At 45.2% G+C, this 72,089-nt stretch overlaps 1 protein-coding gene across 1 annotated transcript; it reads left to right on the top strand.

Annotated features, from left to right (window-relative positions):
* Positions 1–16,121: 16,121 nt before the first annotated feature.
* Positions 16,122–53,939, top strand: LOC137326787 (cation channel sperm-associated auxiliary subunit beta-like). The gene is made up of 5 exons (XM_067992180.1): positions 16,122–16,265; positions 35,678–35,738; positions 47,938–48,033; positions 52,718–52,876; positions 53,908–53,939. Exons 2-5 carry the CDS (start codon positions 35,687–35,689, stop codon positions 53,937–53,939), a joined length of 339 nt encoding a protein of 112 aa, XP_067848281.1. The 5' UTR covers positions 16,122–16,265; positions 35,678–35,686.
* Positions 53,940–72,089: the final 18,150 nt, after the last annotated feature.

The following is a 72,089-nucleotide window of genomic DNA, read 5'->3' as shown; positions in this document are numbered from 1 at the left end:
AAAGTCTGCAAAGGGATATGGATAGGTTAAGTGAGTGGGCGAGAAGATGGCAGATGGAGTATAATGTGGGGAAATGTGAGGTTATTCACTTTGGTAGGAAGAATAGAACAACAGAATATTTTTTAAATGGTGAGAAACTATTAAATGTTCGTGTTCAGAGGGATTTGGGTGTCCTTTACACGAAACACAAAAAGTTAGCATGCAGGTACAGCAAGCAATTAGGAAGGCAAATGGTGTGTTAGCCTTTATTGCAAGGGGGTTGGGGTATAAGAGTAAGGAAGTCTTGCTGCAATTGTACAGGGCTTTGGTGAGATCACACCTGGAGTACTGTGTACAGTATTGGTCACCTTACCAAAGGAAGGATATACTTGCTCTAGAGGTGGTGCAACGAAGGTTCATTAGATTGATTCCTGGGATGAGAGGGTTGTCCTATGAGGAGAGATTGAGTAGAATGGGCCTATACTCTCTGAAGTTCAGAAGAATGAGAGGTAATCTCATTGAAATGTGAGATTCTGAGAGGGCTTGACAGAGTAGATGCTGTGAGGATGTTTCCCCTGGCTGGAGAGCCTAGAACTAGGGGACATAGACTCAGGATAAGGGGTTGGACATTTAGGACTGAGATGAGGAGGAATTTCTTTACTCAGACGGTCGTGATTCTTTGGAATTCTTTACCCCATAGGGCTGTGGATGCTCAGTCGTGAGTATATTCAAGACTGAGATCGATAGACATTTGGACTCTAAGGGAATCAAGGGATATGGGGATTGGGCGGGAAAGTGGAGTTGAGGGCGAAGATCAGCTATGATCTTTTTCAATGGTGGAGCAGGCTCGAGGGGCCGTATGGCCTGCTCCTGCTCCTATTTCTTATGTTCTTAAGTTCTTATTTTCCTAAAGTGCGATGCCCAGAATTGGACACAGTACTCCAGTTGTGGCCGAACCAGTGTGTTTTTTTATATATAGTGTTTTATAAAGGTTCAACATAACTTCCTTGCTTTTGTACTCTATGCCTATATTTATAAAGCTCAGGATCCTGTATGCTTTTGTCAACCTGCCCTGCCACCTTCAAAGATTTGTGCACAAATACCCCTGGATTTCTCTGTTCCTGCACCCATTTTAGAATTGTACCTTTTAGTTTCTATTACCTCTCCTCATTCTTCCTGCCAAAATGTATCACTTCACACTTCTCTGCATTAAATTTCATCTGCCGTATGTCCGCCCATTCCACCAGCCTATCTGTGTCCTCTTGAAGTCTATTACTATCCTCCTCACTGTTTACTACACTTCCAAGTTTTGTGTCATCTGCAAATTTTGAAATTGTGCCCTGTACACCCAAGTCCAAGTCATTAATATTTATCAAAAAAAGCAGCGGTCCTAGTACCAACCTCTGGTGAACACCACTGTATACCTTCCTCTAGTCCGAAAAACAACCGTTCACCACTACTCTGTTTCCTGTCACTTAGCCAATTTAGTATCCATGCTGCCACTGCCCCTTTTATTCGATGGGCTTCAATTTTGCTGACAAGCCTATTTGGCACTTTATCAAACGCCTTTTGAAAGTTCATATACACATCAACCGCATTGCCCCAATCAACCCTCTCCATTACCTCATCAAAAAACTCAATCAAGTTAGTTAGACACTATTTGCCTTTTACAAATCAGTGCTGGCTTTCCTTTATCAACCCACACTTGTCCAAGTGACTGTTAATTTTGTCCCGGATTATCGTTTCTAAATGTTTCCCCACTACCGAGGTTAAAGTGACTGGCCTGTAGTTGCTGGGTTTATCCTTACACCATTTTTTGAAAAGGGGTGTAACATTTGCAATTCTCCAGTATTCTGGTGCCAGCCCCGATTCTAAGGAGGATTGGAAGATTATGGCCAGCACCTATGCAATTTCCACCCTTGCTTCCCTCAGCAACCGAGGATGCATCCCATCCAGACCGGGTGCCTTATCTACTTTAAGTACAGCCAGCCTTTCTAATACCTCCTCTTTATCATACTTTAGCTCATCTCAACTACTGCCTCTTTTACTATGACTTTGGCAGCATCTTCTTCCTTGTTAAAAGACAGATGCAAAGTACTCAATTGGTACCTCAGTTATGCCCTCTCCATGTGTAGATCTCCTTTTTGGTCCCTAATCGCCCCACCCCTCCTCTTACTACCCGTTTACTATTTTTATGCCTATAGAAGACTTTTGGATTCCCTTTTATGTTAACCGCCAATCTATTCTCATAATCTCTCTTTGCCCCTCTTATTTCCTTTTTTACTTCTCCTTTGTACTTTCTATATTCAGCCTGGTTGTCACTTGTATTATCAACCTGACATCTGTCTTATGTTCCCTTTTTCTGCTTCATCTTACTTCTAACCCTTTCGTCATGCAGGGAGCTCTGGCTTTAGTTGCCCTACCTTTCCCCCTCGTGGGACTGTACCTAGACTGTAGCTGAACCGTTTCCTCTGCAAATGCCGCCCATTATTCGATTACAGTTTTGCCTGCCAATCTTTGATCACGATTTACTCAAGCCATATCCATTCTCAACCCACTGAAATTGGCCCCCCTCCAATTAAGTCTTTTTACTCTAGATTGCTCCTTGTCCTTTTCCATAATTAATCTAAACCATATGATACTATGACCACTGTTCCCTAAACGTTCCCCACTGACACTTGCTCCACTTGACCCACTTCATTTTACAGAACTAGATCCAGCAATTCCTCCTTCCTCGTTGGGCTGGAAACATAGTGATCAAGAAAGTTCTCCTGAACATACTACAGAAATTCCTCCCCCTCTTTGTCCTTTACACTATTACTATCCCAGTCTATATTAGGATAGTTGAGTCCCCCATTATCACTACTCTTTAGTTCTTGCACATCTCTGTAATTTCTCTGCAAATTTGCTCATCTATATCCTTCCTACTAGTTGGTGGCCTATGGAATACACCCAGTTGTGTAATGACACCTCTAATGTTTCTTAACTCTAACCAAATAGATTCTGTCTTTGATTCCTCCAGGACATCCTCTCTCTCCTTAGTCAATACTGCCACCCCCTACTTTTTTTCCTTTCCTATCCTTCCTGAACACCTTGGGGGAAAAATTAGATAAGGACCGTTTTCGGGCGGGGGTAGCGTGATGCGCTGGTACCCCACATCCGATGGCCCCTACGCAGGCAGCACGTGAACTTCATACCATGATATCTCCGTGCAGCCAGTGCTACCCGCGCTGCTAAGAGGTTGCATGGAGAATGAGGAAGTTGGAAATGGAGCATGCATAGCGCACGTCATCAGCAGCCTGCACCTCTTAAAGGTGCAGGTGGACATTTCAAATTGCAGGTACACAGTTTACTAGGAGGAGGGAAAGATGGCCACGATGATAGCAGGACTGACACGAGAGAGGGCTCCACGCTTCTCCGATGATGCGCTGGAGGCCTTGGTGGAAGGGGTGGATGAAAGGAGGGCCAACGTGTACCCGCAGGGTGGCAGGAGACCCTCCAGACTGCAGCTCCACAGACATTGGCAGGCTGTGGCACAGGAAGTCAATGCCAGGAGCATTGCACCATGCACATGGGTGCAGTGCCGAAAGAAGTTCAATGATTTGACACGAGTGGTCATGGTGAGTGAATGCAAGTGTCAAATGGCACATCCTACCAACTGCACCACTGCTCCACGCATCACACTCCCCACCCACCAACAAACACTGCCCATCCATACGCAATGCTGCATTCGGCATGCTGCATCTCACCCGCACGTAGTACCACACTTGCAGGTCACACAACCACCACTCACAGGTCACAAACTGGTAGCTATTCTACCACGACAGGCACATCACCCACACACCTTGCAGGATACTCACTGACACACTGTCCTCTATCTTGCAGGAGAAAGTGGCGCATAACAGCCGGCAGCAGGAGAGACCTGAGGGTGGACGGGCACGCTCACATATCCTCACCCCCCTAGAAGAGACAGTGCTTCGGAACATTGGGCGGGCCGTCGCTGCAGCCGTGACAACATGCTGCGCTGGAGGTCCCGATGAAGGGGGTCTCTGCACATCTAATGTTCCTTCTCCTTTCCCACATCTCCTTCCTCCCATAATCTTTTCTGACTCACGTGCTGCAGATGCTGTCAGCATGCACGTCATACTTGCTCCTCTCCCCACTCCACAACTCAACCTGTTTCCCTTTGTCATCGCAGATACCTAAGAACACATGGCGGCACTGTCCGAGGAGGAGGAGGAGGAGGGGGATGCTGAAGCCACACCGTCACTCGATCTGATACTTGCTTCCACCAGCTCTGAGATTGACACTGTGCGTCCTTTAGAGGTTAGGTTAGAGGAGGGATCTGCACGTGGTGAGACACTGAGCACAAGTGCGCAGGGGCCGGGGCGGGGGGAACAGATACCACAGGTGCCAGCTTGCCGGAGAGTGTGGTCGCTCACTAGTTCTGCTGCAGAGGAGTCAGTTGAGGACTTCGATGGGCCAGGCTATAGAAGACGGCTGATGGACCTACACCAACAAATGCTTGGGGGCACTGGAAAGCCTGCCAGAAAGCCTGCGCACAATGAAAAGGGGCATGAGGAGTCCAGCTCCATCTTGGCACAGGGCTTTGAGCAGAGCTTGGAGCCCATCCTTTCCAAAATGGAACAGGTGGTCACCTCCATCAGCACACCTGTGGAACCCACCATGATGCAGTGTCTGATGACTGATGTCACAGCTTCCATTACAGCACAAACATCTGCCATCCAAGGTCTGATTGCTGCATTTGGAGCTCAGACTGCTGCTATCGTTGGTCTGGGGACCACTGTGGAACGGGGCTTCCAGGGGGTCACAGCACTCCAGCAATCAGTTCTCCAGCTGATTACCAGGATTGCTGAGGTGCCACCCCGTGCGAGTGGCAAAGGCGCCATGGCAGTCGGACCTGCTGTCCTCTCCCAGAACGACAACCTTCCTGCTCCCACCCCTGCCACTCCGCCAGTACCCCTGTTGTTGCCTATCGGCCAGCCAGGCCAGACTGCTGCAGCCCATGCTGAGATGGTGCAGTCTGAAGCCAGGCTGTCCTGGCCCAGAGCTGCTCGTGGTCATCCTCCAAGGCCATCTGCACGCTCCTCCATTGAAGGCCAGCAGCCTCCCACCACCCATGCTCCAGCCATCGGGGAAGCACCTCATAGGAGCACTAGGGTAGGTAAAGGCACACGCACAACAGGCACTAAGGGAATGCACAAGGGTAAATAGTTCTGTTATGTTTGCATAATTTCATTTATTCATTGATAAACGTGACTTTGAATTTGCACTTGGTGGTGGTTTTTATTTATGCAATGAGCTGAGGGGGAAACCAATGTGTAATCAGATGGTGGGCGATTTGATTGTCTTGCGGGAGTGGAAAGGTGGGGAGTCTAGGACTGTTGGTGAGTTGGGGGACGTAGTTGACATTGTTGATAGCGGGCACGGATCAGGCGAGCATGCAGAGCCCTTGCAGACAAGGTGTGTGGTTCCTGTTGCACCCTTGCGTCTTCCTCCACTTCCTCTTTCAGCTCCACCCACTCCTCCTCCACCTCCACCTCCACCACTGGCTCAGGGTCTTTTCCAATCATTGGTGGCAAAGGCTGGTCCCTCATGATGGCGAGGTTGTGCAGCATGAAGCATACCACCACAAATCTGCCCACCTACTCGGGAGTACTGCAGGGCTCCTCCAGACTGGTCCAGGCAGCGGAAACGTTGTTTGAGGAGGCCTATGGTTTGCTCCATGATGTTGCGTGTGGCAGCTTGCGTCTCATTATAGGCCTGCTGTGCACGTGTGCGTGGGTTCCTGACTGGTGTCATGAGCCACGGTGTGAGAGGATAGCCCTTGTCACCCAGTAGCCAGCCTTTGACTTGCCGAGTCGGGTGAAAGATAGCTGGTACGTTGGACTGCCGCATGATGAAGGCATTGTGACTGCTCCCAGGGAAGCGGGCATCGACCTCCATGATTTGATGCGTGTGGTTGCACACCAGCTGCACGTTCAGGGAGTGGAAGCCCTTTTGGTTGACGAAGGTGGCTAAGTTGATACACGGGACATGCAGGGAATATATGTGCAGTCACTGGCACCCTGCACCATGGGGAAGCCAGCAATGCAAGCGAACCCCCGTGCTCGCTCGTTCTGCTTGTCTCTGTCAAGAGTGAAGGTGATGAACCTGTTCCTCATCTGGTACAGTGCGTCTGTAACCTCCCTTACGCAGTAGTGCACTGCATACTGCGAGATGTTGCACATGTCACCAGCAGAGGCCTGAAATGATCTTGAGCCGTAGAAATTCAGCGCCACAGTGACCTCCACAGTCACAGGCAATGCTGTCCTTGCCCTGCTCTGAGGCCACAGTTGTGGCCGCACCAGTTGACAGATCTTGGTCACGGCTTCCTTGGTGAATCTCAGGCATCAGATGCAATCCTCCTCGGTCACGTTGAGGTAAGAGAATTAGTACTCCGGAAGGCCTTCATTGGATAGGGCCTCCTGCTCAGTGCCCTGTGCCTCCTTGTCCTCCGTCTCCTCGCAGCTTGGCCTGATATGTGTGGCCTCTCTGCATGCTCCCAGTCGTGCTCAATGCCCAGCGGGAGCCCTAGCAGACCGCCCATGGTTGGCAGGAAAGTTGTTCAACCACGGTTGTAACTTTCCGAACTGTAAGGCAGTACCTGCCAAACCACTCTCAAATGTACTCTAAGAACTCTCATTAAGAATAGGGAGCTTCAAAAAACACTTCCTACTCCACCAGCAGTCAGAAGCAATAATCCAGCAACTAATCTGCAACACCTGCATGGCCCCTTTAAGTAGCACTGGTGGGGGGTCCTCCAGGCACTGTAAGACACGTTCAGATGGTTGGGGTTAAGACTGTGCATCGAATTGAGCATTAAGGTCCAAAATGGTGTCTATCACTTTACATTAAATGATTGCACGTATTTTCTCCATACTTTACATGCTTCCAGTGTTCAGTATTTGCACATGCGCTAACTCCTATACCAAGATGGCGCACATCACGCCATCTTGGATGTCAGAGAGGCCGTGTAGCACCGAATTAATGGGCGCTGCATGGCTCAATTTAGAGCTCCCTGTATCCAGGAATATTTAGTACCCAATTCTGCCCTTTTTTGAGCCAGGTCTCCGTTAGCGCCACTACATCATATTCCCATGTGGTTATTTGCGCCTGCAGTTCCCCAACCTTATTTACTATGCTCCGTGCGTTTACACACATGTACTCTAAAACTATCTTAGACCTTCTCATATTCTGTCTTAGCCTGATCCCACCTAATACAGGATAGTTGAGTCTCCCATTACTTACTCTAGTGCTATCTGTCTCTCCCAATTCTTTGTGCACCTTGTTTCTCTTTTCTAATGCTACAGCCTGTTGCCCATACCCCTGCCACATTAGTTTAAGTCCTTCCCCCAAAGCACTCGTGAACCTCCCCGTGAGGACATTGGTCCCAGCTCTATTGAGGTGCAACCCATCCATCTTGAACAGGACCCTCCTGCCCCAGAATTGATCCCAATGCCCCATAAATTGAAGCCCTCCCTCTTGCATTAACCTGCCTTATCTTCCTATTTCTGTACTCACTAGCATGTAGCACTGAGAGTAATCCAAAGATAACTACCTTTGAGGTCCTGCTTTTTAACTTCCTCCCTAGCTCCTGAAACTCTGACCACAGGACCTCACCCCTTTTCTTTCCTATGTCGTTGGTTCCCACATGGACCATGACTTCTGGCTGTTCCCCTCCTCCCCGCAGAATGGTCTGCAACCCTCTGTGATGTCCTTTACCCTGGCACCAGGGAGGCAATATACTTCGCGGGACTCACGTCGCTGGTCAAGGAAACGCCTGTCTGTCCCCCTGACTATCGAGTCCCCTATGACTACTGCATTTCTACACTTCACTGTGCCCCCCTTTACAGTCCTTTGCCCCATGGTGCCATGCTCAGGACTGCACTCCTTCGAGACATCGTCACCCTCACTGGCATTCAATACTGAATACCGGCTTGAGAGTGCCACACACCCAGAAGATTCCTCAGCTGCCTGCCTCTTCCTACCCTTTTGGATGGCCACCTACTTGCTATCCTGAACTCTCTGTGGCTGCGGGGTGACCATCTCCTGGAATGTATGATCTAGGAAACCTTCAGCCTCCCTTATGCTCTGCAATGACTCCAGCCATCCCTCAAGCTCAGAAACCCTCAGCTTGAGCTCGAGCAACTGGAGGCATTTCCAGCACATGTGGCCCTCCGGGCAATGTGTCTCAGCTGCCTGTCCATTATATTTAGAAACTTTTTTTTTCTGAACCCCTTCTAGATACTATATTTTTATTTTATTTACCGTTTACTTACCCTGATTAATCCACCTTTTTTAGTCCGGGTCACTCGGAGCTCCTCTTTGTTCACTGTGACTTCACATTCTCTGTTCTTAGTGAATGGGGCTCTCGCCTCCTCTCCCAGGTCGGCTCTCGCCGCCTCTCCTCCTCTCCCAGGTTGGCTCTCGCCGCCTCTCCTCTTGTTCTCCCAGGTTGGCTCTCGCCGCCTCTCCTCTTGTTCTCCCAGGTCGGCTCTCGCCGCCTCTCCTCTTGTTCTCCCAGGTCGGCTCTCGCCGCCTCTCCTCTTGTTCTCCCAGGTCGGCTCTCGCCGCCTCTCCTCTTGTTCTCCCAGGTCGGCTCTCGCCGCCTCTCCTCTTGTTCTCCCAGGTCGGCTCTCGCCGCCTCTCCTCTTGTTCTCCCAGGTCGGCTCTCGCCGCCTCTCCTCCTCTCCCAGGTTGGCTCTCGCCGCCTCTCCTCTCCTAGGTCCGCTCTCCCTGCCACTCCTCTTGTTCTCCCAGGTCGGCTCTCGCCGCCTCTCCTCTTGTTCTCCCAGGTCGGCTCTCGCCGCCTCTCCTCCTCTCCCAGGTTGGCTCTCGCCGCCACTCCTCCTCTCCCAGGTCGGCTCTCGCCGCCTCTCCTCCTCTCCTAGGTTGGCTCTTGCCGCCTCTCCTCCTCTCCTAGGTCCACTCTCCCTGCCACTCCTCTTGTTCTCCTAGGTCCACTCTCCCTGCCACTCCTCTTGTTCTCCTAGGTCCGCTCTCCCTGCCACTCCTCTTGTTCTCCCAGGTCGGCTCTCGCCGCCTCTCCTCCTCTCCCAGGTCGGCTCTCGCCGCCTCTCCTCCTCTCCCAGGTCGGCTCTCGCCGCCTCTCCTCCTCTCCCAGGTCGGCTCTCGCCGCCTCTCCTCCTCTCCCAGGTCGGCTCTCGCCGCCTCTCCTCCTAGTCATAGAGTCATAGAGTTATACAGCACGGATAGAGGCCCTTCGGCCCATCGTGTCCGCGCCGGCCATCAAGCACTGTCTACTCTAATCCCATATTCCAGCATTTGGTCCGTAGCCTTGTATGCTATGGCATTTCAAGTGCTCATCCAAATGCTTCTTGAATGTTGTGAGGGTTCCTGCCTCCACAACCCTTTCAGGCAGTGAGTTCCAGACTCCAACCACCCTCTGGGTGAAAAAGTTCTTTCTCAAATCCCCTCTAAACCTCCCGCCTTTTACCTTGAATCTATGTCCCCTTGTTATAGAACCCTCAACGAAGGGAAAAAGCTCCTTAGTATCCATCCTATCTGTCCCCCTCATAATTTTGTACACCTCAATCATGTCCCCCCTCAGCCTCCTCTGCTCCAAGGAAAACAAACCCAATCTTCCCAGTCTCTCTTCATAGCTGAAGCGCTCCAGCCCTGGTAACATCCTGGTGAATCTCCTCTGCACCCTCTCCAAAGCGATCACATCCTTCCTGTAGTGTGGCGACCAGAACTGCACACAGTACTCCAGCTGTGGCCTAACCACTGTTTTATACAGCTCCATCATAACCTCCTTGCTCTTATATTCTATGCCTCGGCTAATAAAGGCTGATCAAAAAATTGTCTAACTCAGCTTTGAATGTATTCGATGACTCAGCCTCTACAGCTTTTTGGGGTAAAGAATTCCAAAGATTCACGACCCTCTGGGAGAAGAAATTCCTCCTCATTTTCTTCTTAAACGTGCGACCCCTTATTCTAAGACTATGCCCCCAAGTTTTAGATTCCCCCATGATGGGTAACATACTCTCAGCATCTACCCTATCGAGTCCCCTCAGAATCTTGTATGTTTCAATAAGATCTCCTCTCATTCACCTGAACTCCAATGAGTGTAGACCCAACCTGTTCAATCTTTCCTCGTAAGACAACCCTTCCATACCTGGAATCAACCTAGTGAACCTTCTCTGAACTGCCTCCAACGCAAGTATGTCCTTCCTTAAATAAGGGCACCAGAACTGTACGCGGTACTCCAGGTGTGGTCTCACCAGCACCCTGTGCAGTTGTAGCATGACTTCCCTGCTTTTATACTTCATCCCCCTAGAAATAAAGGGCAATATTCCGTTTGCCTTCCGGATTACCTGCTGCACCTGTATGTTGACTTTTTGTGTTTCATGTACGAGGACACCCAGATCCCTCTGTACCACAACATTTGTAGTATTTCTCCATTCAAATAATATTTTGCTTTTTTGTTTTTCCTCCCAAAGTGGACGACTTCACATTTTCCCACATTATATTCCATCTTCCAAATTTTTGCCCATTCGCTTAACCTGTCAATATCCCTTTGCAGACACCTTGTGTCCTCATCGCAACTTGCTTTTCCACCTATCTTTGTATCATCAGCAAATTTGGCCACAAGACACCCTGTTCCTTCATCCAAGTCATTGATATATATTGTAAATAGTTGAGGCCCCAGCACTGAGCCCTGCGGCACCTCACTAGTTACAGATTGCCATTTTGAAAATGACCCTTTTATCCCGACTTTGTTTTCTGTTAGTTAGCCAATCCTCTATCCATGCCAGTATATTACCCCCAACACTATGAGCTCTTATCTTGTGCAGTAATCTTTTATGTGGCACCTTATCGAATGCCTTTTGGAAATCCAAATATACTGCATCCATTGGTTCCACTTTATCCACCCCGCCCATTACTCCCTCAAAGAGCTCTAATAAATTTGTCAGACACAATTTCCCCTTCATAAAACCATGTTGACTCTCCTTGATTGTATTATGAGTCTCTAAATGTCCTGTTACTACTTCCTTAATAATGGATTCTAGCATTTTCCCAATGGCAGATGTTAGGCTAACTGTTCTATAGTTACCTGCTTTCTGTCTCACTCCCTTCTTGAAAAGGGGTGTTACGTTTGTGGTTTTCCAATCCGCTGGGACCTTTCCAGAATCTAGTGAATTCTGGAAGATTACAACCATTGCATCCACTATCTTTGTAGCCATTTCCTTTAAGACCCTCTGCAAGCCATCAGGTCCAGGGGACTTGTCAGCCTTTAGACCCATTAGTTTACCAAGTACTTTTTCTCTAGTGATAGTGATTGTTTTTAGTTCCTCCCTCCCCTTTGCCCCTTGATTTTCTATTATTGGTATATTATTAGTGTCTTCTACTGTGAAGACAGATTCAAAATATCTGTTCAATTCCTCTGCCATTTCCTTGTTTTCCATTATTATTTCCCCAGTCTAATCCTCTAAGGGATCATGTTTACTTTAGCTACCCTCTTCCTTTTTATATACTTATAGAAGCTTTTACTGTCAGTTTTTATATTTCTTGCTAGTTTACTGTCATAATTTATATTCTCCCTGCTTATTATTCTTTTAGTCATTCTTTGCTGGTTTTTAAAGTTTTCCCAATCTTCAGGCTTACCAGTAACCATTGCCATGTTGTATGCTTTTTCTTTTAACCTGATACCATCCTTGACTTCCTTAGTTAGCCATGGGTGGTTCACTCTTTTTGTGGAGTCTTTCCTCCTCACAGGGATATATTTTTGTTGCGAGTCATTAAATATCTTTTTAAATGTTTGCCACTGCTTATCCACCATCATACCATCCAATCTGTTTACCCAGTCCACTTTAGCCAATTCTGCCCTCATTCCTTTATAATTGCCCTTATTTAAGTTTAATACAGTAGTTTCAGACCCAAGATCCTCGCTTTCAAACTGGATGTGAAATTCTATCATGTTATGATCACTGCTTCCCAAAGGATCCTTTACTTTGAGATCATTAATTAATCCTGTTTTGTTACCCATTACCAGATCCAAAATGGCCTGTTCCCTGGTTGGTTCCCCAACGTATTGGTCTAAGAAACAGTCCCTAATACACTCTGAACTCCTCCTCAGGGCTATTTTTGCCAATTTGAGTTGTCTAATCTATGTGAAAGTTAAAATCGCCCATGATTATTGCATTACCTTTTTTACAAGCCACTCTTATTTCCTGATTAATATTTTGCCATACAGTGTAGCTACTGTTAGGGGGCCTATATACTACTCCCACCAGTGATTTCTTTCCCTTGCTATTTCTTACCTCCACCCAAATTGATTCGACATCTTGATCTTCTGAGCCAAGATCATTTCTCACTATTATACCAATTTCATCCTTTATTAACAGAGCTACCCCACCACCTTTACCTTTTTTCCTATCCTTCCGGAATGTTAAATAACCCTGAATATTTAGTTCCCAACCTTGGTCACCTTGCATTCACGTCACTGTAATGGCCACGAGATCATACACATTTGTTTCTATTTGTGCCGTCAATTCATCTATCTTATTACGAATGCTGTGCGCATTCAGATAAAGAACCTTTAATTTTGTCTTTTTACCACTCTTTCCTACCCCGGCCCCATTTGCTAGAGCACTCTTATGTTTGTACGCTCTGTCCCTTCCTGACACATTCTGTTTATCATTACCCCCATCACTTTCCTGTACTACTTCCTTGTCTTTTCTCTTTATCAATCTAAACTTCGCCCCACCCGAGCCCTCCCCCTCTCTATTTAGTTTAAAGCCTTCTCTACCACCCTAGTTATTCGGTTTGCCAGAACACTGGTCCCAGCATGGTTCAGGTGAAGCCTGTCCCAACGGAACAGCTCCCTCTTTCCCCAGTACTGGTGCCAGTGCCCCATGAATCGAAACCCACTTCTCCCACACCAATCTTTGAGCCACGCATTCATCTCTCTGATCTGTTTTACCCTGTGCCAATTTGCTTGTGGCTCAGGTAATAATCCGGAGATAATCACCTTTGTGGTTCTGCTTTGTAATTTAGTCCCTAGCTGCTCAAACTCCCTCAGCAGAACCTCTTTCTTGGTCCTACCTATGTCGTTGGTACCTACGTGGACCACGACAACTGGATCCTCCCCCTCCCACTCCAAGTTTCTCTCCAGTCCTGAGGAGATGTCCTTAACCCTGGCACTGGGTGGGCAACACAGCCTTCGGGACTCTCGCTTTTGGCTGCAGAGAACAGTATCTATCGCTCTAACTAAACTGTCGTCTACTACAACCACATTCCTTTTTACTCCCCCCACTTGAACGGCCCCCTGAACCACGGTGCCGTGGCCAGTTTGCTCACCCTCCCTGCAGTCCCTGCACTCATCCACAACGGCTGCAAGAACCTCATATTTATTGGACGTCGGTTTAACGTCTCATCCAAAAAACAGCACCTGCAACAGTGCAGCACTCCTTCAGTACTGCATTGAAGGATTAATATCAGCAGAGAAAAGTCATTTATCTAAGATGCTTTAGTAATCTTGTGCATGTAAATTGACGACCCTCATACTGTTGGGTTCTGTAACAATCTCCTTCATATAATGATTTAATTTTTTAAAAGATGTTTTTAACACTGATAATCTGGGGTGAAATTCCACTTTTTAATGAAAAACAGAAGATTGCCTTTTTTCTCCCACAATTAATGACATCCTAACAAAAGCACATCGTCATAAATTGCATGTTTTAATTTAATTAGCAGATCATTGATTATGGAAAATGGCAGTCTCTGTTTTCATTTTAAAAGAGAAATTTCATCCCCTCTAAAATAAATTTAAGTGATATAATTTTGAAACAAAACTTATTACAGATGAACAATGTTAAATGGTCTTACTGACGACATGGAAAAAAGTTAGAATCTTGTTCCTTTCCAGATTGGTGGTATTTATGTTAATCATCAGTTCAATAAAAGTTACATTTTTTAGCCTTTTCAACAAGTGCAACAATACATGGAAGTGCAACAAACAAATTACAAAGATTGGAGGAAGGATTAGAGGGGACATGAGGAAAAACTTTTTTACCCAGATGGTGCTGGGTGTGTGGAATTTGCTGCCCGAATTGGTTGTTAGAGGCAGGGACCCTCAACTCTTTTAAAAAGTACCTGGACCTGCACCAAAAGCGCTGTAAGCTGCAGGGCTACTGACTGGGTGCTGGAAGGTGGGATTAGAATGGGCACCTGGTGGGATTAGAATGGCCCCCTTCTGCGCTGTATGTTTTCTATGGTTCTAACTGTAAATATTCATATAACCAGAACTGGAATATAATTTGAATTAATTAATTAGTGCTTTCTACACATATAAAACATGCATGTCTAACAAATACATGGAAGTGCAACAAACAAACTACAAAGAAGTTGTGCACGGATGTATTTTTCTCGCTCTCCCCCTCGCTCTCTTTCTATCTCTATTTTATTCTCTCTCTCTATTTATCTTGTTTCCTTTTTTTTATATAGTTTCTGCCTCAACCAGCCTCACAACTCTGTAAAGAAGTTTTTCTTGCTCTCTGTTCTAAATATTTACATTTAATCTCGTATCTATGGCCTCTAGACCCCTCAACTACTCAAAACAATCTGCATCTATCTACCCTGACTCATCCTTTCGTTATTTTAAACGTTTCTATCGTTTGCAGTATTCTAATGAAAAATACCCAATTTTACCAATCTTTGCATTTGTATTTCTTCATACCAGGCAGCATCCTAATGAATCTGCATTGTACCCTCAATATTCTTCCTATAGCATGGAGCCCAGTACTGCATATAAGTACAGATTTTATATACTCATTATTATCTCTACTTTTATGTTCTATATTTCTTGCGATAAAACCTAGAATTCCATTACCTTTTTTTTAATGGCCTTATCAACTTGAGGTACTGCCTTCAATGCCCTGTGATCTGTACCCCCAAATCCCTCTGTTCTACCACAGTACTGAGGCTGCACATCATAATCCAGAGCTGCCCTCACCATTTGATCTATACAATGTCATTGTAACTTGTTCTGATTTGCAGGACTGGATTTCCCTCTTCCTTCACCTACAGGGTCAGGGCGGGACTTACACATATCCTCTCCATCACAAAGACCACCCACTTGCACGTCCATAACATCGCCCGTCTCAGCCCATCTGTTGTTGAAACCTTCATCCATACCTTTGTGACCTCCAGATTGGATTATTTCAGTGCTCTCCTGGGCAGTGTTGCAGAGGGACTGGAGGAAAATTTTAATGATATTGAAATGGAGTTATTATATTTGAGGATTATGAATGTAATGTAATGGAATATCGTTTATTAGGATATGTACGATCAATTGTATTATGTTAAGAAGAGGCGTGAGTCACACTAAAGGGGCAGAACAGCCCTAAAGATTTCAACTGTAGGCCTTGGCTTAGGGTGTAAATGGAAGGAGAAGAGGCAGCCATAAGGCCTTCTTCCTCCATCAGCAGACTTCAGGGCTTTCTGCCGCGACCGCAGAGACTATTGCCAGGCTTCACCTGGTGGTGGTGTGGAGCAGTGGGAACAGGGTAAATGGGATGGAAATGGGCCAGGAACTGAGATGCAAACTCGCCGGGCAGGGAGGGAGTTTCCAACAGTAGTCCCAGCAAGGGCGGTGGAGGGAAATTCAGGCCGGGGTGGTGAGGTAGGTCTTACCGCCCAATTTTGCTTCCTTTTTCACAGCTACCTTGCCTGATTTCATTGATGATGTGGAGATGCCGGTGATGGACTGGGGTGGACAAATGTAAGGAATCTTACAACACCAGGTTATAGTCCAACAAATTTATTTTAAAATCACAAGCTTTCGGAGATTATCTCCTTCGTCAGATGATTTCATTGAGACAGTGAAGGGAAATGCAACTGCTAATCTAAATGTTGTCTAGATGTATCCCTGATAATTACAGATGAATCAAACTATTCTGAAGCATGAAACATTTCATCAGTCTTCAATTATATTATAAAAAACACTTGTCTCTTCCTGGCTATTAAAGTTCTTGTTAATGCTGTTGTTAAGAATATTTCAAATGGTTTGAATGACATGAACCTTAAAACAAATCACTTTTATCTTTCAGAAACTCCACTGCAATTTGTACTTTGTAGATAAATATAATGAAGACTTTTTGAAAACGCTTGTGCCTTTCTTTAGCAGTGTGGGGTTGATTCCAAGTCTGGAGATATTTAACAGAACTTCCATACTTATCTTCAAATTTGAAAAAGTCTTGGTAAGATCCTATTTTATATAGAAATATACATTTATGATCTTGTTTAGAGGGAACAGTCTTATTAACAGAATTTAGTTTTAAAGAAACACCCATAATATTCAAATCAAAATAAATGCAAAAATTTATTAGTTTCAGTGTTGTTTTATTTTTCATTGCATTCCTTGTCTCCTAATCTATGTTGCTATTGTCTTCAAATCCACATACAGTCCCCACCGCATATAGCAGGTGTGTTTGTGCTGATGCGATTTGCCCGCTATACGCGGTGGATGCTAAATTCATGGGACTCTCTAGTGCCTAAGAATTTGAAGAGGTAAGGATCTAGGATCTCTAATCTAGTTAAAAAGTGGTGAGGACTGTATTGCATGATGCTAAATCGATCCAAAATCGGATCTCATCCTGTCCTATGAAGAGAAGTTGAGTAGAATGGGCCTATACTCTGGAGTTTAGAAGAATGAGAGGTAATCTCATTGAAACATATAAGATTATGCGGGGGCTTGACAGGGTAGATGCTGAGAGATTGTTTCCCCTGGCTAGAGAGTCTAGATCTAGGGGGCATAGTCGCAGTATATGGGGTTGGCCATTCAAGACTGAGATGAGGAATTTCTCCACACAGAGGGTTTTAAATCTTTGGAACTCTCTATCCCAGAGGGCTGTGGATGCTGAGTCATTGAATATATTCCAGGCTGAGATGGATATATTTTTGGACCCTAGGGGAATCAAGGAATATGGGGATTGGGCGGGAAAGTAGAGTTGAGGTCGAAGATAAGCCATGATCTGATTATCGGAATGACGGAGCAGACTCGAGGGGCTGTATGGCCTACTCCTGCTCCTATTTCTTATGTTCTTAATTATTTATTTTAATGGAAACGAACAGATCATCTATATTGAGCGAATAGCTGATTGAAGCTGCCTGAAGTCTCCATCAGCTGTTGGCACTGTTAACAACTACAGCAGTCGGAAATTGGAGACTTCAGGCAGCTTCAATCAGCTGTTCCTTGGCATTAAAAAGGGATGGATAGTGCTCAGAAGCACTCAGCTCCTCAGGTAAATAGTTAACAGTACTTAATCGGATTTTAACAAGGTATGAAAAGCTTATTAAATTGCCAGAATAGCCGTTGTGTTCTAAGCGGCACCTTTGTAATGGAATTCAATGGTAATGGCAAATGGTTAGTGGTGGGGTGGGAGAGAGGATAGGAGAGGAGAAGAGAAGAGAAGGAATTGGGAGGGGGGTAAGAGGGAGAGGAAAGGGAGGGGGAAATTTTGACTTTGGGTGATGGTGTAAAATAGGTGATATTGATTCAACTGCCCAATATACATCTCCCGATTTTCATTTCCATTGACTTCTCCTACCTCAACTTTACTCAGGAGCAATGACTCGGGCGCCTTCGCTTCACCAAGAAGGCTGTCACTGACCTATGCCATCTGCTGTAGCCACAACTCCAGCCTCAAACCAGGCACGGTCAACACTGCCTGTGGCTGTCAAGGTCACCGTGGTTGTTAACTTTTATGCCACGGGCTCTTTCCAGGCTGCAGCAGGTAACATAGCAACGTATCCCATTTCACAGCACACCGATGTACCAGGAAGGTCACCGAGGCTGTCTATGCCAGGAGGAACGCCTACAAGAGCGAAGTAGCACGAGAGCACTAGGCTTTGCTCAGTGTGCAAGATGCAAGTTGTGGATAATTGAGGGTTGTAACAGTGGTGAGTGTGAGGAGAAAGACGTGTGATACAATGATTGTATGAAAATGAACGCAAAGCAGGGGAGGGGACCCTTGTGTGTTATGAGTCTTGTGATTAGTGAGACTGTAAGTGGTGGAGGTGTAAGCAACAAAAACAAGTTGCGGATTACTCCCGGTACCATGCACTTATGAGTATAGAAATAGGAGGATAAGGTAGATTAATGCGTGGCCGGAGAAATGGTGCAGGAAGGAGAGCTTTGGATTCCTGGGGCATTGGGACCAGTTCTGGGAGAAGTGGGACCTGTACAGGCTGGATGGGTTGCACCTCAACAGAACTGGGACCAATGTCCTTGCAGGGAGGTTTAAACTAAGTTGGCATGGGGTTGGGCACCAGGATGTAGCATTGGAAAGGAGAAACAGTGCACAAAGGATTGGGAGAGACAGATAGCACTAGTATGAAATAGTATGGTATTAGATAAGATCAGACTAAGAGAGAATACAAGAAGGTCTAAGATAGGTTTGCAGTGCATGTATGTAAATACACAGCGTAGTAAACAAGGTTGGTGAGCTGCAGGTGCAAATAGCCACATGAGAATATGATGTTGTGGCAATAACAGAGACCTGGCTCAAAAAAGGGCATGATTGGGTACTAAATATTCCTGGATACAAGGAAGGAAAGAAAGGAGGGGGGTGGCAATATTGAGTAAGGAGAATATTGCAGTGCTGGAGAGAGAGGATGTCCTGGAGGAGTCAAAGACAGAATCTATTTGCTTAGAGATAAGAAACAATGGTGCCATTACACTACTGGGTCACCAACTAGTGGGAAGGATATAGAGGAGCAAATTTGTAGGGAAATTACGGAGATGTGCAAGAACCATAGAGTAGTGACAATGGGGGACTTCAACTATCCTAATAGACTGGGATAGTAATAGTGTAAGGGGAAAAGAGGGGGAGAAATTTTTGAAGTGTGTTCAGGAGAACTTTTTTGATCAGTACGTTTCTGGCCCAACGAGAAAGGAGGCATTGCTAGATCTGGTTCTGGGGAATGAGGTGGGCCAAGTGGAGCAAGTGTCAGTGGGGAATATTTAGGGAACAGCAATCTTAGTATCATAAGGTTTAGATTAGCTACGGAAAAGGATAAGGACCACTCTAAAGTAAAAATACTCAATTGGAGGAGGGCCAATTTCAAAGGGATGAGAATGGATCTGGCTCAGGCAAATTGGAATCAAAGATTGGCAGGCAAAACTGTAAGTGAGCAATGGGCGGCCTTTAAAGAGGAGATGGTTTGGGTATAGTCCAGAAACTTTCCCACGAGGGAGAAAGGTAGGGCAACTAAAACCCAAACTCCTTACATGACAAAAGAGATAAAGAGTAAGATGAAGCAGAAAAAAGGGGTGTATGACAGATGTCAGGTTGGTAAGTGAGAACCAGGTTGAATATAGAAAGTTCAGAGGGGAGGCGAAAAAGGAAATAAGAGGGGCAAAGAGAGAGTATGAGAATAGACTGGTGGCTAACATAAAAGGGAATCCAAAGGTCTTCCATAGGCACGTAAACAGATAGTAAGGGGAGGGGTGGCACCAATTAGGGACCAAAAAGGAGATCTACGGCAGAGGGCACGGCTCAGGTACTAAATGAATACTTTGCATCTGCCTTTACCAAGGACAAAGATGCTGCCAAAGTCACAGTAAGTGAAGAGGTAGTTGAGATACTGGATGGACTAAAATTTGATAAAGAGGAGGTATTAGAAAGGCTGGCTGTACTTGAAGTAGATAAGTCACTTGGTCCAGATGGGATGCATCCTAGGTTGCTGAGGGAAGTAAGGGTGGAAATTGCGGAGGTACTGGCCATAATCTTCCAATCATCATTAGATACAGGGGTGGTGCTGGAGGACTGGAGAATATTACACCCTTGTTCAAAAAAGGGTGTAAGGATAAACCCAGCAACTACAGTTTAACTTTGGTAGTGGGGAAACTTTTAGAAATCATAATTCGGGACAGTATTAATGGTCATTTGGACTAGTGTGGATTAATAAAGGAAAGCCAGCATGGATTTGTTAAAGGCAAACTTGATTGAGTTTTTTGATGATGAGGTAACAGAGCGGGTCGATGAGGGCAATGCGGTTGATGTGGTGTATATGGACTTCCAAAAGACATTTGATAAAATGCCGCATAATAGGCTTGTCATCAAAGTTGAAGCCCATGGAAGAAAGGGGGCAGTGGCAGCATGGATACGAAATTAGCTAAGTAATAGGAAACAGAGAGTAATGGTGAACAGTTGTTTTTCGGACTGGAGGGAGGTATATACTGGTGTTCCCCAGGGATTGGTACTAGGACCATTGCTTTTTTTATATATATATTAATGACTTGGGTGTACAGGGCACAATTTCAAAATTTGCAGATGACACAAAACTTGGAAGGGTAGTGAACAGTGAGGAGGATAGTGATAGACTTCAAGAGGACATAGGCTGGTGGAATGGGCAGACACGTGGCAGATGAAATTTAACGCAGAGAAGTGCGAAGTGATACATTTTGGTAGGAAGAATGAGGAGAGGCGGGGGCGGGGGGGCATGGGGCGGGGGGGGCACGGGCGGGGGGCATGGGGCGGGGGGCACGGGCGGGGGGCATGGGGGGGCGGCGGGGCGGGCACGGGGGGCGGGAGGCGATTGGGCGCGTGGGTATCCCGGCCCAATAAAATATGTCCCTTTCCCATGTGATCGCGGGTCAATTGGAGCCACTTAACGTGGCTTCCGGGTTTGCCGTCTGATAGCTGCGCAGCGGGCGGACTGCGCACCCGCATCACAGGCTATCAACTGAAGGAGCTCTATTTAAAGGGGCAGTCCTCCAATGGCTGCTCCAGGAGGAAACACTCACACAGCACAATGGAGCAGCAGAGGGGAAAGGCTGCTCCTAGATTTAGCGATGCCTCACTCCAGGTTCTACTGGATGGGTGAGGAGGAGGTGGGATGTCTTCTACCCGGCGGACAGGAGGAAGTGTCCTGCCTCTGCCACCAAGAAGGCCTGGCTCGAGGTGGCAGAGGAGGTCACCAGCAGCAGAAACATCTCCCGCACCTGGATCCTGCGCAGGAAGCGCTTCAATGACCTAACTAGGTCAGCCAAAGTGACCACACTTACTCATTCTCCTACATTCCGTCTTCCACATCACCACCCCCACCCCCAACTCATTCTGCACTGCCAACACTACTCTACCACATCACTCCTCACACCCACTTATGGGTCATCCTCAACTTACCTGCACTTCCTCACCTCCCCATTCGTCAGCCCACCACTACTACTCAACTCAATCCTGATACAATGTCATGGCTATGTCTCATACTCACCCTCTGATGCACCTCTTTTATGGTCAGCCGCACCCAAACCAATGCATTCATCGGTTGGCCACGTCACTGTCACTCACTCACGTGTCTGTACTTTCTCCCCTTATAGGAGAAGAGAGCCCAAAATACACAGGAAAGATCGAGGACCGGAGGGGGTCCACAACAAATCGTCGTCCTCACAGACGTGGAGCAGGAGGCGCTGGAGCTGAGCCGCACCGTTGAGTGCCTGTCTGTCAGGGTCGCCGAGACTGGTACCCGACAAATGTCTGATGACAGAACTTTAACATTCAGCACGCACAATATGAATTGATGTTAACGTGCCTCGCCACCTACAGCACTTCAGTATGCTCGTTGCATCATGACACATTTGTGATCATGCTTAACATTGCCTTCTGTTCTCTTACAGGGCCTTCAGCGATCGCTGTGATGGCAGAGGGCGATTCCTCAGAGGACCTGCCGGCCTCTGAGTGTGCACCATCACATCTTCGCGAGCCGTCCACCAGCGCAGATACTCACACCTCGGCGAGTCCTAGTCCGCAGTTAGTTGGGGTCGCACATGGTGAGTTACCACACACATGTGAGCTCGAGTGGACACTGGTGGCAGGGGCAGCTGTGGAGAGTCCGCGTCGATGGGAGCACTCCTCTCCAAGCTCTGCTCGGATGGACGCAGATGCTGAACCCTGGGGACCATCGAGGGGCAACAGCACATTTGCTGGAACAGGTGCCACGTGCGCTGTCTACAGCAGCGCAGAGAATGGAGGAGTCCAACTCCCACATGAGTGGAATGGTCGCACAGGTTCGGGAGGGCATCTCTGAGATAGTGTCACGGGGACGTGAGGGCATCTCTGAGATAGTGTCACAGGGACGTGAGGGCATCTCTGAGATGGTGAGCGCGGGAATATCTGCAATAGAAGGAAGGCTAGCCTCCATTGAGCTTCAAGCTCTGCTCACAAATGAGTCCATTCAGGCCCTGGCAACAGCCGTTCGGACTCAGGGTGAACAACATTCTGCCGCCTTAAACAGGCAGGTTGATACACTAGCACTGGCCTTACAAGGTTTCACACATGTCCTCCAAACTGTCGTCCAGCAGAGTGGTGGGAGTGGTGTGGGCCTGGCCCAGGAGAGGGATGATGGCGAAAGGGGACATGGAAATGGGGACGCCACTCAAAGCGCTCCCACGTCTCACCCATTGCTCCCCTCTCAAACAGTACCCGCAATGCTGCCACGCTCTCCAGGTGGCCGAGTCTGTCCCTGCACAGGGGCAGGTGGAGCAGTCTTTGGAGGGGCCCTCAAGGGCACCAAAACCCAGAGGGCGTAGGCCCAAAGCATCTAATCGGTCAGGGCATGAACAAGAGCAACCTGCCACTACCTCTGCTGCAGCCACGGGATGCACCACGTAGAAGTAGTTGGAAGAGAAAGGCAAAGGTTTTGTAAGCACGAAGGGTATGCACAAGGGTGTTTGACAGTTGTTCATTTTTTTAATTTATATTTGCTTTTTGTTAAACTCACATTAACTATTATTATTGTCACCACTACTGTCACATCTTGGCCATTCTTGACTGGCTTCTGTTATAAGGCCCTTTTGTGAGGTTCACATGAACGCCAAAGCTTGATGCCACCCATTGGGTCATTCTACAGTGGGTGTATGTGTAATTGCAGGACTGTTTTGTGCAGGGTTGGGGGGGGGGGGGGTGGTGCGGGGGTCTGGTGTGCAGGCTGCTCCATCCAGGTGGTGTGAGGACTGGACTCTTCACACTGTCTGATGTTAGTGACCGTTCACACATTAGTGACTCCCTGGCCTCACGAGCAGCCAAGTGAGCCGCTGTTCTGCCCATGGGTTGCTCCTGCTCCTCCCCCTCCTACTCCTCCTCCTCCTCCTCCTCCTCAATGTGGGTGGCAGGTGTTGATGGGGCCTCCTCAAGCGGCACCCTTCTCTGTTGTGTCGTGTTGTGCAGCGCACAACAAACGACTATAATGCGTCCCACTGTGTCTGGTGCGTATTGAAGCGCTCCCCCAGAATGATCAAAGCACCCGATGTGCATCTTGAGCAGCCCTATAGCATGCTCAATTGTAGACCTGGTAGCGATGCGGCTGTTGTTGTATCGATGCTGTTGCTCGGTGATAGGGTTCCTCAGAGGTGCCATGAGCCACGTGTGCAGGGGGTATGCCTTCTCCCCGAGGAGGCAGCCCTTACGGATGTTCGGTACGTGGAAGAGCGGCGGGATGTTGGATTCTCAGAGGATGAAGGAATTGTGGCAGCTGCCAGGGTATTTGGCACACACGTGAAGGAATTTTTTGCAGTGGTCACAAATGAGCTGAGTGTTGATGGAGTGATACCCCTTCCTGTTGATGAACAGTACTGGCTTGTGTGGAGGTGCTCGATTTGCTATATGGGTGTAATTACATCCTGCACCCGTGGGAAGCCAGCAACACCGTGGAATCCCACTGCCCTCTCCGGCTGGCTGAGGTCATCCATGGGGAAGTTGACGTAGTGCAAGGCCCTGTGAAACAAATCATCGTTGACCTGCCTTACGCACTTGTGTGCAGACGACTGAGCGACCCTGGCGATGTCCCCGTTGGGACCCTGGAATGATCTGGAGGCGAAGAAGTTGAGGACTGTGGTGACTTTGACAGCGACAGGTAAGGAGATGCTGCTCGGCCCAGCCGGGAGCAGCTCGGCATGAAGGAGGCTGCAGATGTCTGCGACTACCTGGCAACTGACTCTCAGCCTCCGTATGCACTGCTCTTCAGAGAGGTCCAGGAAGCTGAGCCTCGGTCTGTAGACCCTGTGGCGAGGGTAGTGCCTCCTGTGACGTCGCTCTCTCTGTTGTTGCCCTCTGTGCTCTTGTGCAGGTGCCTGTGGCGCAGTACTGTGCTGTGGAGCTCCACGTGGCAGAGGTGGACGTCGTGCCTGGCGAGGCTGGTGATGTTGCTCGTCCTCGGATGTAGTGGTGAATGCAGCCATGGCGCCCCTCATCCTGATGGTGTGGGTCCGCAAAACAATTAAATACATTTGAACAGCAGAGTTTTGGGTGGAAAGTAAGAATTTTGAGTGAAAACACAAAGGTCTTGCAGCCAAAACTTTGTCTGAAGTGACAGAGTGCCCTGCTGCAATAAATGACATTTTCTCCCCACCTGTCAAATAAGCATTTGCATCTCTCACTGGCTGCTGGCTGAAACACATCTGTTGCAACAGGGAGTGTTTCCCACAGCACGGAAAACACGCTGAGGATGCTTCAAAACCGCACTCCTGCCAAAATGTTGAGTCAAACAAGTTTTTTTTTATTCGTTCATGGGATGTGGGCGTCGCTGGCGAGGCCAGCATTTATTGCCCAACCCTAATTGCCCTTGAGAAGGTGGTGGTGAGCCGCCTTCTTGAACCTCTGCAGTCCGTGTGGCGAAGGTTCTCCCACAGTGCTTTTAGGAAGGGAGTTCCAGGATTTTGACCCAGCGACAATGAAGGAACGGCGATATATTTCCAAGTCGGGATGGTGTGTGACTTGGAGGGGAACGTGCAGGTGGTGTTGTTCCCATGTACCTGCTGCTCTTGTCCTTCTAAGTGGTAGAGGTCGCAGGTTTGGGAGGTGCTGTCGAAGAAGCCTTGGCGAGTTGCTGCGGTGCATCCTATGGATGGTACACACTGCAGCCACTGTGCGCCGGTGGTGGAGGAAGTGAATGTTTAGGGTGGTGGATGGGGTGCCAATCAAGTGGGCTGCTTTGTCCTGGATGGTGTCGAGCTTCTTGAGTGTTGTTGGAGCTGCACTCATCCAAGCAAGTGGAGAGTACTCCATCACACTCCTGATTTGTGTCTTGTAGATGGTGGAAAGGCTTTGTGGAGTCAGGAGGTGAGTCACTCACCGCAGAATACCCAGCCTCTGACCTGCTCTTGTAGCCACAGTATTTATATGGCTGGTTCAGTTCAGTTTCTGGTCAATGGTGACCCCCAAGATGTTGATGGTGGGGGATTCGACGATGGTAATGCCATTGAATGTCAAGGGGAGGTGGTTAGACTCTCTCTTGTTGGAGATGGTCATTGTCTGACACTTGTCTGGCGCGAATGTTACTTGCCACTTATGAGCCCAAGCCTGGATGTTGTCCAAGTCTTGCTGCATGCGGGCTCGGACTGCTTCATTATTTGAGGGGTTGGGAATGGAACTGAACACTGTGCAATCATCAGCGAACATCCCCATTTCTGACCTTATGATGGAGGGAAGGTCATTGATGAAGCAGCTGAAGATAGTTGGGCCTAGGACACTGCCTTGAGGAACTCCTGCAGCAATGTCCTGGGGCTGAGATGATTGGTCTCCAACAACCACTACCATCTTCCTTTGTGCTAGGTATGACTCCAGCCACTGGAGAGTTTTCCCCCGATTCCCATTGACTTCAATTTTACTAGGTCTCCTTGGTGCCACACTCGGTCAAATGCTGCCTTGATGTCAAGGGCAGTCACTCTCACCTCGCCTCTGGAATTCAGCTGTTTTGTCCATGTTTGGACCAAGGCTGTAATGAGGTCTGGAGCCGAGTGGTCCTGGCGGAACGCCAACTGAGCATCGGTGAGCAGGTTATTGGTGAGTAAGTGCTGCTTGATAGCACAGTCGACGACACCTTCCATCACTTTGCTGATGATTGAGAGTAGACTGATGGGGCTGTAATTGGCCGGATTGGATTTGTCCTGCTTTTTGTGGACAGGACATACCTGGGCAGTTTTCCACATTGTCGGGTAAATGCCAGTGTTGTAGCTGTACTGGAACAGCTTTGCTAGAGGCGCAGCTCGTTCTGGAGCACAAGTCTTCAGCACTATAGCCGGGATGTTGTCGGGGCCCATAGCCTTTGCTGTATCCAGTGCACTCAACCGTTTCTTGATATCACGTGGAGTGAATCGAATTGGCTGAAGACTGGCACCTGTGATGATGGGGATATCGGGAGGAGGCCGAGATGGATCATCCACTCGGCACTTCTGGCTGAAGATGGTTGCAAACGCTTCACCCTTGTCTTTTGCACTCACGTGCTGGACTCTGCCATCATTGAGGATGGGGATGTTTACAGAGCCTCCTCCTCCCGTTCGTTGTTTAATTGTCCACCACCATTCACGACTGGATGTGGCAGGACTGCAGAGCTTGGATCTGATCCATTGGTTGTGGAATCGCTTAGCTCTGTCTATAGCATGTTGCTTCCACTGTTTAGCATGCATGTAGTCCTGAGTTATAGCTTCACCAGGTTGGCACCTCATTTTGAGGTACGCCTGGTGCTGCTCCTGGTGTGCTCTTCTACACTCCTTATTGAACCAGGGTTGATCCGCTGGCTTGTTGGTAATGGTAGAGTGAGGAATATGCCGGGTCATGAGGTTACAGATTGTGCTGGAATACAATTCTGCTGCTGCTGATGGCCCACAGCACCTCATGGTTGCCCAGTTTTGAGCTGCTAGATCTGTTCTGAATCTATCCCATTTAGCACGGTAGTAGTGCCACACAACACGTTGGATGGTGTCCTCAGTGCGAAGACGGGACTTCGTCTCCACGAGGACTGTGCGGTGGTCACTCCTACCAATACTGTCATGGTCAGATGCATTTTCGACAGGTAGATTGGTGAGGAGGAGGTCAAGTAAATTTTTCCCTCGTGTTGGTTCGCTCACCACCTGCCGCAGGCCCAGTCTGGCAGCTATATCCTTCAGGACTCGGCCAGCTCGGTCAGTAGTGGTGCTACCGAGCCACTCTTGGTGATGGACATTGAAGTCCCCCACCCAGAGTACATTCTGTGCCCTTGCTTCCCTCAGTGCTTCCTCCAAGTGGTGTTCAACATGGAGGAGGACTGATTCATCAGCAGGAGGTTTCCATGCCCATGTTTGACCTGATGCCATGAGATTTCATGGGGCCCAGAGTCAATGTTGAGGACTCCCAGGGCCACTCCCTCCTGACTGTATATCACTGTACCGCCACCTCTTTTGGGTCTGTCCTGCCGGTGGGACAGGACATACCCAGGGATGGTGATGGAAGAGTCTGGGACGTTGGCTGAAAGGTATGATTCTGTGAGTATGGCTATGTCAGGCTGTTGCTTGACTAGTCTGTGGGACAGCTTTTCCAATTTTGGCACAAGTCCCTAGATGTTAGTGAGGAGGACTTTGCAGGGTCGACTGGGCTTGGTTTGCCTTTGTCGTGTCCGGTGCCTAGTGGTCCGATGCCGGGTGGTCCGTCCGATTTTATTCTTCTTGTGACTTTTTTTAGTGAGATTTTACAACTGAGTGGCTTGCTAGACCATTTCAGAGGGCAATTAAGAATCAACCACATTGCTGTGGGTCTGGAATCACAAAAAGGCCAGACCCACAGCAATGTGATTGATTCTTAATTGCCCTCTAAAATGTACTTCAGCTAGCTGACAAACTATGCAAAGTATCATCCCACCTGCTTTAATTGCCGGTGGGACTTCTGCATTCGGGAGGCATGCGTGCACCCGGACGCGTCACTGGGGAACCCGGAAGTCGGTGAGTTGGAGCCGGGCTCCGAACCCGCTCGGGATTTCAGCGATTTTCGGAGCCCCCCCCCCCCATCCCCAACGCATCTGCCCCTTTACCCGAAAATCGAGCCCATAGAGTTCAAAAGCAAGGAGATTATTAAAGAACCTTTATAAAACACTGGTTCGGCCACAACTAGAGTATTGTGTCCAGTTCTGGGTACCACACTTTAGGAATGATATGAAGGCCTTAGAGAGGTTGCAGAAAAGATTTACTGGAATGATTCCAGGGATGAGGGACTTTAGTTACGTTGATAAACTGGAGAAGCTGGGGTTGTTCTCCTTGGAGCAGAGAAGGTATTGAGGAGATTTGATAGAGGTATTCAAAATCATGAAAGGTCTAGACAGAGTAGATAGAGAGAAACTTCCCATTGGTGGGAGGGTCATGAACCAGAGGATATAGATTTAAGGGATTGGCAAAAGAACCAAAGGCGACATGAGTAAAAATTATTTTACACAACAAGTGGTTATGGTCTGCAATGCACTGCCTAAGGGGGTGGTGGAGGTAGATTCAATCGTGGTTTTCAAACGGGAATTGGATAAGTGCTTGAAGGGACAAAATTTGCAGGGCTACGGGGATAGGGCGGGGGAGTGGGACTAGCTGGATTGCTCTTGCATACAGCCGGCACGGACTAGACAGGCCGAATGGTCTCCTTCTGTGCTGTAATCATTCCATGATTCTATTTAATGTAGTAAAACGTCCCAAGGCGCTTTATAGGAGCGTCGATACCGAACCAAAGAAAGAGATGTTAGGACAGGTGCTTGGTCAAAGAGGTAGGATTTAAGGAGGGTCTTAAAGGAGAAGAAAGAGGTGAAGGAGTTTAGGTCGTTAATTCCAGAGCTTAGGGCCTAGATGGCTAAAGGCACGGCCACCAGTATTGGGTTGAAAGAAATGGGGGTTGAATCAGAGGTCAGAGTTGGAGGAATGCAGAGTTCTCGGAGGGTGAGTGAGCTGAAAGTAAGAGAACAGTATTCTTACCGTGACAATCTAGTGAGGTCATTGGACATCTTTTGGTATTGCAGGCATGTCCGGGGTGCTAGGCTTCTGGCATTTCCGTACTCTGTGACCTTTTCCGATTGCTGGCGTAATTGATGATTGGAGGGCTTCCTAACCCCTAGGGGAGAAAAGGATATTCCTCCTGCACCAGGGCCTCCAAGGCAGCATCTGAGAAGCTAGGTTCTCTCTCAGCACTTGTTTCAGTCTTATCTCTGTTTGCATGTTTTTCTCTGGAATCTGCAGCTGACGTGCACCTCCCCGTTAAGTGGTGCCTGCTGCCTTAAGTGGCGTTAGAGACGGCCAATATTTGCCCCCACCCACACTTCGCCCCCACTCCCCTCCCCGAACAGGCATTTTGCCAATGAATAGCACGGGTAGTGCTGGCTGCACCCTTGCCTGATTAAAATGACCAGCCTGCATGAATATTACGTGCTGCTTCAGACAACGCTAACAGGCGTGTGCAGTGCGCGCCCCGCCCCTTGAATATCTGATTCTGGGCACAATCAGATTTCTAGGCCAGTGTGTTTAGTTGACTTTCTTTGCAGTCGTCTTGTACCAGATGACACACCAGTGCGAATTTTAACTCCTGGGTGAGAAAGTGGCGTAGCGAGCGGCTGACCCGTCTGGAAGTGGCAGTGGGAGGCCCAGCCACTTTTAACAGCTGGGCCTCATTAACCAGCTGTCTGGGAAGGGGAGGCCTACACTTTCTTTGTGGGGTCTGAAGGAGCATTCTGGCTCCTGGCCCCACAAAGGAAAGTTTAAAACTTAACTTGGAAAGGCCTCTTTGATCAGCTGCCCAGGTTTCAGCTGTTGAGGCTGCCGCTGAGGGTGGCTCACTTATTTACGGGTAGATATTGCATTGTTATTCTATTCACATAATAGGTCCCGATTTGCATAAATAGGCTCTCTCTCTCCCCAAGAGAGATCAGCTATGAACTAATTGGATGGTGGAACAGGTTTGAGTGGCTGAATGGCCACCCCTGTTTCTATGCTTCTAAGTTAAACATCGTCTAACTGATCAGTGGAAATAGTATTTCTCTATTCACCTTACTAAAATACCTCATAATTTTCAGATTGACTACTTCATTGCTGAAACTGGCAGAAGAAGCCAAAGGCAACATTTTCCTGTGCCTTCCAGAGTTCTACAAGGTTGCTAACGTAGTGGCCAGGTGCTGCAGAAAAATCTGTTTTTATTTCCTCCTTCCATTCTCCCCAACCCCCCCGCTCCCAAAATTCAAACTCTATTTGTGCCAGAACTGTGTAGGTGCCTGCCCAAAATATTTAGAATATTTTCTCCCCCCAAAATGAATTTCAGGAACAGAAAGCTCACTTAATTGGGGTGTAGGGAGGCTGGTGGTATGTTCCCTGAGAAAAATGCACCAACTGTTTCCAGCAGTATACTATGATTCAGCAATTGAAGTCAAAAATAATTTATTCTGGAAGGGTTATTTTAAATAAAATAAAGTTGTTGTTACTAACTTTAGAATACAACCCAATTTGATGTAGCCTCTCAATAGGAGAGAGACCACTCACTTTGTGTTTTGTGGATTCTAGGATCAGAATAATTATAATGATGTGAGAAAGTACAAATAGTTTTCATTGAAAATGCTGGACTTACTCAGCTGGTCAGGCAGACTGTATGGAGAGAACAAAGAAGTTAATGTTTCGAGTGTCTTCATCAGAACTGTAATATAGATAGATGAACAGCATTTGAAAAGGGAAGGGAAGTGGAGGGGGAGAAACACAACACAAATATAGGAAAAGAAATAGAATGACTTGCAAAGTACTTCATTGGAAAACATGAGATGGTTAAATGGCAGAAGTGATATAAGCATGAGACAATAGGAGGCTTTCATTTAACAGGACCCCCAGATCTCTTTCATTTTACATACTCATTATTTTCTTTCCATTTAAGTAATCGTCCCTGTATTTTTTTTTTGTCCCCATGCACTTTGCATTTCTCTATATTGAAATTCATCTGCCACCTGCCTGCCCAATTACCAAGTAAATTCAAATTCACCTGTAACTTAACCTGTTCAGCTTTGCAGTCTACCACCTTCATTAGCTTTATATCTCCGCTTTGATATGTGTAAATTTAGCCACTGTGCTTGTGACTCCTAGCTCCTGATCATTGATGAAGATATTAAACAAAATAGGTCCTAAAACATACCCCTGTTGGATCCCACTGGTAACATTCTCCCAGACTAATGACAAAACCTGTACCACCATTCTCTGGGTTCTATCAGCCAACCAATTACGTATTAATTGTGAAATATTTGCACTGATTCCCAATTTCTTTATTTTCAGTACCAGCCTTTCCAGAGGCACTGTCGGTAGCAATCTTGCCTCTGAGTCAGAAGGTTGTGGGTTTCAGTCCCACTCCAGGGACTTGAGCACAAAACCTAGGTTGGTACTCCAGTGCAGTACTGTCAGAGGTACTGTCTTTTGGATGAGATGTTAAACTGAGGCCCCGTCTACCCTCTCGGGTGGATGTAAAAGATCCCATGGTGCTATTTTGAAGAAGAACAGTGGAGTCCTTCCTGGTGTCCTGGTAAATATTTGTCCCTCAACCAACATCACTATAAAACAGATTATCTGGTTATTATCACATTGCTGTTTGTGGGCCCTTGCTGTGCGCATATTGGCTGCCACGTTTCCTACATTACAACAGTGACTGCACTTCAAAAGTACTTAATTGGCTATAAAGTGCTTTGGGACTTCCTGAGGTGGTGAAAGGCGCTATATAAATGCAAGTCTTTTTTTCTTTTTAACTGTATCAAAGGCCTTGCTGAAATGCAAATACACCATATCTACTGTCTTATATCTAATAACGTCCTTTGTCACACCCTCAGTGCAAATTAGTGAATTAGATTGGCAAGACCTTTCCTTCATGAATCCATATTGGCTATCATTAATGATTTTATTTCTCCCCAAATGCTCCATGATATTATCTTAAATAAGGGTTTCCATAACTTCACCCATAATCGACATCAAACTCACTCGTCTGTAGTTTTCCAGGTCACTTTTGCTATCCTTTTTAAAAATAGAAGTAACATCTGCCTTTCTCCAGTCCCCAGGTACCTCTCTGGAAGATTTTTGCCAGAATTCTGGCAATTTCCTCCCTTAGTTCCTTAAGGATCCTTGGATGCACCTTATCTGAGATTTATTTACTTTAAGTATGCACAGCTGTTCAGCAACCGTGCTGGCAGTAATGTGAATAGTGTCACAATTTACCTCTGCAGCACCCTCTAGTTTCCCTTCCTGATCAAATAAGTTATCTGTCTCCTCTTTGGTAAAATATGAGGCAAAAACCTATTTAGCACTTTTGCAGCATGTGTAGCATCAGTTATCATTGCCCTCTTCCAATCCCACTTTCAGTGGCCCCGCTTTTATATATATATATAAAAAGGAACAAAATTAGATAAGAAGACAATTGTTTAATGAAAGTGAGCAATAAAACACTCAAGGAAAAAATCCAAAAGGACAGTTTAGAAGAAAAGAGATTAAATTGACCAGAAGATTAAAGAATAAAAGCCAATGAAAAAGGCTCTTTGGGTCTGTTTTATATTGATGTAGGATGTATGTTTATACAAATGCAAGCATTAGTGAATGTTATTCATGTATTTCCAATTTAAATCTGAATTCAATCCATTTTTATTTTTATAGGTCCTGCAAAATATTTGTTGACCATTAATTATAGTCATATGTAGGACAGTTTACATTGGTATTAATTCAAAGTGTTTATGCAAAATAACAACAAACTGTTTCTCAATCATATGCTTATAACTTTTGAAATACATTTCCATATGTCATATATGCAGAATTCAATATTGATATTTACCTTCTTGATCCAGCAGGCTTAATCTCTAACACTAATCTTAAAATCTTATCATCACTTTAGGATTTGGAGCAGTTTTGATAAACCAACACCATTCAAGAAAGAGACAGAAATGGTTCAGTTTGAACTAGTCTCTATAAATGCATAGTCTTCTTTTCTAGTTTGGATGCTGTCATAATGACAGATTATTTGGTTAAAATATGCATCAATCTTGAATTTCCATTTTATTTACCCATTTCACTATCTTTGGATGCTAAAATATAAAATAGTTATTCCCATAAAAACAATATTATTGATGTAAAATAATATTAAATATGAGCAACACCATGATTGCCAATGTTAGTCAAATATTCCGTTTTTATGATATTCAAGAACAACAGTTGTGAACTGTATCTGTTCTGTGACCTGTAAGCTTTGATGTACTGATTGTATCTGCATTTAACATATATTCCAAAATTATAGAATCATAGAAGTTTACAACATGGAAACAGGCCCTTCGGCCCAACATGTCCATGTCGCCCAGTTTATACCACTAAGCTAGTCCCAATTGCCTGCACTTGGCCCATATCCCTCTATACCCATCTTACCCATGTAACTGTCCAAATGCTTTTTAAAAGACAAAATTGTACCCGCCTCTACTACTGCCTCTGGCAGCTCGTTCCAGACACTCACCACCCTTTGAGTGAAAAAATTGCCCCTCTGGACCCTTTTGTATCCCTCCCCTCTCACCTTAAATCTATGTCCCCTCGTTATAGACTCCCCTACCTTTGGGAAAAGATTTTGACTATCTACCTTATCTATGCCCCTCATTATTTTATAGACTTCTATAAGATCACCCCGAAACCTCCTACTCTCCAGGGAAAAAAGTCTCAGCCTATCCAACCTCTCCCTATAAGCCAAACCATCAAGTCCCGGTAGCATCCTAGTAAATCTTTTCTGCACTCTTTCTAGTTTAATAATATCCTTTCTATAATAGGGTGACCAGAACTGTACACAGTATTCCAAGTGTGGCCTTACTAATGTCTTGTACAACTTCAACAAGACATCCCAACTCCTGTATTCAATGTTCTGACCAATGAAACCAAGCATGCTGAATGCCTTCTTCACCACCCTATCCACCTGTGACTCCACTTTCAAGGAGCTATGAACCTGTACTCCTAGATCTCTTTGTTCTATAACTCTCCCCAACGCCCTACCATTAACGGAGTAGGTCCTGGCCCGATTCGATCTACCAAAATGCATCACCTCACATTTATCTAAATTAAACTCCATCTGCCATTCATCGGCCCACTGGCCCAATTTATCAAGATCCCGTTGCAATCCTAGATAACCTTCTTCACTGTCCACAATGCCACCAATCTTGGTGTCATCTGCAAACTTACTAACCATGCCTCCTAAATTCTCATCTAAATCATTAATATAAATAACAAATAACAGCGGACCCAGCACCGATCCCTGAGGCACACCGCTGGTCACAGGCCTCCTGTTTGAAAAACAACCCTCTACAACCACCCTCTGTCTTCTGTCGTCAAGCCAATTTTGTATCCAATTGGCTACCTCACCTTGGATCCCGTGAGATTTAACCTTATGTAACAACCTACCATGCGGTACCTTGTCAAAGGCTTTGCTAAAGTCCATGTAGACCACGTCTACTGCACAGCCCTCATCTATCTTCTTGGTTACCCCTTCAAAAAACTCAATCAAATTCGTGAGACATGATTTTCCTCTCACAAAACCATGCTGACTGTTCCTAATCAGTCCCTGCCTCTCCAAATGCCTGTAGATCCTGTCTCTCAGAATACCCTCTAACAACTTACCCACTACAGATGTCAGGCTCACCGGTCTGTAGTTCCCAGGCTTTTCCCTGCCGCCCTTCTTAAACAAAGGCACAACATTTGCTACCCTCCAATCTTCAGGCACCTCACCTGTAGCGGTGGATGATTCAAATATCTCTGCTAGGGGACCCGCAATTTCCTTCCTAACCTCACTTTTTTTTTTATTCGTTCATGGGATGTGGGCGTCGCTGGCGAGGCCGGCATTTATTGCCCATCCCTAATTGCCCTTGAGAAGGTGGTGATGAGCCGCCGCCTTGAACCGCTGCAGTCCGTGTGGTGAAGGTTCTCCCACAGTGCTGTTAGGAAGGGAGTTCCAGGATTTTGACCCAGCGACGATGAAGGAACGGCGATATATTTCCAAGTCGGGATGGTATATGACTTGGAGGGGAACGTGCAGGTGGTGTTGTTCCCATGTACCTGCTGCTCTTGTCCTTCTCGGCGGTCGAGGTCGCAGGTTTGGGAGGTGCTGTCGAAGAAGCCTTGGCGAGTTGCTGCAGTGCATCCTGTGGATGGTACACACTGCAGCCACTGTGCGCTGGTGGTGAAGGGAGTGAATGTTTAGGGTGGTGGATGGAGTGCCAATCAAGTAGGCTGCTTTGTCCTCGATGGTGTCGAGCTTCTTGAGTGTTGTTGGAGCTGCACTCATCCAGGCGAGTGGAGAGTATTCCATCACACTCCTGACTTGTGCCTTGTAGATGGTGGAAAGGCTTTGGGGAGTCAGGAGGTGAGTCACTCGCCGCAGAATACCCAGCCTCTGACCTGCTCTTGTAGCCACAGTATTTATATGGCTGGTCCAGTTAAGTTTCTGGTCAATGGTGACCCCCAAGATGTTGATGGTGGGGGATCCGGCGATGGAAATGCCATTGAATGTCAAGGGGAGGTGGTTAGACTCTCTCTTGTTGGAGATGGTCATTGCCTGGCACTTATCTGGCACGAATGTTACTTGCCACTTATGAGCCCAAGCCTGGATGTTGTCCAGGTCTTGCTGCATGCGGGCTTCGGACTGCTTCATTATCTGTTTCCTACTGTTTATTTTTTTTTAATGCATTGATTTCCTAAAATCTAGATTAGTGGCTTGACATTTTCCACACATTACATTTGTCCCACAGGAAAAGCTCTGGTGGATATGGATATATATATGTCGAGTCATAAGAATTTTAACCTATTTAATCAGCATTTGTAATACCAGTTTGTATTTATTTTATTTATAATTTCACCTAGGTACAGGATATGGATGCATGGCATCTGGATATCCCCAGAGAAAAGATTGTAACTGCCACAGGTAATATTTTGGGGATGATGGGTTGATGAATCTGCTCAGGTGAAAGATTTCAGTTTGGGGAATTTTTCCACTTGTTAAATTCAGTGTCTGGATCAAGGAGTGCTAGGCTAGATTTAATACAGGACCAAGACGAATACAAGTTTAAAACCTTGCTCTACTCTTTCCCTTAACCCTTGCACTGGCTACAAATTCGGGGAAAAAAACTGCTCGCACATTGGTTTTTATAGCTATTACTTCACGCAGCATGATACTATGCATGTGTGATTGTGAGCCTAGAGTGTGTGCTCATCTCTACCCATGTCATCTCTGAATGCTTTAGGCCTGCCCCATATCCAGCTCCAAATGTTCCAGGCTCACTACCCTCCTTTTATAATGGCAAGACATTAATTTAGCTTAGCTTCGTTGTATTCTTTCCAAAGCCAGGATGTCCTTACTGTAGTACATTGATTAGAACTGAACACCGTGCTACAGGCAGGGATGGACCAGTACAAGTACAGAGAGAAACAGAAAACATTTTTGAGAGCGGGCAAGGTGAGTTAAAGCAAGCATATCTGGAGAATTCAGATCAGGAAGGAGAAAGCAAAGGGATTGGTTTTTAATTTATAACTAAATTTAATTTATAATTTATAATTAATTTATAATAAAGCCATGTAAATATTATTTAAGGTAAGCCTGTACTTTCAAAGAATTTATCAGATCAATAAAAATTTCAAGTTTCACAATTTTTTTTTATTCTGCATTCTTGGGATGCGGACATCATTGACAAGGCCAGCATTTATTCCAAGCCTTGTTGCCCTTGAAAAGGTGGTGGTGGTGAGCCTTCTTCTTGAACCGCCACAGTCCATGTGGTGAGGGTACTGCCACAATGCAGTTGGGTTGGGTGTTCCAGGATTTTAACCCAACAATGATGAAGGAACAGCGATATATGTCCAAGTCAGGATGTTGTGTAACTTGGAGGTGATGATGTTCCCATGCACCTGCAGCCCTTGTCCTTCTAGGAAGTGCTGCTGAAGAAGCTGTGGCAACTTGCTGCAGCGCATCCTACAAATAGTATACACTGCAGCTATGGTACGCCAGTGATGGAGGGTGTGGATGTTCAGGCTAGTGAATGAAGTGCTGGTGTTGAGCTTCTTGAGTGTTGTTGCAGCTTCAGCCGTCCAGGCATGTAGAATATTCCATCACACCCCTGACTTGTGCTTTGTAGTTGGTGGAGAGGCTTTGGGGAGTCAGGAAATGAGCTATTCGCCACAGAATACCCAGCCTCTGACCTGCTCTAGTATCCATGGCATTTATGTGGCTGGTCCAGTTGAGTTTTTAGTTAATGTTGACCTCTAGGATGTTGATGGTTGCATTTTATTCTGCTTCCACATGCATTTCACTTTTGGGACTGCCCTATCCCCATCCTCTTTTGCCTGGTAGATTAATGCACATACGCTTCTTCTATTCTCTCACCATAGATGTCCTTAGAGCCTCTGGTTCTTAGAAAGTGGCCAAATGTTTAAATTTGCTATCAATTTAAAGGCTTCACCATGATGCCCAATGTTTTGAGCCTCCAATTTCCTGCGGTCTCAGGTGCTGTAACCCCTGCTTTTCTGCAGAGCCAGCTGCAGTCTTTTCTTCTTCAGCTGATTTAATTCATTTGAATTTCTTAGGCTCGCAAAAGACTGCCCTCAGTGCTGCTATTGGCTGATTTAGGACATTCACCAATAGCGGCACTAAGATTTGTCTGTCCTAAGCCCATGAAATTCAAACTGGTAAAATCAAATGGGGAAGAAATAGAAGCACATTTTGCAACATTGCCAATTCTCATTTTGCATTTATAAATTCTCAAACTTGTAACAGGATGCCCACCTCCGAGGAAGATACTAGAACCATGGAAAGATTACTGTGTCGGTCTTCACAGTAGAGGAAGAAGATAATATACCTGACATTCCAGGGGAGCTAATAATGAATCAAGGACTAGAACTCACTACAGTTAACGTAAGCAAGAAAACAATATTAGTAAAAATAATGGCACTAAAGACTGACAAATCCCCAGGACCTGATGGTTTCCAACCCTGGGTTTTAAAGTAGGTGAGGAAATTGTAGATGCTTTAGCCATAATCTTCCAAAGCGCTCTTGATTCAGTATTCATCCCTTTTTAGATTGGAAAATTGCAAATGTAACTCCATTATTTAAGAAACGTGTGAGAGAGAAACCAGGAAATTACAGACCTGTAAGTCTAACATCTGTTGTGGGTAAGTTATTGGAATCTATAATTAAGGACAGAGTGACTGAGCACTTGGAGAAATTTAAGCTGATTAGAGAAAGCTAACATGGATTTATAAAGGGTAGGTCTTGTGTAACGAACCTAATTGAATTTTTTGAGTAAGTGACTAAAGTAGTTGACAGGGGAATGTCTATGGATGTAATTTATATCGACTTCCAGAAGGCATTCAACAAGATTCCACATAAGAGCTTGTTAGCTAAAATTAAAGCTCAAAGAATTGAAGGCAAATTATTGACCCGGTTAGGAGATTGGCTAGGCGGTAGAAGAGAGAGATAGTGATGATGGGCATGTACTCAAATTGGAAAGAAGTGACCAGTGGTGTCCCACAAGGATCTGTGCTGGGGCCTCAACTATTCACTTTATTTATTAATGACTTAGATAACACAACAGAGAGCCATATATCCAAGTTTGCCGAAAACACAAAGATTGGTGGCATAGTAAGTAGTGTAGGTGGGAGCATAAAATTACAAAGAGACATTGATAGGTTATGTGAGTGGGCAAAACTGGCAGATGGATTTACACACAGGCAAGTGTGAGGCCATCCATTTTGAACCAGAAAAGATCTGAGTATTTTTTAAATGGTGAAAATCTACGAATATGGAAATCCAAAGAGATTTAGGGGTCCATGTACACAGATCACTAAAATGTAGTGGTCAGATAAAAATATAATCAAAAAGTAATGGAATGTTAGCCTTTATATTTAGGGGGCTAGAATATAAAAGGGAGAAAGTTTTGCTACAGCTATACAAAGCCTTGATGAGATTTTTTATTTCAAAATTTACTTTATTTCATAAAATTTAAAGATGCACACAGTTTATGCACAGTTCAAATATAGGGCACAAAATGCATTTAAAGCAGTACAGTACAGATCGTATACACTATGATCTCATTGTTACAATTTTAAAAACACAGTACATATTTTCTAATACATTCTCTACAGTACAAGGTGGGGTGGCATTATACGGTGGCCTTTCCCCATAGGGCCTTTGCGTAGGCTGCACCTCACTTCAGTGCATCCCCCAGCACGTACTCCTGGACCTTGGAATGTGCCAGTCAGCCACACTCGATCGTGGACAGCTCCTTCAGCTGGAAGACCAGCAGGTTTCGGGCAGACCAAAGGGCCTCCTTCACCGAGTTGATGGTCTTCCAGCCGCAGGTAATATCTGTCTCGGTGTGTGTCCCGGGCAACAGCCTGTAGAGCACAGCATCCTGTGTTACCGAGCTGTTGAGGATGAACTGGGACAGATACCAATGCGTTTCTCTCCAAATCCTCTGCGCAAAGGGGCAGTCCATCAGGAGGTGGACGACAGTCTCCTTCCCGCCGCAGCCTTGAGGGCAGCTCGCGGTGGCGCTGAGATTCCGTGCGTGTAGGAAGGACCGCACTGGGAGGGCCTTTTTCATCACCATCCAGGCGATATCCTGGTGCCTGTTGGTCAGTTCCGGCGACGAGCCGTTCTGCCAAATGGCACCGACCGTCTGATTGGGGAAAAGCCCAATCGAGTCCACCCTCTCCGTTCCTTGCAGGACTCACAGATCGTTTTGTGTTGATCACTGTCTGATGGCCTTGTGGTCAAAGGGGTTCCTCCTCAGGAACTTCTCCACCTGGGACAGGTGGAGGGGGACGTTCCAGCTGGACAGGACGTCCTACGCCTGCTTGGCCAGCATGGCCAGACCCAGCCTTCTCAGTGTGTTGGACAGGTAGAAACTCAGCACGTTTCTACCGTCTCACCCAAACTCAGCGTACTGGGGCTCTACACATGTTCTGAGGCAGCCACACACAAAGGTAGCCATCAGGATCAGAGCGGCATTGGGGACGCTCTTCCCTCCTTTGTCTGGGGGCTTGTACGTGGTGACCCTATGGATGCGTTCTACCTTGGTCCTCCAGAAAATGTGGAAGATAGCTCGGGTGACTGTGTCGGCAGAGTTGTGGGAACTGGGCCAGACCCTGGCCACATAGAGCAACACCGCAAGTACCTCGCACCTTATCACCAGGTTCCTGCCGGTTATGGAGAGGGACCGCCCCGCCCAAATACCAAGCTTCCATTTGGCCTTGGTGATCCGCTCCTCCCAGTTCTTTGTTCAGGCCAGGGGCCCCCCGAATCAGATCCCCAGAACCTTCAGTTAGTCGGACCTGACGGTGAAGGGGATGAAGGATCGGGTCTCCCACCTGCCAAAGAGCATGGCGTCACTCTTACTTTGGTTCACTCTGGCCCCCAAGGCCAGCTCGAAATGGTCGCAGATGCCCATCAGTGTGTGGATCGACTGCTGATTGGAGCAGAAGACGGTGACGCCGCCCATGTACATGGAGGCCTTAACCTAAGAGCCTCTGCTGCCTGGGATCATCATCCCCCCTGATACCTGCATCCTACCTGATGGACGCTACAAACGGCTTGATACAACATAAAATCAAGCCCTGCCTGACTCCAGATCTGATCGGAAAGCTCTCTGACTCCCACCCGTTGATTAGGACTGCAGTACGGATGTCCGCGTAAAGCAGTTGGATCCAATCGTGGATTCCCTCCCCAAAATGTGGATACATTGGTGATCAACTTCCAAAATTCTATAGACTCTGGAACAGTTCCTACAGATTGGAGGGTGGCAAATGTAACCCCACTATTTAAAAAAGGAGGGAGAGAAAAAACAGGGAATTACAGACCAGTTAGCCTAACATCAGTAGTGGGGAAAATGCTGAAGTCTATTATAAAAGATGTGATAACAGAACACATGGAGGGCATTAACGGGATTAGACAAAGTCAGCATGGGTTTATGAAAGGGAAATCATGCTTTACAAATCTACTGGAGTTTTTTGAGGATGTAACTAGTAGAATAGATAGGGGAGAACCAGTGGATGTGGTGTACTTGGATTTTCAGAAGGCTTTTGATAAGGTCCCACACAGGAGGTTAGTGTGCAAAATTAAAGCATATGGGATTGGGGGGAATATACTGGCATGGATTGAGAATTGGTTGACAGACAGGAAACAGAGAGTAGGAATAAACGGGTCTTTTTCCGGGTGGCAGGCAGTGACCAGTGGGGTACCGCAGGGATCAGTGCTTGGGCCCCAGCTATTCACAAAATATATCAATGATTTGGATGAGGGAACTAAATGTAACATTTCCAAGTTTGCAGACGACACAAAGCTGGGGTGGAATGTGAGCTATGAGGAGGATGCAAAGAGGCTCCAATGTGATTTAGATAAGATGGGTGAGTGGGCAAGAACATGGCATTTGCAGTATAACGTGGATAAATGTGAGGTTATCCACTTTGGTTGTAAAAACAGAAAGGCAGATTATTATCTGAATGGTGATAGATTGGGAAAAGGGGAGATGCAACGAGACCAGGGTGTCCTTGTACACTAGTCGCTGAAAGCGAGCATTCAGATGCAGCAAACAGTTCGGAAGGTGAATGGTATATTGGCCTTCATTGCAAGAGGATTTGAATACAGGAGCATGGATGTCTTACTGCAGTTGTACAAGGCCTTGGTGAGACCACATCTGGAGTATTATGTGCAGTTTTGGTCTCCTTATCTGAGGAAAGATGTCCTTGCCATGGAGGGAGTGCAACGAAAGTTTACCAGACTGATTCCCGGGATGGCAGGACTGACGTATGAGGGGAGATTGGGTCGCTAGGCCTATATTCACTAGAGTTTAGAAGAATGAGAGGTGATCTCATCGAAACATATAAAATTCTAACAGGACTAGACAGACTAGATGCAGGGAGGATGTTCCCGATGGCTGGGAAGTCCAGGGGTCACAGTCTCAGGATACGGGGTATGCCATTTAGAACCGAGATGAGGAGAAATTTCTTCACTTAGAGGGTGGTGAACCTGTGGAATTCTCTACCACAGAAGGCAGTGAAGGCCAAGTCATTAGATGTATTCAAGAAGGAGTTAGATATATTTCTTAATGCTAAAGGGATATGGGGAAAAAGTGGGAACAGGGTACTGAGCTAGATGATCAGCCATGATCATTATGAATGGCGGAGCAGGGCCGATTGACCTACTCTTTCTCCTATTTTCTATGTTTCTAAAACCCATTTTGGAGAGCACGTCCATCATGTACAGGTGGGATATTCTGTTGAAGGCCTTCTCCTGGTCCAGGCTGATGAGGTAGGTGTTCACCCCCCTGTCCTGCACGTAGGCGATCCTACCCCTGAGCAGCGCAAGACTATCAGAGATCTTCCTGCCCGGTACAGCACAGGTCTGATCCGGATGGATCACCTGCTGCAGAGCAGACTTGAGCCTGTTGGCGATGGCCTTGGACAGAATCCTGTAGTCGACATTTAGCAAGGAATTGGACGGCCAATTTCTGATTTCTTCCCTCTCCCCCTTCTGCTTGTAGATGAGGGTGATGATGCCTTTCTTCATGGACTCTGACATGCTGCCTGCCAGATGCATACCCCTGTACACTTCCAGTAGGTCTGGGCCTATCCATTCCCACAGAGCAGAGTACTACTCAACCGGGAAGCCTTCACTTCTAGGAGTTCTACTCTTCTCAAAGGACCAGACGACCTTTGTCAGCTTGTCTAAGATCAGTGGCTGATCCATGCTCTCCCGCTCGCCGTCCTCTGTTAGATCACTTCTGGAGTTCTGTGTACAGTTCTGGGCACCGAACTTTAGGAAGGATTTATTGGCCTTGGAAGGAGTGCAGCGCAAATTCACCAGAATGTTATCAGGGCTCCAAGGGTTAAATTATGAGAAGAGATTACATAAACTAGGCTTGCATTCCCTGGAATATAGAAGGCTATAGGGTGATTTGATTGAGGTTTTTAGGATTTTGAAAGGAATTGATAGTGTAGATAGAGAGAAACTTTTTCCGCTGATGGGGGAGTCTAGGACAAGGGGGCACAACCTTAAAGTCAGAGCCAGGCTATTCAGGAGATAAGTTAGGAAACACTTCTTCACACAAAGGATGGTAGAAGTGTGGAACTCTCCCACAAAAAGCAGTAGATGCAAGCTCAATTAATAAGTTTAAATCTGAGATCGATAGATTTTTGCTAGCCAAGGGTATTAAGGGATATGGGGCCTAAATTGGGCCATGTAGTGCCCGTTGTTTTGGCGCTACCTGGCCTCTCCGACATCCAAGATGGAGTCTTGGATGCGCACGCACGTTTCCAGCGTGACGTGCGCCAGGCGCCATCTTGGTATAGGAGTTAGCGCAGGCGCAGATAACGAACGCTGGAATCATGTAAAGTTGGGAGAAATTGTCTTCAATCAGTGTGCAACGCTGATTTAAAGTGATGGACACCATTTTGGGACTTAACGCTCAACTCAATGCACAGTCTTAACCCCGACCATCTGAACGTGTCTTAGAGTGCCCACCGGCGCTATTTAAAGGGACCATGCAGGATTTACACGTTAGTTGCTGGATTACTGCTTCTAGCTGCCGAGACATTTGTAATTGTTTATGGAGGTCTCCTAGACTTGAATACTAGGATGCAGGGACACAGACTAACGTTTAGAGCCAGGACGTGTAGGAGTGAAGTTAGGAAATGCTTCTGCACGCAAAGGGTGGGAGACATTTGGAACGCTCTTCTGCAGACAGCAGTTAATGCTAGCTCACTTGTGAATGTTAAATCTGAGATTGATAGATTTCTGTGAACCAAGGGTATTAAGGGAAATGGGGCTAAGGCAGGTATAGGGAGTTAGGTCACAGGTCCACCATGATCTCATTGAATGTTGGAACAGGCTCGAGGCGTTAAATGCCACTGCCACTTGCTGCTTCCTGATATGCGCCACCATCTCCTGCAAGAAAGCGGGACGTATGTCTGGTTGATGTGCCTGTCATGGTTGAATAACTAGTGCGTGTGGCCTGTGAGTTGTGCGTGGGCAGCTTGAAACAGTGGTAATGTGTAAGGATGAGAGGAAGCATCTGGTTGTAAGAGTTGAGTACTGATGGAAAGAGTTTGTTGGTTTGTGGGTGATGGGGGGTGTAGTGCGTGGTGCAGTTGGTAGGAGATGTCACTTGACAGTTGATCTCACTCAACTTGACCACTCATGTCAAAGCATTGAACTTCTTCCTGCACTGCACCCAGGTTCATGATGCTGTGCGCCTGGCGTTGACTTCATCCCCCGCTGCCTCCCACTGCCTTTTGGATATATGTCTGGAGGGCCTCTTGCCCACCCCCCACCCCCCTGCGGTTATAGGGTGTTGCTTCTTCTGTCCACCTCTTGCACCAAGGTCTCTAGTGCACCAGCAGAGAACCTTGCTGCACGCACTGTCGCAGGCCTGGTACCAACTCAGATCGGCAGATTGGTGAGGTCTGGCGTGCAGATTGGTGGATGTGGGATTTAGTAGTGCGCAATCTTTATTCAATTTTTTAACATAACTCATCAGTGTGTAAACATAGGGATGGGATCTGCATCTGTGTTTTACGTGTGCGATGTCTGATCTCCATTCAGACTCCATGCAGACAGTAGACTGTTATTTTCAGCAAATAACATGTATCAGCTACCTTTAAGAGATTTCTAAGAAACATCCTCCCTTCAAGAGATTGAACTCCGTGTAGGTGGAAAGTGCGAATTGAATTGATTCCACGTGCAAGGCCTGGAATGGAACGCTGATTGCAGGTGAGTCCTCGGGTGGACCAAAACTTGCGTCCTGCCTCCGCAGGGGTCATTGAGCTAGGGGTAATAGCACATCATGCTTCCTACGCCCAAAAACGGCCCTTATCCAATTTTCCCCCCACAGAGTTTGTAAGATAATACAGTAAAAGAATAAAAGCAGCTAGCTTATATTAAAAAGTGTCTAGCGCACAGCGTCAAATAGAAGAATGGATTATGAAAAAACAAGAACTGGCAGTTCTGGTGATAAGAGATCACTATTGATCATGGAACAGATGTCGTTGAGACTGTCAGCCTGTACGAAGCAATTGTCAGCAATGTAAGTCATGTACAAGGTAATCGTCAGATCAAAGAAGTCAAAATATGTCCATGCCTAGCAATTGACCTTCTATTGTGTAGATGCAAATGGTGTCACTCGAGACCACATGTTTGCCTGGGAAAATATAAGATAAGAAGTTTTGACCAGCTCTGCCTTATCAATCAAAGGAAACAAAGATAATCCCATTAACTGTTGAATTACTTTAAGGGCCTTTGACCTTGTTAAATGATAAACAACAAACAAAGACACAGCAATCTTTGTAAGAAACAAGCCATTTAAAGCCAAATCGAGCAAAGACACTCAGTCTGTGCATTTCTGATGAGTTTCAGCTAATGCAAGAGTGGGCATATCCAATGAAGTATAAGGAAAGGTATAAATCAAAAAGCACAAAAGATCTAAACACAGAGAATAAGAAGTACTGTGCTGTGCTGGGAGACTTGGAACCGGGTAATACCAACCTTGTATTCAGTTGTTGTTGCTTAAATACTGTTTGTATTGGTGATTCTGCTGATGTTATAATAAAGCCTTCTTATACTCAATTGGGACTGTCAAGCGAATTATTGGAAGGGTAACCTAGGGCTGAGTGCCCACAAAACGGGAACCCTATCTCAACAAGTTAGGATACAGATCAGCCATGATCTCATTGAATGGTGGAACAGGCTTAAAGGGCTGAATGGCTACTCCTGTTCCTGTGTTCCTATGGAAAGGGTACAGTGAAAATTCAAAGAATTATATTACGAATGAGATATTATAACTATGAAGAAAGACTTGAAATATTGGGACTTTTTTCACTGGCACATAGGAGATTAAGGGAGGGATCTAATAGAGGTTTTCAGCATTATGAAAGTTTTTGAGAGTAAATCGTGATAGATTGTTTCCACTGGATGTCAAATTGGTAGACTGAACATCATCACTAGAGGAATGAGAGGGAAATGAGAAGAAATGTTTTCACACAGGGTTTTTCGAACATGGAATGTTTTACCACAAGCGGCTCTTGAGGCAGAGACTAATAAATCATTTAAGTTAATTGAATAAGTATTTGAAAAGGATAAAAGGAAAGAGCAGAGAAATGGCTTTAGATTAAATGGGGAGATTTTACTCTGTCCTGAGCTTGGGAAATTGTCTTTGCCCATGTGCAGAGCAGAGGAAAAAGTTGTGGAAACCTACTACATCAAGTCTCCACCCCTGTAGTGTCCTGCTGCGATTTCTTGGGGCCTCTTCAGGCTGCAACTGGAATAGGTGCAGCTTCAACGTTATTATTTTAATGAGCTGGGTAGGGAAGTTTCCAACCTGTCACCTCCTTTCCCTTTGGCTTTGCTCATAGATGTTCCAACGCAATGGTTTGCCTGAGGATTCCCCCTGTCCCATCATTGATGGCTTTCCTTTCAGCCGACTCGGCCCCCTGCTGTGGAATTACCTCCCTAAAACCCTCTGCCTCTCCACCTTCGTGTCCTTTAAGACCCTCCTTAAAACCCAGCTCAACGATCATGGTTTTGGTAAACTATCTTAATATCATCTCTGGTTTGGTGTCCAGTTTTTCCTTCCAACCCTGAAGTGCAAGTTTCTATATAAATGCAAGTTGTTGTTGATGCACTGCAGCAATTCACCAAGCTTACTTTGACAGTGCCTTCCTGTCCCACAACTTCTAACGCCGAGAACAAGAGCAACAATGTCAAGGGAAATAACCATTACTTTCAAATTCACCTCAATCCATCACCATCCTGACTTTGCTTCATTGTTGCTGGATTAAAATCCTGGAATTTTCTACCTAATACAATCACCACAAAGACTGCAGCGGTTCCTAAACTCCCACCACCACCTTGTCAGGGAACGTAGGGATGGACAAAATATGCAGCCTTCTCAGCATCATTCTCGTCCTGATAACAAATGAAAATAAACTGATTGATGTACCTCTAGGTAACGTTCTTATTTTTATGTAAATGTTGAAATATTATGGAAGATTGCATACAGTAAATCATATTATCATAGTAGGTACAGCACAGGAGGAGGCCATTCAGCCCATTGTGCCTGTGCCGGCTCTTTGAAAGATCTATCCAATTAGTCCCAATCCCATGCTCTTTCCTCATAGCCCTGTAAATTTTTTCCCTTCAAGTATTTATTCAATTCCCTTCTGAAAGTTACTATTGAATCTGCTTCCACGACCCTTGCAGGCAGTGCATTCCAGATCATTACAACTTGCTGTGTAAAAAAATGTTACTTCATGTCGCATCTGGCTCTTTTGCCGATCGTCTTAAATCTGTGTCCTCTGGTTACTGATCCTTCTGCCACTGGAAACAGTTTCTCCACATTTACTCTGTCAAAACTGTTAGTGATTTTGAACACACCTATCAAAACTCCCCTTAACCTTCTTTGTTCTAAGGAAAACAACCCCAGCTTCTCCAGTCTCTCCACATAACTGAAGTCCCTCATCCCTGGTACCATTCTAGTAAATCTCTTCTGCAGCTTCTCCAAGGCCTTGACATTCTTCCTAAAGTGTAGTGCCCATCATTGAACACAATACTCCAGCTGAGACCTAACTAGTGTTTTATAAAAGTTTAGCATAACTTCCTTGTTCTTGTACTCTATGCCTCTATTAATAAATGTAAGGAGTCTTACAACACCAGGTTATAGTCCAACAGCTTTATTTAAAATCACAAGCTTTCGGAGGCTTCCTCCTTCATCAGGTGACGAAGGAGGAAGCCTCCGAAAGCTTGTGATTTTAAATAAATCTGTTGGACTATAACCTGGTGTTGTAAGACTCCTTACATTTGTCCACCCCAGGCAATCACCGGCATCTCCACATCATGTCTATTAATAAAGCCCAGGATCCCATATGCTTTTTTAACAGCCTTCTCAACTTGTCCTGCCACTTCAAAGATTTGTGTACGTGCACCCCCAGGTTCCTCTGTTCCTGTACGCCCTTTAAAATCTACTATTTAATTGAAGAAATAAGTAAACTGCTAACTCTTAGCTTTCAAACTATTTTAATTGTCAGATTTTTTAGAATTGTTTTACTGGCATAAACCTAACATTTATTGTTTTATGTGATAGATGTATATCCTGCAGATGAATGGAACCTGAGATTAAAATTGCATTATGGGTCACGTTTGTTCTTAACAGAAGGAACCTTATTGGATGTTGTGAGAGGTAAGTTGAATAACTGAGCCAGTTTGGCATTAAGTGGAATTGGTTTACAAATGTCTAAATCTCGTTCATTGATGCAGACCTCTATCAGTTTGAACATAAATGGGCCAATTTTATTTTGCTTGAAGCCCCATTTGCGCCAGTTTCCTGGGTATTAGGGAAATGGACAAATTTTAAATAGTGTAGAAAGGGATACTGCTTGCAGGTTGGGGCAGAATAGAGGGAACTTTACTTGTTGTGCTCTGTATGACTGAGGAGTGACTGACGAAAATACTGGTGTTGAAATAAAAGTATTCCATTTCTGCAGCACAAATATTCTTCGCCTTACTAAGCAGAAAAGTAGTTTTTAAAAATAATTTTGGCCTTGAATTTGCCCTCCATTCCCCCTTTTCTCCTGAAGGCAACAACACATGTTAGGGTATGGCTCTTTAGCCTTTTGCAGAAACACTCTCTTCCCCAACCTTCTCAGTTCTTACTCTTCTTCTTGCTCATCAATTCAACCTGCTGTGCTTTTCTCTCCCCAACCCACTTAAGTTAGTAATCTTCCAGACTCCCAGTCCAAGCTGGCACTCTCCCTCCCCACTCCCTCTCAGTTAATGGTGGCATTCTCTTTCTCTTCTTCCCCCCACACCTCCCAGATTCTTCTCTTTCTCTCCCCAAGCACTGCTACCAGTTTCTACCTCATTTTTCCCTCGTCTCATTGCCATTCATTCCCATCCTCCCTCTCCCCTTTCATTGATATCCATTTCTCCTTCATCTCTATCCATTTTCTCCTCACCATTTCCCTCTTATTTCTCCTTCATTTCCCCTTCTCTCTCCCTGCAATGCCATCCATTCCATCTCATTCCTATCCATTTCTCTGCTCCGCCCACTCAGTCGCACTCCTACCTAAGTCTGGCTGTTTATGTCCCGGAATGGATCCCTCTCTTCTTAATGTTGCTTTTAGTGCTAATGGCAGGGATTGCAGCTTTTGTTTGCTGTTTTACGGGAGCCTCCACTCTTGCGAGAATTCCCACCTACAGTCTAAGAGGCCATAATCCCTACCGTTAACGCTGGGAGAGACGCTGAGAGGAGAGAGGGACCTGTTCTAGTGCATTATTAGCTGGATTCTGGGAAGAGTGAGACTAACTGGAGAGGGGTCTGTACTGATTTTTGTCAGCAATGCTGACACACTGATCAGGTCACCAAAACGCTGACTCCCATATGAAGTGTTGATGGTTTAATGGTTGGCATGAAAGCTTCTTTTATGTTTTTATACATAATTGCACAGCAAAGAGGATGGGCCGTTGTTGTTCTGTAACAAATCACTACAAATTTCATGAGGTTGACCCAGAATGTTTTCTCCTTCCTCCCTCCGGGACAATATTTGACCTTATGTGCATTTTGTGTGTATCCATCGGTGAGCTATGACGGTGTAGGATGATGCAAGGAACTTGCTTAACAAGAACATTTGATTAATCCTATTTAAAATATGTTTCTTGTAAGACCATGTATCATTGTATTACAGTATATATCAAATTGATAGATATATACTGTAGTACAATAGATGCTTTCTAGTCAGAATTTGATTCATGGCACTATCCCATTATAGGATGAGCACCAGTTGATTTCTGATGTATTCATTTAGGAAATCATTATAGTTTCTATATAATTAGATCTGGTATATGCTAAAACAGTAGTTTAACAAACTTTTAAGGATTTCAGCAGTAAACTACTTCTTAAAAAAAAATATTTCCTGCCCCCAATTTTGGTTTTATTTCTTTCATTACTCTTTCCCTATGCAATGCACCATATCCTGGATGAGGGGCAGGCAGGTGACCTGTTTTCACACTTCTGGCAATGCCTTTCTTAGTCTGGCTGCAAGAAGATACATCCTAGCATGGCACTCCTACTAATATACCTTCCTGTATCTGAGCAAGTGCCTGGTTTCTGTTCTGCATCTCTCTCTGATGGCAGCCAAAAAGAGAATCCTTGAAGAATGTTAGAAAATTGACCACAAACGTTTGACAGCTCAAAACCAGTGAATATGGCAGAAATAGTGAATAGTTACTTTGCCTCTGTATTTACCAGGGAGACTAACAAGGTGGGCAGGACAATAGAAGAAGGGATCGAAAAAGATATTAAAACATTTAAGATAGAAAGGGGGGACATAATTGATAAACTAATCAAACTTAGGGAGGATAAGACCCCTGGTCCGGATGGATTGCATCCGTTAATATTAAAAGAAGTTAGGGAGGAGTTAGCAGAGGCACTATATGTATAAAAATTCACTAGCAAAGGGAAAAGTGCCAGAGGACTAGCAGACAGCTAATGTTATTCCTATATTTAAAAAGTGAGATAGAACAAGTCCACAGAACTATAGATCAGTTAGCTTTACATTGGTGGTAGGAAAAATAATGGAATCTTTATTCAATGATGTAGTAAAAAGACATCTAGAGAACGAAAATATAATAAAGAATAGTCAGCACGGATTTCAGAAGGGAAAGTCATGCTTGACCAGCCTTATTGAATTCTTTGAAGAAGTAACAGAAAGAGTAGACAAAGGTAATGCAGTAAATGTAATATATTTGGATTTTCAAAAGACCTTCGATAAGGTACCGCAATATAGACTCATGGCTAAGGTCAGAGCATGAGGAGTCAGGGGATAGGTAGCAGAATGGATTGCAAGTTGGCTACAAAACAGAAAACAGAGAGTGGGGATTAAAGGTAGCTATTCAGACTGGCAAAAGGTGAGAAGTGGTGTTCCACAAGGATCAGTGCTGGGACCATTGTTGTTCACAATTTACATTAACGATTTGGATTTGGGAATTGGAAGTACAATTTCAAAATTTGTGGACGACACCAAATTGTGGGGTGGGGGGGTGGGGGGTTGGTTAATACAAAAATGCAAGAGGACATTAATAAACTTGCAGAAAGGGCATGTAATTGGCAAATGAATTATAATATAGATAAGTGTGAGGTGGTGCATTTTAGTAGGAAGAATAAGGAGGCCACATACTGCTTGGATAACAAGAGTCCAAACGGGATAGAGGAGCAAAGGGATCTAGGGGTACAGATACACAAAAAGTATCACTAAAAGTAGCGATGCAGGTTAATAAGGCCATAAAAAGGCAAATCAAGCACTAGGGTTCATTTCTAGAGGGATAGAATTGAAAAGCAAAGAAGTTATGTTAAACTTGTGTAGAACCCCAGTTAGACCACACTTAGAGTATTGTCCACAGTTCTTGTCTTCATATTAAAAAGGATATAGAGGTATTGGAGAAGATGCAAGAAAGAGTCACAAGGATGATACCAGAACTGAGAGGATATCCTTATCAGGAATGGCTGAACGGGCTGAGGCTCTTTTCTCAAGAAAAGAGAAGGCTGAGGGGTGGCCTGATAGAGGTCTTTAAGTTAATGATAGGTTTGATAGAGTAGTCGTAGAAAAAATGTTTCCACTTGTGGGGGAGTCCAAAACTAGAGGTCATAAATATAAAATAGTCGCTAATAAATCCAATGGGGAATTCAGAAGAAACTTCTTTACCCAAAGAGTAGTAAGAATGTGGAACGTGGTATTACCAGGTGTAGTTGAGGCAAATAGCATAGATGCATTTAAGGGGAAGCTAGATAAGCACATGAGGGAGAAAAGGATGGAAGGGTATCCTGATAGGATCAGATGAAGTAGAGGGAGGAGACTCGTGTGAAGCCATAGACCAGTTGGGCTGAATGGCCTGTTTCTGCGCTGTAGGGTTTCGATGTAACTCGATGTAATAACATTACGAAATGTGCATGGAGCATGGAAATCCAATGATGATTTCTGTAAAATTTAATTGGTTTGTTCATCCAAATATAGTGCCTAATGTTTGTTATAAGAGTCACAAAGGTATTAAGATATAAGGGCTAATTGCACAATGTTGTGTGCCCAGCAGAGAGCTGTGTTCGCTGGGAGTGCGGGGCAAAGAATCAGTGCTGCACTAGTCCTGTTTCTTCTCACTTTGAGCACTGCTTCCTTGCTGGGAGTGTGGAATTAACTCTCTAATTTAGAATATTTCCAGAATAGAATTCTTATAGCCAAATACATTATAAAATAGATTGAGGTACAGTGCTGATTTGTCACATTAATTACCATTGTAATTTCACAATATAACAACGATGCTATTATGGTGCCACTCTCTGCTAATACATACACCCTTGCCTCAGTCCATCCACCAGTTTTACTACATTATTCCCAACTGTATAGCTATAAAATGACAAGTGTGTATGTTTAGAGTTGATAAGTGATGAAGGTGGCTTTACAATGGGAAATAAATAAATTAAGCAACATTCCTTTGTTCATCTGATGTGTTTGCAGATGGCAGACAGCAAGAGCAGCAAAACAATGAGGTACATAACATGGGAGGAAACCAGTTTTAATTAATTTTGTGTATATTACAACACTGTATAAATGTGACAGGCACATACAGGGGAATTTTGTGAGTTTTAGCTGCCGATGTGAGCCTTGCTAGTGGCGAGCATGGGTCAGAGAATTGGGCCTATGGTGTTACAGTCCAGTTTCCAACCCGCACTCATGACTAACAAGGCTCCGTCGGTAGCAATGTCTCGTAAATTACCCCCATAAGGTTTCTTCCCAGACAAAATACTAATAAACAAACAATAGTGATTAACAATGTTTTTAGTATATTTTCTTTTTGTCATTGTGTTCTTATAGAACCTATCTTGCAGTGGAAACTTGGTATAGAAGTTCAAGCATCCGATGTACTTCCTATTCTACAAACTGCAGATTCCCTGATAATTGTTAGACGGCTTTGTGCTAGTGATGTGGCGATTCTTGCACCTTTGTTCAACCGAAACCAACTCTCTGCTGAAGGTACTGAGATTGCGGTTGTTTTGAATCAAGTTCAAAATCATGGTATTACAAAGCATACGTGTTGCTCTGATGATTCTTGTAGAGATATTTATAGAGAGGAAATGGATACCATATGTATGGCATATGCAGTTGATGAGGATTGCTAGTTCACTATCCCTTACATACTGTAATTTGTGAAATTCTGGTGGGTCTGCGCCAGCTAATGAAAATCCTATGTTCAAGTGCTACAAGAAAAGACAGCGATAGTCAGCATTCCAGTAAAAGAACGGTTTATTCAAAAAGCACGGTTATGTATAGCAACATATAGTGCTTTATCATGTGTCTAAGAAATGTCTTAAAAGTGCTTCACATAGTGAAATACTTTGAAGTGACTGTGTTATGTAGGAAAATGTAATAGCCATTTTGCACACAGTAATATCCCATAAACAGTCAAGAATGAAAAGACCAGTTAATCTCCTGTGGTATTGCACTCAGTCAGAGTTATGCTTTTTATAATGACAGGAGTATTATGTAACACAATGTAATATTGTAAATCACAGACAACAAATATCATCTTGTTGTCTATGCTTCTTTCTCACACTCTAATTCATGTTGTGTTCCTTTCTCTGTCGTTGTCTTCCACACTTGTGCTCTCGCTCTCTCTTTTTCTTACTCTCTCTTTCTTGCTCTTTTTCTTGCTCTTTCTCGCTCTCACCCCCTCTTTTTCTGGCCCCCTCTCTTTCTCGCCTTCTCTCTCACCCTCGCTCTTTCTCGCCTCACTCTTTCTCTCTCTTGCTCTCTTCTTCTCTCTTGTTTTCTCTCTCTTGATCGCTTTCTCTCTCCTTTCCTCTTTCTCTCTCCTTTCCTCTTTCTTTTCTCTATCACTCTCTCTTTTTTCTCTCTCTCTTTCTCGCTCTCTCTTTTCTGTCTCGCATTCTCTCTCTCGTTGCACATTTTTCCCATTGAGATTTGCGTCACTCTGTATGATCATTCCTCATTGTTTTTGTCTCACTCTTTCTGTGTTCTTTTCTCTTCTTTATTTATGCTTCCAGACAGTGGAATGATAGCAGACTCTACCTTTTAAGCAAGAGAAAATTCTATTTTCCTTTGCAGTATTGCTTGACTAATCCTGCTTTCCCTTATTTTGCTATGCAGGTATTTATCTGTTGGTAACCAAGAGTGCATTTACATCATTAAACGATAGGTGGTTTGATATCAAACCTGTCATCTGTGTTTTACTGAAAGGAGGTAATTTCTATTAATTTATTATCTTGAATGCATGTTTTTAAGTAGAAACTCCCACAATGGTTCAGCGAGTTTAAATCAGTCATCACTTGGTGGGGTTTCTTTAGGGCTTAATCGGAAACAGAAATAATGCCCTAGAACTGATAATCCTGGGAACTATAGGCCAGTGAGCTGGACATCTGTAGTAGGTAAAACATTTAGAGAGCATCCTGAAAGAAGAAATAATGAAGCATCCATAACAACTGGCATTATTTAAGTGCCTTAAGGGTAAAAAATGTCCCAAGGCACCTTATAGAGGGAGAACAAAAATATAAATAGAAATAGGTAAGGCAACAGATGCTTAGCCATGGAGGGAGAGATTAGGTGAAAAATGGGTTTTGAAAAGGTTTTTAAAGATGGCAAGAGAAGTGGAGAGCAGAGTGATTTAGGGAAGGAGTTCCAGAGAGTAGGACCCAGACAACTGAAGGCTCTGCTACTAATAGTGTGACAAAAGGGAGGGGGGCGGGAAGATACATAAAAGGCCAGAAGGGTGGGTAACCCGCCCAATAAAAAATGTCCGCTTCACACGCGATCGCGAGTCAATTGGAGCCACTTAACGTGGCTTCCGGGTTTGCCGTCCGTAAGCTGTGCAGTGGGCGGACTGCGCACCCGCATAACAGGCTGTCAGCTGGAGGAGCTCTATTTAAAGGGGTAGTCCTCCAATGGCGTCTCCTGGAGCAAACACCCACACACTACAATGGAACAGTACAGGGGCAAGGCTGCTGCAAGATTCAATGATGCCTCACTCCAGGTGCTACTGGATGGGGTGAGGAGGAGGAGCAATGTGTTCTACCCGACGGATGGGAGGAACTGGCCTGCTTCTGCCACTAAGAAGGCCTGGCTCAAGGTGGCAGAGGAGGTCACCAGTCGCAGCAACATATCCCGCACCTGGATCCAATGCTTCAATGACCTAACTAGGTCAGCCAAAGTGAGTACACTTACTCATTCTCCTACATTCCGTCTTCCACATCACCACCCCCATCCCCCAACTCATTCTGCACTGCCAACACTAATCTATCACATCATTCGCCGCACCCACTTAAGGCTCATTCTCAACTTACCTGCACTTTCTCAGCACTTCCTTGCCTCCCCATTAGTCACCCCACCACTACCACTCAACCCAATCCTCATACAATGTCATGGCTTTGTCTTATACTCACCCTCTGATGCATCACTTTCACGGTCAGCTGAACCCAAACCAATGCATTCCTCGGTTGGCCACATCACCATCACTCACTCACGCGTCTGTACTTTCTCTCCTTATAGAAGAGAGATCAGAATGCACAGGTGAGGGCGAGGACTGGAGGGGGGCCACAACAAATCGTCGTCCTCACGGATGCGGAGCAGGAGGCGCTGGAGCTCAGCCGAACTCTCGTGTGCCTGTCCATCGGAGATGCCGAGACTGGCACACGACAAACGTCTGGTAACATAACTTTAACATTCAGCGCACACAATATTAATTGACGTTAACATGCCTTGCCATCTTCAGCACCTCAACATGCTCATCGCAACATGAAACATCTGTGATGATGCTTAATATTGCCTTCTGTTCTCTTAGACTAGCTTCAGCGACCGCTGTGACGGCAGAGGGCGATTCCTCAGAGGACCTGCCGGCCTCTGAGGGTGCACCGTCACATCTTCGCGAGCCATCCACCAGCGCAGATACTCACACCTCGGTGGGTCCTAGTCCTCAATTAATTTGGTTGGCACGTGGTGAGTTACCACACACATGTGAGCACGAGCAGACACTCATGGCAGGGGCAGCTGCGGAGAGTCCGCGTCGGTGGGAGCATTCCTCTCCAGGCTCTGCTCAGCTGGACGCAGATGCTGAACCCTCGGAGCCATCCTTTAAAAGGAGAATGATCGTGGGACAGCAGCACAATTGTGAGGTGCTGGAACAGGTGCCACACGCACTCTCCATAATAGCGCAGAGGATGGAGGAGTCCAACTCATGCATGAGTGGAATGGTGGCACAGGGAAGTGAGGTAATCTCTTAGATAGTGTCACAGGGATGTGAGCAACTCTCTGAGATACTGTCACGGGTAAGTGCGGGAATGTCTGCGATGGAGAGAAGGCTAACCTTCATTGAGCTTCAAGCACGGCTCACAAATGAGTCCATTCAGGCCCTGACAATGACCATTTGGACTCACAGTCGCCTTAAGCAGCCAGGCAGATACACTAGCACTGGCCTTACAAGGCTTCATATATGTCCTCCAAACTGTTGTCCAGCAGAGTGTTAGGAAGGGATGATGGCAAAAGGCGACATGGAAGTGGGGAAGCCACTTAAAGCACTCCTATGTCTCACCCATTGACCCCCTGCAATGCTGCCTCCTCTCCAGGTGGCCGAGTCTGCCCCTGCACAGCTGCAGGTGGAGCAGTCTTCGGAGGGGCCCTCACGGGCACCAAAACCAGACGGCATAGGCCCAAAGCATCTAATCGGTCAGGGCATGAATAAGAGCAACCTGCCACTATCTCTGAGGCAGCCACAGGGGATGCACCACGTTGAAGTAGTCGGAAGAGAAAGGCGAAGGTTTTGAAAGTACGAAGGGTATGCACAAGGGTGTTTGACGGTTGGCCATGTTTTTTATTATATTAGCTTTTTGTTAAACTCACCATAAATATTATGATTGGCACCACTACTTGCCACATCTTGGCCATTCGTGACTGGCTTTTCTAATAGGGCCCTTTCATGAGATTCACCATGAACGGCAACACTTGATGCCACCCTTTGGGTCATTTTACAGTGGGTGCATGTGTAGTTGCAGGACTGTTTTGTGCAGGGAGGGGTGGGGTGGGGCTGCTGGTGCGGGCGCTGCTCTATCCAGGTGGTGTGAGGACTGGACTCTTCACACTTTCTGATGTTAGGAGAACCGTTGACATATCAGTGACTCTCTGGCCTCATGAGCAGCCAGGTGAGCTGCTGCTCTGGACATGGGTTGCTCCTGCTCTTGCTCCTCCTCCTCCTCCTCCTCCTCCTCCTCCTCTGTCTTCTCCTTCTCAGTGTGGGTGGCAGATGTGGATGGAGCCTCCTCAAGTGGCACCCCTCTCTGTTGTGCCATGTTGTTCAGGGCACAACACACGACTATAATGCGTCCCACTCTATCTGGTGCGTATTGAAGTGCTCCCCCAGAATGATCAAGGCACCTGAAGCGCATCTTGAGCAGCCTTATAGCATGCTCAATTGTACACCTGATGGCAATGTGGCTGTCGTTATATCAATGCTGTTGCTCGGTGATGGGGTTCCTTAGCGGTGTCATGAGCCACATGTGCAGAGGGTATCCCTTGTCCCCGAGGAGCCAGCCCTTAAGGGTGTTCGGTGCATGGAAAAGGGGCAGGATGTTGGATTCCCGGAGGATGAAGGAATCGTGGCAGCTGCCAGGGAATCTGGCGCAGATGTGAAGGAATCTTTTGCGGTGGTCACAAATGAGCTGAGTGTTGATGGAGTGATAGCCCTTCCTGTTGATTGACAGTCCTGGCTTGTGTGGAGGTGCTCTGATTGCTATATGGGTGCAATCGATTACACCCTGCACCCGTGGGAAGCCAGCCACAGCGTGGAATCCCACTGCCCCCTCCATCTGGCTGAGGACGTCCATGGGGAAGTTGACATACTGCAAGGCCCTGCGAAACAAGCCCTCGGTGACTTGCCTTATGCACTTGTGTGCAGACGACTCAGAGACCCTGGCGATGTTCCCGGTGGCACCCTGGAATGATCCGGAGGTGAAGAAGTTGAGGGCAATGGTGACTTTGACAGCGACAGGTAAGGAGATGCTGCTTGGCCCAGCCGGGAGCAGCTTGGCATGAAGGAGGCTCAGATGTCTGTGACTACCTGGCGACTCACTCTCAACCTCCGTATGGACAGCTCCTCAGAGAGATCCAGGTAGCTGAGCCTTGGATTATAGACCCTGTGGCGAGGGTAGTGCCTCCTGTGACGTCGCTCTCTCTGTTGTTGCCCTCTGTGCTCTTGTGCAGGTGCCTGTGGCATAGCACTGTGTTGTGCATCTTCAAGTGGCAGTGGACACTGTGCCTGGCGAGGCTGGTGATGTTGCTCGTCCTCGGATGTAGTGGTGAATGCAGCCATGGCGCCCCCATCCTGACGGTATGAGATGAGTGGGTCCGCAAAGTAGTTAAATACGTTTGAACAGAAGAGTTTTGAGTGGAAAGTAAAAATTTTGAGTGAAAACACAAAGATCTTGCAGCCAAAACTTTGTCTGACAGAATTGAGTGCCCTGCTGCAATAAGTGAACATTTCTCCCTATCTGTCAAATAAGCATTTGAATATCTCACTGGCTGCTGGCTGAAACACGTCTGTTGCAACATGGAGTTTTTCCCACAGCACGGGAAACACGCTGAGGATGCTTCAAAATCGCACCCCTGCCAAAATGTGGAGAAAATTAAGTAGTTCAACTACTTAAACTATCAATTACACCAATTGTGTAAACTATCATCCCGCCGGCTTTAATTGCCAGTGGGACTTCTGCATTCGGGAGGCGCGTGCGCACCCAGACGCGTCAGTGGGTAACCCAGTAGTCTGCGGGTTGGAGCTGGGCTCTGAACCCAAACGGGATTTTCCCGATTTTCGGAGACCCGCGCCAATGCACCCGCAATTTCCCAGGAAAATCGAGCCCATGGTGAGGCGAGGCCATGTATTTGAAGTTGAGAATAAGGATTTTAAATTAAATGTATTGGGTGACTAGAAGCCAAAGAAGATCACTCGAGATGGGAGTAATGGGTAGGCGGTCGTGCAGCTGCATTTTGGATCAGTTGGCTGTGGTGTTGCAGTCTTGGTGTGGCGGATGGAAGGACATTAGAGAAACAGGTGGTGATTTTTCTCTCTTTGCCGCCCTATTTGCACGCAAAAAAGATATGGTAGTGGACGGAACATAAAACAACCTACTTACAGCTGATTTTATGCCTGATTATATTTTCCAGGGTTCCAATATGTTGAGGAACCAACTAGGGAGCAGGCTATTTTAGATCTAGTATTATGTAATGAGACAGTATAAATTAGTAATCTTATAATAAAGGATTCTCTGGGGAAGAGTTATCATAATATGATAGAATTTGATATTGAGTTTGAGAATGATGTAGTTAAGTCCGAAACTAAGGTCTTAAATTTAAACAATGCCAATTATGTAGGTATTAGGGGCGAGTTGGCTAAGGTAGATTGGGAAATTAGATTAAAAGATATGATGGTAGATAAGCAATGGCAAACATTTAAGGAAATAATTCATAATTCCCAACGAATCAAAGAGAGTCTGACAAATTTATTAGAGTTCTTTGAGGAAGTAAGAGGCAGGGTGGATAAAGGGGAACCAATGGATGCAGTATATTTGGATTTCCAAAAGGCATTCGATAAGGTGCCACATAAAAGATTACTGCACAAGATAAGAGCTCATGGTGTTGGGGGTAATATACTGGCATGGATAGAGGATTGGCTAACTAACAGAAAACAAAGAGTCGGGATAAAAGGGTCATTTTCAAAATGGCAATCTATAACTAGTGGGTTGCTGCAGGGCTCAGTGCTGGGCCCTCAACTATTTACAATATATATCAATGACTTGGATGAAGGAACAGAGTGTCTTATGGCCAAATTTGCTGATGATACAAGGATAGGTGGAAAAGCAAGTTGCGATGAGGACACAAAGTGTCTGCAAAGGGATATTGACAGGTTAAGTGAATGGGCAAAAATTTGGCAGATGGAACATAATATGGGAAAATGTGAAGTTGTCCACTTTGGGAGGAAAAACAAAAAAAGCAAAATATTATTTGAATGGAGAAATACTACAAAGTGCTGCGGTACAGAGGGATCTGGGTGTCCTCGTACATGAAACACAAAAAGTCAACCTACAGGTGCAGCAGGTAATCTGGAAGGCAAACGGAATATTGCCCTTTATTTCTAGTGGGATGGAGTATAAAAGCAGGGAAGTCATGCTACAACTGTACAGGGTGCTGGTGAGACCACACCTGGAGTACTGCGTACAGTTCTGGTGCCCTTATTTAAGGAAGGACATACTTGCATTGGCGGCAGTTCAGAGAAGGTTCACTAGGTTGATTCCAGGTATGGAAGGGTTGTCTTACGAGGAAAGATTGAACAGGTTGGGTGTATACTCATTGCAGTTCAGAAGAATGAAATGAGATCTTATTGAAACATATAAGATTCTGAGGGGACTCGATAGGGTAGATGCTGAGAGGATGTTATCCCTCATGGGGGAATCTAAAACTAGGGGGCATAGTCTCAGAATAAGGGGTCGCCCGTTTAAGACGGAAATGAGGAGGAATTTCTTCTCCCAGAGGGTCTTTGGGAGTGAATCTTTGGAATTCTTTACCCCAAAAAGCTGTGGAGGCTGAGTTATTGAATATATTCAAGGCTGAGTTAGACAAATTTTTGATCAGCAAGGGAGTCAAAGGATATGGGGAAAAGGCAGGAAAGTGGAGTTGAGGTAAAAATCAGATCAGCCATGATCTCATTGAATGGCGGAGCAGGCTCGAGGGGCCGAGTGGCCTACTCCTGCTCCTATCTCTTATGGTCTTATGGAATATACAAAACCTTGCGGAATAAAAACTCCACAGGAAAAGTGATCCAACTGTGGCTAACTAGAGAAGTTATTAATGGTATTAAATTAAAAGAAGAAGCTTACAATGTTGCCAAAAAGAATAGTAAGCGTGAGAATTGGCAGGGTTTTAGAAATCAGCAAAGAATAACCAAGAAATTGATAAAGAGGGAGAAAATTGAATATGAGAGTAAACTAGCAAGAAATATAAAAACAGATTGTAAAAGCTTCTACAAGTATATAAAAAGGAAGAGATTAGTGAAAGTAAACGTGGGACCCTTAGAGGCAGAGACTGGAGAAATTATAATGGGGAATAAGGAAATGGCAGAGACGTTAAACAAATATTTTGTATCTGTCTTCACAGTAGAAGACACAAAAAAAATACCAGAAATAGTGGGGAACCAAGGGTGTAATGAGAGAGAGGAATTTAAATTAATTAAGATTAGTAAAGAAAAAAATATTAGAAAAATTAATGGAACTAAAAGCCGACAAATCCCCTGGACCTGATGGCCTATAGCCTAGGGCTTTAAAAGAAGTGGCTGCAGAGATAGTGGATGCAATGGTTTTGATCTTCCAGAATTCCCTAGATTCTAGAATGGTCCCTGTGGATTGGGAGGTAGCAAATGTAACACCGCTATTCAAGAAAGGAGGGAAAGAGAAAACAGGGAACTATAGGCCAGTTAGCCTGACATCAGTAGAAGGGAAAATGCTAGAATCTATTACTAAGGAATTAGTAACAGGGCATTTAGAAAATCACAATCATAGAATCATGGAAAGTTATGGAACAGAAGGAGGCCATTCGGCCCATTGTGTCCATGCTGGCCGAAAAAGAGCTATCCAGCTTAATCCCACTTTCAAACACTTGGTCCATAACCCTGTAGGTTACGGCACTTCAAGTGCACATCCAATTACTTTTTAAATGTGTTGAGGGTTTCTGCCTCTACCAACTTTTCAGGCAGTAAGTTCCAGACCCCCGCCATCCTCGGAGTGAAAAAATTTCTTCTCAGCTCCCCATTAATCATTCTAACAATTACTTTAAATCTATTCCCCCTCGTCACTGACCCGTCTGCTAAGGGAAATAGGTCCTCCCGATCCACTCTATCTAGTCCCGTCATAATTTTATATATCTCAATTAAATCTCCTCTCAGCCTCCTTTGTTCCAAAGAAAACAACCCTAGCCTATCCAATCTTTTCTTATAGCTAAAATTTTCAAGCCCTGGCAACATCCTCATAAATCTCCTCTGTACCCACTCTAGTGCAATCGTATCTTTCCCTGTAATGTGGTGACCAGAACTGTACACAGTACTCAAGCTGAGGCCTAACCAATGTTTTATACAGTTCTAGTATAATCTCCCTTCTCTTATATTCTATGCCTCGGCTAATAAAGGAAAGTATCCCATATGCCTTTTTTACCACCTGTCCTGCTACCTTCAAGGATCTGTGGAAATGCACTCCAAGGCCCCTCTGTTCCTCTACACCTCTCAGTATCCTCCCATTTATTGTGTACGCCCTTGCCTTGTTTGCCCTCCCCAAATGCATTACCTCACACTTCTCTGGATTGAATTCCATTTGCCACTTTTCTGCCCACCTGACCAGTCCAGTGATATCTTCTTGCAGTCTACAGCTTTCTTCCTCACTATCAACCACACGGCCAATTTTTGTATCATCTGCAAACTTCTTGATCAAGACCCCGACATTCAAGTCCAAATCATTAATATAAACCACAAAAAGCAAGGGATCTAGTACTGAGCCTTATGGGACCCCAATGGAAACAGCCTTCCAGTGCTTAATGTGCTTAGGCAGAGTCAACATGGTTTTATGAGGGGAAATTGTTTGTGACAAATCCATTAGAGTTTTTTGATGGTGTAACTAGCAGGGTAGATAAGGGGGAACCAGAAGATGTAGTATATTTGGATTTTCAAAAGGCATCCGATATGGTACCACATGAGAGGTTGATACACAAGATTAGGGCTCATGAGATTAGGGGTCATATAATAGCATGGATAGAGGATTGGTTAACGGACAGAAAACAGAGAGTGGGAATAAACAGGTCATTTTCGGGTTGGCAGGTTGTAACTAGTGAGGTGCCACAGGGATCGATGCTTTGGCCTCAGAAGGAGGAAGCCTCCGAAAGCTTGTAGATTTCAAATAAAAATCGTTGGACTATAACTTGGTGTTGTAAAATTGAACTTCTTTGCCTCTGGTCCCTTCTAAGCTGCCACAGGGGTTATCAGCAATGTTAGTCAGTCTGCAGTCTATGTTTACATTAATAGGTGACTGATGCCGACACATTCACCACTTTCCCCATGGACAAATAGAAGCAGTGGGATGGGGCCTGGGGTTTGCAGATATTGCAGGGTTCCCCCCAAGTCCAGGGCGTCTTTGACTGCACTGCCATCACTCTGTGGGCTCCTTCATACAATATGACTACGAATCTAAATCGCAAGGGCTTCCACTTTTTTAACATGCAACCGATATGTGATGACCATTAGCACATCATGCAGGTCCGTGTCCACTTTTCTGGCAGCTGCTATGATGCTTTTATACTGTTGCAATCCTCTAGCCCCTCACTCTTTGCCCCTACAAGTTAAAAGCTGGCTGCATAGAGACAAGGGCTATCCCCTGCACACTTGGCTCATAACTCCTCTTAGGAACCCATGCTCGGCTGCGAAACTCTGCTACAATCAGATCCATGGGTCAACTAGAGCCCTCATCAAGCAGGCTATTGAAATCTTGAAGCAATGGGAGGAATTTTAACTTCTGTGTACGAAAGTGGCCTAGCGAGTGGTCAGCCCGATCTGGAGCGGCATCAAGAGGCCCAACCAATTTTAACAGCCGAGCTTCATTAGCATGCTACTCGCTGACTTCCAGACCAAAACAAAGCAGCTACTCAACTGTTAATATCAGACGTTTTGGCCCCCAATTTCTTCTGGGGAGTTAAAATTACTCCCAATGATTCAGAGGCCTGGACAGGTCTGGTAAAGTTCTGCAATAGAGCCCACAAAGAATGTCCTGTATGATTGTGGTTTGCTGCATGTTGCATAACTTAGCCCTGCCATGGGGACAACTCATGGAGCCACCATTGGAGGAGGGCCTTCAACGTGATGAGGGAGAGGACACTGGAGGATGAGGAGGGGGTGTGTCCAATAGTTTCCTGCAGCCAGAGTTGATCGGCAAGAGCTGATTGAACAGAACTTCAGCTGAACAATCCACGCTTCCAACATTAATGGTCGACTCTAAAATATACAGCATCTGCCTGAAGACCAGAATTGATATTCATTTCAACTAACATTGCAGGTCATCAGCTACTGTAGGAATGTTCTCTGCACACAAAGATTTCAAACAAAATTATGGTTTTACTGAAATTCAGGATCTTCTGGAGCCAGTGCCACCTCTTCAACCATGTCAAACTGCACCAGTTCCTGGATGGCAAAGTTGTGAAGTGCACAGCAGGCAATGATAATTCTGGAGACCCTCACAGGCACATATTGGAGAACTCTGCCTGACTATTGAAAGCATGCCTTCAGCATCCCTATGATCCTCTCAATCACCTGCCTGGTAACCATATGGGCCTTGTTGTACTGTTCCTTTGCTTGTGTTCAGGGTAGTCGGAGTAGGGTCATCAGCTATGGCAGCAGTAGCCAAACGTTAAAATATGGTTTTCTTCTCTGAAGTCTTTGAAGGTGGCAGGACATGCTGATAAGGCTGTTAAAAAGCATACAGCATCTTTGGCTTCATAAATAGAGGCATAAGAGTACAAAAGCAAGGAAGTTATGCTAAACCTTTATAAATTTCTGGTTAGACCTTAGCTGGAGTATTGTGTCCAATTCTGGGCACCACGCTTTAGGAAGGATGTCAAGACCTTGGAGAGGGTGCAGAGGAGGTTTTTTTTATATTCGTTCACGGGATGTGGGCGTCGCTGGCGAGACCAGCATTTATTGCCCATCCCTAATTGCCCTCGAGAAGATTTACTAGAATGAAATGATGGAGTTATATGGAGAGACTAGAGAAGCTGGAATTGTTCTCAAAGCGGAGAAGGTTAAGAGGAGATTTAATAGAGGTGTTCAAAATTAGGAACATAGGAACATAGGAACAGGAGTAGGCCATTCAGCCCCTCGTGCCTGCTCCGCCATTTGATAAGATCATGGCTGATCTGTGATCTAACTCCATATACCTGCCTTTGGCCCATATTCCCTAATACCTTTGGTTGCCAAAAGCTATCTATCTCAGATTTAAATTTAGCGATTGAGCTAGTATCAATTGCCATTTGCGGAAGAGAGTTTCAAACTTCTACCACCCTTTGTGTGTAGAAATATTTTCTAATCTCGCTCCTGAAAGGTCTGGCTCTAATTTTTAGACTGTGCCCCCTACTCCCAAAATCCCCAACCAGCGGAAATAGTTTCTCTCTATCCACCCTATCTGTTCCCCTTAATATCTTATAGACTTCAATCAGATCACCCCTTAACCTTCGAAACTCCAGAGAATACAACCCCAATTTGTGTAATCTCTCCTCGGAACTTAACCCTTGAAGTCCGGGTATCATTCTAGTAAACCTACGCTGCACTCCCTCCAAGGCCAATATGTCCTTCCGAAGGTGCGGTGCCCAGAACTGCTCACAGTACTCTAGGTGCGGTCTAACCAGGGTTTTGTATAGCTGCAGCATAACTTCTGCCCCCTTGTACTCTAGTCCTCTAGATATAAAGGCCAGCATTCCATTAGCCTTCTTGATTATTTTCTGCACCTGTTTATGACACTTCAATGATCTATGTACCTGAACCCCTAAGTCCCTTTGGACATCCACTGTTTTTAACTTTTTACCATTTAGAAAGTACCCTGTTCTATCCTTTTTTGATCCAAAGTGGATGACCTCACATTTGTCTACGTTGAATTCCATTTGCCACAGTTTTGCCCATTCACCTAATCTATCAATATCGCTTTGTAATTTTATGTTTTCATCTACACTGCTCACAATGCCACCAATCTTTGTGTCATCGGCAAACTTAGATATGAGACTTTCTATGCCTTCATCTAAGTCGTTAATAAATATTGTGAATAGTTGAGGCCTCAAGACAGATCCCTGTGGGACTCCACTAGTCATATCCTGCCAATGTGAGTACCTTCCCATTATCCCTACTCTCTGACGCCTTTCGCTCAGTGAACTTCCTAACCAAGTCCGTACTTTTCCCTCGATTCCATGGGCTTCTTTCTTAGCTAACAGTCTCTTATGTGGGACCTTATCAAATGCCTTCTGGAAGTCCATATAAATAACATCCATTGACATTCCCCTGTCCACTACTTTAGTCACCTCTTCAAAAAATTCAATCAGGTTTGTCAGGCACGACCTATCTTTCACAAATCCATGCTGGCTCTCTCTGATTAACTGAAAATTCTCGAGGTGTTCAGTCACCCTATCTTTAATTATAGACTCCGGCATTTTCCCCACAACAGATGTTAGGCTAACTGGTCTATAATTCCCCAGTTTCCCTCTCTCTTCTTTCTTAAAAAGCGGAGTGACATGTGTAATTTTCCAATCTAGAGGGACAGTTCCTGAATCTAGAGAACTTTGAAAGATTATAGTTAGGGCATCCGCAATGTGCTCACCTACTTCCTTTAAAATCCTGGGGTGGAAACCATCTGGTCCTGGGGATTTGTCACTCTTTAGTGCTGTTATTTTCTTCATTACTGTTGCTTTACTTATGTTAATTTTATCGAGTCCCTGTCCCCGATTCAATATTAGTTTTCTTGGGATTTCCGGCATGCTATCCTCTTTTTCTACTGTAAATACTGACGCAAAGTAATTGTTCAACATGTCCGCCATTTCCCCATTGTCAATGACAATATCCCCACTTTCAGTTTTTAAGGGGCCAACACTGCTCCTGACCACCCTCTTTTTCCTAATATAACTATAAAAGTTCTTCGTATTGGTTTTGATATCCCTTGCGAGTTTCTTTTCATACTCTCTTTTTGTAGCTCTTACTATCTGTTTTGTGACCCTTTGTTGATCTTTGTATCTTTCCCATTTGCCAGGATCTGTGCCATTTTTTGCCTTTTTGTATGCCCTTTCCTTCTGTCTTATACTGTCCCTTACCTCTTTAGTTGTCCATGGCTGTTTTTTTTGGCAAGTAGAGTTCTTGCCCCTCAGGGGTATAAACCGATTCCGTATCACGTTAAATGTTTCTTTAAACATTTCCCACTGATCATCAGTCGTTTTACCCATTAACAGATTTCCCCAGTTTACTGCGGACAGTCTCTGTCTCATCCCATTGAAGTCGGCCTTACCCAAGTCTAGAATCTTAGCAGATGATTCACTTTTTTCCCTTTCAAACACTACATTGAACTCAATCATGTTATGATCACTATCGGATCGATGTTCACGCACAGTTAAGCCGTTAACGAAATCTAGTTCATTACTCATTACTAAATCTAGTATGGCTTGCTCCCTTGTTGCCTCTAGGACATACTGCTGTAGAAAACTATCCCGGACACACTCAAGAAATTTACTACCTTTCTGACAGTTGCTAGTCTGCTTTTCCCAATCTATGTGAAGGTTAAAGTCTCCCATTAAGACCACTACGCCTTTGCTACATGCTTGTCTAATCTCTGCATTTATACAATCTAGCACTTCAGAGCTGCTGCCAGGGGTCCTATATACAACTCCCAATATAGTCTTAGATCCTTTCCTATTTCTCAATTCAACCCATAAGGTCTCTGTTGGCTGCTTACCTCTCATTATATCCTCCTTTATCACTGAAGTGATTTAATTTCTAATCACTAAGGCTACTCCTCCCCCTCTTCCATTTTCCCTATCTCTCCTGTAGACCTTATAACCTGGTATATTTAGTTCCCAATCGTGACCATCCTGCAGCCATGTCTCCGTAATAGCTATCATGTCATACCCTCCAATTTGAATTTGAACCTGTAGTTCATTTAATTTATTCCTTATACTCCGTGCATTTGTATATAGAACTCTTAGTTGGGCCACACACCCTAGCCTGACCTTCAGCTTTGATGCTGGGTTAATCGCCTTACGCCTTCTAGTTTTCACTTTATCTGTAGTGCCTAAAGTACACTTTCTTTCCACTGCTCTACGCTTTTCCCTTTCACTTGTTCTTGAACAACTATTTGTATTGTAAATTTCCCCTGGGTCTTGCCCTCTCTTGTTGCTCTCAACTTTACTCCCTTCTGACTCCCTGCTCAGGTTCCCATCCCCCTGCCACTCTAGTTTAAACCTTCCCCAACAGCACTAGCAAACACCCTTGCGAGGACATTGGTCCCGGTCCTGCTCGGGTGTAACCCGTCCCGCTTGTACAGGTCCCACCTTCCCCAGAACCGGTCCCAATGTCCCAGTAATCTAAATCCCTCCCTACTACACCATCCCTGCAGCCGCGCATTCATCCGGTCTATTCTCCTGTTCCTATACTCACTAGCACGTGGCACTGGTAGTAATCCTGAGATCACTACCTTTGAAGTCCTGCTTTTTAATTTATCTCCTAACTCCTTAAATTCACCTTGCAGGACCTCATCCATTTTTTTACCTATGTCGTTGGTACCAATATGGACCACAACTACTGGCTGTTCACCCTCCCCCTCCAGAATGTCCTGCAGCCGCTCCGCAACACCCTTGACCCTAGCACCAGGGAGGCAACATACCATCCTGGAGTCACGTTTGCGGCCGCAGAAACGCCTATCTGTTCCCCTTACAATTGAATCCCCTATCACTATAGCCCTGCCACTCTTCTTCCTCCCCTCCTGTGCAGCAGAGCCACCCGTGGTGCCACGAACTTGGCTCTTGCTGCTTTCCCCTGATAAGCCATCTCCCTCAACAGTATCCAAAGCAGAATATCTGTTTGAGAGGGAGATGACCCCAGGGGACTCCTGCTCTACCTACCTAGTCCTTTTACTCTGCCTGACGGTCACCCATTTCCTTTCTGCCTGTGTAATCTTTACCTGCGGTGTGACCACCTCACTGAACGTGCTATCCACGATAGTCTCAGCATTGCGGATGCTCCACAGTGAATCCACCCGCAGCTCCAGCTCCGAAATATGGTTAGCCAGTAGCTGCAGCTGGACACACTTCCTGCACACATGGTCGCCAGGGACACTGGTAGTGTCCATGACTTCCCACATAGTGCAGGAGGAGCATATCACGGGTTTTGATAGAGTAAATAAGGAGAAACTGTTTCCACTGGCAAGAGGGTCAGTAACAGAGAGGACACAGATTTGAGATAATTAGCAAAAGTACCAGAGTGACGATGAACAGAATTTTTTTTATGCAGTGACTTGTTATGATCTGGAAGTCCAAAAATCTTCAGGTGGGGTGAGACAATAGCACTCAATTAAACTAAAATGCAGGTCTGTAAGTGCAGAGCAAAAAAAAATGGGATGAGAAAGCTTTTCCAGAAGCCAGACTTTTCAAAGCTCTCAAACTCCTCACTTGTGCCTGATTCAGGAGCTTCTGCGACCCCTTTATCTACATACGAACATACGAATTAAGAGCAGGAGTAGGCCATTCGGCCCCTCGAGCCTGCTCTGCCATTTGATAAGATCATAGCTGATCTGATTGCGACCTCAACCCTACTTTCCTGTCTACCTACTATAACCTTTGACTCCCTTGTTAATCAGGAATCTATCTAATTCAGCCTTAAAAATATTCAATGACCCTGCTCCATCGCTCTCTGGGGAAGGGAGTTCCACAGACCCACAACCCTCTGAGAGAAAAAATTTCTCCTCATCTCCATCTTAAATGGGAGACCCCTTATTTTTAAACTGTGGTCCCTAGTTCTAGTCTCTCCCACAAAGGGAAACTTCCTCTAAGCAGCTACCCCTTCTAGTCCCCTCAGGATCTTTTGTTTCAATAAGATCACCTCTCATTCTTCTAAGCTCCAGTATATACAGGCCCAACTTGTCCAACCTTTCCTCATAAGATAACCCCCTCATCCCGGGAATCAGTCGAGTGAACCTTTTCTGAACCGTCTCCAAAGCAATCATGTCCTTTCTTAAATAAGGAGACCAAAACTGCACACAGTATTCTAGATGTGGTCTCACCAATGCCCTGTACAAATGTAGCAAAACATCTCTACTTTTATATTTCATTCCCCTTGCAATAAATGACAACATTCCATTTGCCTTCCTAATCACTTGCTGTATCTGCATACTAACTTTTTGTGGTTCATGTACTAGGACACCCAGATCCCTCTGTACCTCAGAGTTCTGCAATCTCTCTCCATTTAAATAATATACTACTTTTCTATTCCTCCTGCCAGAGTGGACAAGTTCACATTTTCCCATATTTTACTCCATCTGCCAAATTTTTGCCCACTCACTTAACCTATCTATATCCCTTTGCAGACTCCTTGGGGGTGATTTTAAACCCCAAGAACGGGTGGGTTGGGAGCGGGTGGGAATTGAAAACAGTTGTTTTTTGGGTTGCGACCGCATCCCGGCTTTATTTCTGGGTTTAATGTCGGCACGTAAATGTACAGGCTTCCCACTGGGAATGCAAATTCCGAAAATTTGCGATTGCGACCCAAAACAACAACTATTTTCAACTCCTACCCGCCCCCAACCCACCTGTTCTTGGAGTTTAAAATCACCCCCCTAATGTCCTCTTCACAACTTACTTTCCTACTTACCTTTGTGTCATTAGCAAATTTAGCAACTATACATTTGGTCCCTTCATCCAAGTCATTGATATAGATTGTAAATAGTTGAGGCCCAAGTACTAATCCCTGTGGCACTCCACTTGTTACATCTTGCCAACCTGAAAATGACCCATTTATGCCTACTGTCTGTTTCCTGTTAGCTGACTACTCATTTATCCATGCTAATATGTTACCCCCTACACCATGAACCCTTATTCTGTATAATAGCCTTTGATGTGTCACCTTGTCACCTTGGAAATCCAAGTACACCACATCCACAGGATCCCCTTTATCCACATTGCTTGTTACTTCCTCAAAGAACTCTAATAAATTAGTCAAACACGATTTCCCTTTCACAAAGCCGTGTTGACTCTGCCTGATTGCATTGAGATTTTCTAAGTGCCCTGCTATAACCTCTTTAATAATAGATTCTAGCATTTTCCCTATGACAAATGTTAAGCTAACTGGCCTGTAGTTTCCTGCTTTCTGTCTCCCTCCTTTCTTGAATGGAGGAGTTACATTTGCTATTTTCCAATCCGATGGGACCCTTCCAGAATCTAGGGAATTTTGGAAAATTAATACCAATGCATCTACTATCTCTGCAGCCACTTCTTTTAAGACCCTAGCATGAAGTCCGTCAGGACCTGGGGATTTGTCAGCTTTTAGTTCCAATATTTTTTTCAGAACCCTTTCCCTGGTTATTGTAAATGTTTTAAGTTCCTCCCTCCCTTTCACCTCTTGATTCACAATTATTTCTGTCATGTTATTTGTATCTACAGTGAAGATGGACGCAAAATATCTGTTCAATTCATCCGCCATTTCCTTATTTTCCATTATTAATTCCCCAGACTCACTCTCTAGAGGACCAATGCTCACTTTACTTACTCTTTTCCTTTTTAAATACCTGTAGAAACTCTTACTATCTGTTTTTATATTTCTAGCTAGCTTTTTCTCGTACTCTAATTTCTCCCTCCTTATTATTCTTTTAGTCATTCATTGCTGTTTTTTATATTCTGTTCAATCTTCTGACCTGCAACTAATCTTCACAGAACTGTATGCTTTTTCTTTCAATTTGATACTCTCTTTAATTTCCTTAGTTAGCCACGGATGGTACGTCCTTCCCCTAGAGTCTTTCTTTCTCACTGGAATGTATTTTTGCTGAGTGTTATGAAATATCTCATTAAATGTCTGCCACTGAATCTATACTGACATATCCCTTAACCTAAGTTCCCAGTTCACTTTAGCCAGCTCTGTCTTCATGCCCTCGTAATTGCCCTTATTTAAGTTTAAAACACTAGTCTTAGACTTACTCTTCTCTCCCTCAAACTGAATGTGAAGTTCAATCATATTGTGATCACTGCTACTTAGAGGCTCCTTTACAATGAGGTCATTAATTAATCTTGTCTCATTACATATTACCAGATCTAGAATAGCCTGCTCTCTGGTTGACTCTAGAACGTGCTGCTCTAAGAAACTGCCTCGAAAGCACTCTATGAGCTCATTTTCCAGGCTATCTTTGCCAATCAGATTCTTCCAATCTATACGTAGATTAAAATCACCCATGATTATTGCTGTTCCTTTCTCACAAACCTCCATTATTTCTTCCTGTATACCTTGTCCTACAGTGTGGTTACTGTTAGGGGGCCTATAACCTACTCCCACAAGTGACTTCTTGCCTTTACTATTTCTTATCTCTACCCAAACTGATTCTACATCTTGGTCTTTAGAGCTAAGGTGATTTCTCTCCATTATACTCAT

This window comes from Heptranchias perlo, chromosome 10 (assembly GCF_035084215.1).
Source record: "Heptranchias perlo isolate sHepPer1 chromosome 10, sHepPer1.hap1, whole genome shotgun sequence".
Taxonomy (NCBI): Eukaryota; Metazoa; Chordata; class Chondrichthyes; order Hexanchiformes; family Hexanchidae; genus Heptranchias; species Heptranchias perlo.
This window is presented reverse-complemented; position numbering and strand designations above follow the sequence as displayed.

Coding starts and splice junctions, on each gene's coding strand:
- LOC137326787 (XM_067992180.1), top strand. CDS start 35,687: ATGGATGCATGGCATCTGGATATCCCCAGAGAAAAGATTGTAACTGCC. Junction 35,739..47,937: donor AAAGATTGTAACTGCCACAG/GTAATATTTTGG, acceptor TTTATGTGATAG/ATGTATATCCTGCAGATGAA. Junction 48,034..52,717: donor CTTATTGGATGTTGTGAGAG/GTAAGTTGAATA, acceptor GTGTTCTTATAG/AACCTATCTTGCAGTGGAAA.